This window comes from Haliotis rufescens, unplaced genomic scaffold (genome assembly GCF_023055435.1).
Source record: "Haliotis rufescens isolate VD_foot unplaced genomic scaffold, xgHalRufe1.0.p SCAF_20, whole genome shotgun sequence".
Lineage (NCBI taxonomy): Eukaryota > Metazoa > Mollusca > Gastropoda > Lepetellida > Haliotidae > Haliotis > Haliotis rufescens.
The window spans coordinates 4,003,823-4,069,355 of NW_025963891.1; the positions used below are offsets into that span (position 1 = coordinate 4,003,823).

A 65,533-nucleotide genomic window follows, 5' to 3' on the forward strand; every position below is an offset into this window, starting at 1 on the left:
GACTTGAAAATATTTTTGATTTATTGATGTCAATGTGGGATTATCTCTGATTTGCTTTGTTCAATTTATAATCACGCCCCTTTTCTGCAGTTTGTAATATGTAGTTAACAGTGGCTATATAGTGATTCAATCGTCGTAAAATCCTCCCGTGGACAGCATTCCATCGAAACCTATCTTGGAAACCGGTTTCAGTAAACTTGATTCGGTATCAAGCTACTCCCGTATCATTGGCTGGTATTCGAACATCCGCTTCCGGTAACGCAGGCGCAATCGGTGTGTAGTGACATTCCAAACAAATGCAAATCTTGACGTTGTTGGTCTCACACTATCACCGGGAAAGATGGTATGTTATTTCCATTTTCCATATAATGTATCGACATGACTTATCAAGACAATTCACAGACATGCCACATTGATATAGGGTTAGGAACAGTTTTAGATGATGTGCCTGCCTGTTCGTTTTTATCGGCATTTTCGTTGCTAGAGACTAGGCCTAGATTCTACAAAGTAACAAGTCTCATCACAGTGATTCATTCACCTGCGTCTATCGTATCTATTTTCGAGTCAGTGGGATTCTCAGTGATAGTTTGTCGTCCAGACATGTCCCATGCTCCCCACATGTTACAGACTTCACTGATGACATATCATTACATGCAGACATGGGAATTTCAATGTTAAATTGAAGACAATCAACCATCGTCACTCTGAGGTTTGTCAGAGATATACATGTCCATCTGACGTTTGTGTCATATGTCCATCTGACGTTTGTCAGTCATATGTCCATCTCAAGTGTGTCAGTGATATGCGACATGCATGTATTCTCAAAATTTGAATGCATACTAAACTCATTATTTTGCGTTCAGTAAAACCCAGTGTCAATATTTCTAACCAAAGGTTCCATCGTAGTCGTGCCCTATGTCTAAAAATGTAGACTAATCAGTGGGTAACAATATTTGTCATTGACTGTTCTCTATCATCACCTGATCACTCTACTATCTAAGGCCCTTTACATGCCTATAAGCATTCTGTTTGTCTCCCTCAGTCTTAATGTGGTACTGCTATTTGACAATATTTTGATATCTGATAAAGTAAACACAAACAGCTCAAAATAGATCATTGTCTAAAAAACACATGACTTGGTTTCCATTATCCAATCATCCCTAATTTAAGGTACTGATCCAAACATTCAGTGTTACCCACTAGTGGTGTATCTATACAGCATTACAGAATATTGTATCGCAATAAGAGGCCCATGATACAAAACATTGATTTACAAATTCTGTATCGTGATAAATATGATACATTTAATTACAAGTGACATTTGAGTAAAGACACATGAATAATTACAAATTGTTCAACAACCAGCTTTCACATATCCTCTAGTATTTCCTGTTTGGCTCTAAATGGCATAACATTCACAGTTCCCTCTTGCCTATATTATATATGCTTTTGCCCTACAAATCCCATCTTTGATCTCTGAAAATTAAAAACATACGATTCAGGGTTGTGATTTACCTGAAAAATAAAGAATATCAGCTTTTTATATACAAGTCCAGTATCGGGATATGTATCGTCCCATTGTATTGTTACACTTCTAGTGCCCACTGTTCATGACAATGCAAACAGCACACTAATACAAATGTACTTTTTCTAAGAGCATTTCTTTAACCCTAATTTCTATATCTTAGTACCATTGTCCAAAATGCAGTCAAAAGCTAAAACATTGGTAAACTGAAAGGCTATAAATTTAGTCAATATTTAAAACTTTAAAGTCAGTATGTCAGTGGACTATCTTTGGCAACCACATCCTTCTATGTATTGTTTCTTAGCATTTAAAGTAGCTGATATTACTTTTACATTAGATGTCGACCCTGTGATAGCCTTCTACATAAGTGTGTATTCCAGAGATATATATGTTCAAAAATATATATATCAAAATTGAAAATACCCTTGTTATATTACTTAAAATGCTTGAAACCACTCTTGCAAAAAGGAAGAATGACACAATGTCAGTTTAGAATTCACTTACTGATTTCCTGTACTATTGTCATGTTATGTTTTCTATGTAAGTCTATTACCATGATTACCTGAAGATTAATGGTGCTAAATTGAATTTTGAACTCAGCACATAGTGTGAGACTTCAATGGTTTTAAAGTGATAATTCAGGGTGTGACATTAGTTGTAGACTGATAGCGAAAAATACCGGGATTTCAGTGAGTCTCAAATAGATCATTAAGATATGTCAGACCATTTTTCTATGACTGTTTGTCTATTAAACTGACCATGCTGACTGTAATTTTCATAAATGGTAACAAAATATACACAAATATGGTCATGTTGTAGTGTCATAGGTACCTGATTAATGTTTCAACTTTTATTCACAGTCCACATAGTCTGAACAGTTTCTGTATTTTGCAGATGCTCTCACGCATGAAGCCGGCCATGGGGCCGGGGGCCGCATCAGGAGGAAAGGAGCAGAAGAAAAAGAAGAAATTTCCAAAGTTAGACGAGTTCTTGTCAGCGCGAGATTACACCGGAGCTATCACTCTGCTAGAGGTACCTAGCCTATGCTACCTTGTCTGGCTCTTTTCCGACTTATGTCCACACTTGCGGATTAACTTATATCATCAAGTAATGATGTTTCTTCCACAGTTGAAGTCATTTAATGAACTGTATTTTATGTACTCCTGTGAGCCTGAGTCCACAGCTGCATTTGCATTGGTGTTTCTAAATTTGTGTCACCATGGTTACTTGCAGTTTAGTCGTAACAGTGGAAAGGGAAATGAAGAAGTAGACATGTGGATTGCCTACTGTGCCTTCCACCTGGGAGACTACAAACGATCTATGGAGGTATGTAGATCAAACACCATCTACTACTGCAAAGCTGAGATAACACAACAGGGGGGACAACTCTTGCATGGTTGAGGACAACTTAGTATTGAATACACCTTTTAGTTTACACTTGTCAGAGGAGTACACAAAGTAGACTTTTGAATAATATGTATCAGAATGTGAAGTCATGTGTTTTGGTTAACAATAGATGTACTCCCTTCTTTGACTGTCCCTTTGGTGTACGGCAAGGTTGCCAGTTGTCACCTTTCCTATTTTCATTTTTTGTAAATGATATAGTACAGTTTTTGAGAGTGGATAAGCGATATTGTGTTAATTTAGACTTGCTGGATCTCTTTATACTCTTATTTGCAGATGACATTATCCTATTTGATAGCACTGTTCTCGGGTTGCAAAAACGTTTAGATAAGTTGGTGGATTATTGCAATAAGCATGATAAGTGGCAATTAAGGGTTAATTCTACCAAGAGTACAATCATTGTTTTTCGTAAGGCAGGTAGGCTTAAAAGCTATGAAAAGTTTTTTCTTAATGGCAGCCCCCTTGAGATAGTCCTATTTGAGATAGTAAAATGGGCCTGTGGCCTGATTTACTGAAATAAACCACTACCACTACTAACAGTTAGTGTACAGGGTGCCGTTGTACAATGCGATGATCTTATCGCTAAGGTAACTCCCATACCTCAAGATAGTGCTAAGGTTGTTTTGTACAACAGTACCCAGGAGTATCATACACAATCTTACATGACACCACACAACAGATGAGTAGATGGTATGTCTTCACTGACTAACACCAACAGTTTGTGTCCAGGAATACGAGAGGCTGTCCAAGAGGGATGGCTGTCATCCTGACATCTTTGCCTTCCTAGCCTGCTGCTACTTCTTCCTAGGGATGTATTCCGATGCTGACACAGCTGTAGCACGATGTGAGTACCTGTTGTCTCTTGAGCATGTGGTGGAGAGTTGAAACACCGATATTTGTGACCATGTGCATCTGTTTTAAAGCACTTAGTCCATATTTAGTTGTCTCTAACAGGTCTGACCATACAACATGTATCAGAAGGCTAGTAAATAATTTACCTTTGTGTATGCAGTGAACAAGACTCGGCGATAGAAACTAACAGTTTTACTCCACAAGTACTTATAATGAATACATATAACAAAACCCTTAAAAATGGCAAATTTCCACTAGTCCTTATGATACCTTAACTATTGGGCAGTTTGGCAAGGACTATAGGACTGGTGCCAATTTCTAACGCTGTGATTGATTTACCAATAGGCCAAATTACCATGTATACATGGTATACTAGTTGAACATTGACATAATTTATTGTGAGTTTATGGAGTATTCTTGAACATCAGCATATGCAAAGCCCATTCTAAACAGATAGTTATCAAACAGACAGTGGTAGTACCAGCTTTTTGATGTTATATGTGCTTTTAGCTCCCAAGACTCGCCTTCAGAACCGCCTGCAGTTCCACCTGTCTCACAAGTTCAATGATGAGCGCCGGTTGATGGGCCACCACCAGGCCCTGCAGGATATCATCGAGGACCAGCTGTCCCTCGCCTCCATCCACTACCTTCGCTCACACTACCAAGAGGCCATCGACATCTACAAGCGCATCCTGCTGGATAATCGGTCAGAAATACGAGATGGCTGACAATAGTTTGTCTGTGTTTACTTTACTGATTTACTGATGTGGTATTTATCTAGGATTTTTAACTGTGTCCATAGCATGTCCAAATATTCTGTGTCCTAAACTGGCATATTCAAAAATAAATCCTTATTTGCTTGTATTCAGGTGTGCTGCAGCATTGTTTCCATGCACAAGTGTGAAACAAAGTATTTTATTGTTTACTTCAGTGGGAAAGACTGAGTTTTCTGAAGTTGAGAAAAGTGATATTTTCATTGCAGTGAACATAACACTTGATATTTCAGTGCAGTGAACATAACACTTGATATTTCAGTGCAGTGAACATAACACTTTGATGGAACTATTGTCATACAAGAGTTACCTCCCCTTAAATCGTCTCCCTTTATCGTAGGTGTCTAGTCCGTACACAAACTGTTGACATCCTTTTTACGTTAGTTCCACATTGACAAGGCAAAATAATAACATATTTATGGGGTTGATATCACTTCTTGCAGTTTGTTATTCTCTCGAAATATAATTTGTTATAAACTGTGAATTTCTCATTTAACTCGTCAATCAAGACTGTTTCGCAAGGCGCCGTTTTTGTACTTGGCCAACGTGTTTTCTTTCGCTTCCATCATTGGTCTGCTAGTTTTTAAGAATATTTTTTTTTTTAAGTTGATTTTGTATTTATTATCATATTGATATATATCATAAAGAATTTTCGTGTCCCTAAATATTTTTTGATACTTTTGTTTATATTTTTTAAGATTTTGCAAACACGAAACTACTTTTTAAGTCGCAATTACATGGGGTGTTAGAAGGGAGAATTTATGTTTCAAGGTTTTACATTTGTTATGAAATAATTTAATTTTCAGGTAGACAACTACACAAAAAATATATTATAAATGTCACATATGTGTTTTGGATGTGAAATGACAGCTACTCTTTGTTCACGTGTGTAAAACTCCATGTTACACTGCATTATCTATGAACATCAGATATCAGATAGGTATCACATGAACGCTCTCTCGTCTTGCAGAGACTTCCTGGCACTGAATGTGTACGTGGCGCTGTGTTACTACAAGCTGGACTACTACGATGTGTCACAGGTAGGAACCATCTCCATGTTGATCCAGCCACATGTCTGTCGGCATTATGCAGTCCCAAGAAGTAGATCACACAATATCACTCATATATAGCTCTAATGTCAGCTATTCTGAAGCAGTGGGACATGGCACAATGCAGCTGTTACCTTCAGTCTCCTTGTTCTGATATACAAATTAGGATCACTTCATATACCATTAATATATGTGTGTTGAAAATATCAGATGTAAACAGAAATGATTATATAATCATGAATGATTGCTGAAATTGAAGAACTCAAATCCCAAATTAACATTGAGCATTATTTTGATGCATACGTTTCTCAAAGTTAAGTCATTATTGTCTCTGTTCTCAGTCTCCTTCTGCAATCACAGACTTCTGTTTTCTTCTGTAGGAAGTGTTGGCAGTCTACCTTCAGCAGTTTCCAGACAGCGCCATCGCTCTCAATCTGAAAGCTTGCAACCACTTCCGTCTGTACAATGGCAAGGCTGCAGAGGTCAGTAGGTCATCACTGGCAATCAACAAGTCATTACTAGCAATGGAATGTAGGACCAGTGTATGTATAACGCTGGTGGGACATTTGATACTGCTGTTGTATCTGTATGATATTATTGATAAAGTTCCTACAATCTTATTGACTGTGACCACTATAGCAGTGTCCCTATGGGGTCCCCAGCAACCGACAAGTGAGAATGGATCGGCTGGTTAGACTTGGTTGATTGCGTTAGACGTTGTTCATAATATCAATCACTCTATTGTCTGCTCCTGACTCGATTACTAACAGATGTTATTATACACTTGAAGTATTGCTGAGTGCAGCTTTGAACAACAAACAAACAAACCACAGATGGATATCGTAGCTTTGTACTGCCCTGCTGTAGCTGTCAGGCATCTACTGGTCACTTGACCGCCTCCGTGGTCTGGTGGTAGAACGTCCGCCTGGAGAGAAGAAGGTCCGGGGTTCGATCCCCAGCCGTGTCATACCAAAAGACGTTAAAAGATGGTACTTGTTGTTACCCTGTCTGGTGCTCGGTATTAAGGGGCTAAAACTGGCCTGCTCGGAGTCAGTATACTGTGTCTGAGTGGGGTATTCATGTTAAACTGCAGCATGATATCTCAGTGTGCTAGCACTATAAATCGGCATCAGTCCTGACTAGTACAAGCAGCTACACACACACGTGCATGCACGTCGCTATATAAGTGCAATAATCTTGGATGCGACGTTAAACACCATTTCACCTCACTTACTGGTCACTAATATATAGCTATGAATACCACCTACAGATGTGATCTAGTGTTTATGTACCTCCTGTAGATAGTGTTCCTTCAGTGGCTGTCGTCATGGTAATAGTGATTGCTTCATATTCAGGCTGAACTAAAGGCTCTGCAAGAGATGTCGTCACCGTCCTTCACCTTCGCCCGGGACCTCATCAAGCATAATCTGGTATGTGGGTACAGCAAGTTATTCCATATTCTACATTCATCAACAGGTGTTTGAGCCAGTGCCAGAGGACCCCATTGTACACATTGGTTCAATAGTTATTGCAATATCTTTGTTCAGTCATCCAGTATTTCACCAGAGATCTCATTATACAACATGGGTTCATTCAGTAATTAAGTTACAAATTCAGTGTTTAAGATACCAACCAGCCTGACCATCTGAGTCAGACTGTTTGTGTTTCCAATAGTCAAGTACTGAAATATACACGTCCAATGATCTGGCTGATTGTCTTTATTTATTTCATTTAGTTTTATAAAACAACAAGTAATACTAGTTCAGGTCAGGGAGAAATTCTTTATTGCACTTCATTCATGTAAGCCTGTTCTGAATTAAAATTACATTAATATACATTATTGTCATCTGTAGTTAACATGGTTAACAGGTTAACTTTACTGTGCAGCCCAGTGTAAAAAATCTTGACTGAAAACTTTAACTGGACATTCAATATACAATGTTTATAATGAACACTCTTATAATGAACTGACCGATTAACAAACTTATTTTTTAGTCCCGGACAGTATATATCCTGTATATATGCTTATAACGAACTACAGTTATTACGAACTAAAATTAGTGGTCATTAGAGTTTGTTATAACCCTAGTTTACTGTATTACATTTGCTGGTCAGGCTGTCCAGCTGCAGTTTATCTGAATATTAGACAGTCTTCAGTCAATCTGTCAGTATGTGAGCTGCAGCCTCATAATATTACATAGGTACATAAGTGTAGGATTACACAATCTTCAGTCAGCCAAGACCTCATTGTTACTACATGGTAGTATATGTAATCAGTAATTGCAATGTCAACATTCATTCAGCCAGTGTTTGATGTTGAGCTAAAACCTCATTATACACTAATGGGTTCATCAATGAATCAGATACTACATTATGTATGTTCAGTAAGTCTGTAGTCAGTGTATGTCAGTCCAGGCCTCATTACACACGACCTTCGAAGATCCGGGATGGAATAGGTTTTCAGCAACACTTTCTTGCCGTAAAAGGGAATTTTTCTTGTTGTAAGAGATGACTAACGCTGACTTGGTTCATGCGTGTCATCGTAATCCAATTGCTCATGATGTCAATCACTCGATTGTCTGGTTCAGACTCGATCATTTACAGACCGCCCTGATATAGCTGGAATATTGCTGAGTGCAGCGTTATACAACAAACGGACAAAATCATCACACACAATCATCATGTATACGTTATTGTAGATTCTGTCAAACTGAGTCGTCTCTCATCCTAGGTGGTGTTCCGTGGTGGTGAGGGGGCTCTCCAGGTGTTACCTCCACTGATAGATGTCATCCCTGAAGCTCGTCTCAATCTGGTGATATACTACCTCAAGCAGGGTGGGTGCTGCTTCCTGTTGGCAGGGTTTCCTTGTTACGATGTCTGCTGATTTTGCATCCACTACCCATCTTCCTTTGTCGTGTATTTGAGTCCTTTATTGACATATTTGCAGTCAATCTCATTGTGAAGTGATGCAGCCAAGAGTCAAAGACTCTGGGTTTTATGCAACGCACACATGTGCATCCTATGCACAAATATACAGAATGGATGCAGATCCCAAGGGATGCAAAATATTCTTGGTTCTGAGGCACTGCCGCATCATCATGAAATCCGCTGCATGTTTCATTTTTATATCCATTTTCGAACAAAAAGAAAATCTTTAAATATTCTGCATCTTGAACACACACGACCCCGACAGTGAAATGCTACAATACTTTAAAACATTGCTTACCATTATTTATAGTAGTAATAGTGGTCGTGTGGTATGAATTTGGTGCAGTAGTTAGTAACTTATGGATGGGGTAGTGAGGTCTTTGATCTCAGAAAAAGTTAAATACCGGACCTTACATTGGGTGTGTTGTATCTAGCAGTGAGTGTTGCCGTAACTCTGAATACAGACCTTACATTGGGTGTGTTGTATCTAGCAGTGAGGGTTGCTGTAACTCTGAATACAGACCTTACATTGGGTGTGTTGTATCTAGCAGTGAGTGTTGTTGTAACTCTGAATACAGACCTTACATTGGGTGTGTTGTATGTAGCAGTGAGTGTTGTTGTAACTCTGAATACAGACCTTACATTGGGCGTGTTGTATCTAGCAGTGAGTGTTGTTGTAACTCTGAATACAGACCTTACATTGGGTGTGTTGTATCTAGCAGTGAGTGTTGTTGTAACTCTGAATACAGACCTTACATTGGGTGTGTTGTATCTAGTAGTGAGTGTTGTTGTAACTCTGAATACAGACCTTACATTGGGTGTGTTGTATCTAGCAGTGAGTGTTGTTGTAACTCTGAATACAGACCTTACATTGGGTGTGTTGTATCTAGCAGTGAGTGTTGTTGTAACTCTGAATACAGACCTTACATTGGGTGTGTTGTATCTAGCAGTGAGTGTTGTTGTAACTCTGAATACAGACCTTACATTGGGTGTGTTGTATCTAGCAGTGAGTGTTGTTGTAACTCTGAATACAGACCTTACATTGGGTGTGTTGTATCTAGCAGTGAGGGTTGTTGTAACTCTGAATACAGACCTTACATTGGGTGTGTTGTATCTAGCAGTGAGTGTTGTTGTTACTCTGAATACAGACCTTACATTGGGCGTGTTGTATCTAGCAGTGAGTGTTGTTGTAACTCTGAATACAGACCTTACATTGGGTGTGTTGTATCTAGCAGTGAGTGTTGTTGTAACTCTGAATACAGACCTTACATTGGGTGTGTTGTATCTAGCAGTGAGTGTTGTTGTAACTCTGAATACAGACCTTACATTGGGTGTGTTGTATCTAGTAGTGAGTGTTGTTGTAACTCTGAATACAGACCTTACATTGGGTGTGTTGTATCTAGCAGTGAGTGTTGTTGTAACTCTGAATACTGACCTTACATTGGGTGTGTTGTATCTAGCAGTGAGTGTTGGTGTTACTCTGAATACTGACCTTACATTGGGTGTGTTGTATCTAGCAGTGAGTGTTGTTGTAACTCTGAATACAGACCTTACATTGGGTGTATTGTATCTAGCAGTGAGTGTTGGTGTTACAGATGATGTGGCTGAAGCGTACAACCTGATCCGAGACCTGGAACCCACCACACCCCAGGAGTACATTCTCAAGGGAGTCGTGAATGCTGCTCTCGGACAGGAGCAGGGCTCAGTATGTACTCCGTGTCTATTGTCATCCGTGTCTATTGTCATCCGTGTCTATTGTCATGCTTAAATCAATGAGCCCCAGATTGATGAGTTGATTCTTCTTTGGAATCAACAGATTCAAGTGGTTTCTCTGACTTAAACCATATTATGGTTGATATATAATTCATCTATAAGTTTGCATTAAAGATGCATCAGTTTTACTTGTTTAAGATGCAGGTTCAAAATGGCCAGTGAATTCCTGGCTCAGAATCAACTGCACGAATAATTACGAGACGTCATCATTATGGTTTAAATGTTAGGAAAGGTCCCCAGGAACCTACGCAATATGTATGGGACATTCAGTGACGGCTCGTCAGACTCATCGACTTGGATGATTGTGTGTCAAACGACATTTAACCTTGTTCATGATGATAATATTCATTGGTTTGTTGTTGATATTGGTGGGCTAGCCAAGTACAACTGATGTCATTCATCATGTTTATTGATTTATTTATCAATATGATTATGTAACTTGTGCGACCTGTGGCTGGAATGCTCATGTAAGCCCTGTATTCTGTTTTCAGAGAGAGCACTTGAAAATAGCACAGCAGTATTTTCAGCTGGTGGGAGGATCAGCCAGTGAATGTGGTATGTACATAGGTCATAGGTAGTCATGTATTGTCTCCCCTGAAACTGGTTTTCATATAACTCTTATTACAGCATGGCCATTATTATTTTTAACTAAGCGTGTTGAATACACTTTGCCAGTAGGTCTTGAACATATGTTGTTTACATTGGGTACAGATAGCTAAGGCTTCTGAGGCACCATTATTTGCTGTGCAGAGTTGCGTCCCTTAGACATGCCAGAAACTTGTGATCCTGGATTTGAATCTCGGAGTGTGGCCTGGTGATTTTTCTCGGTTTGACAGCACCTTAGTTGTGCTCATAGGTTTTTCCTAAAGTGGTGAATGTTTAAGACCTGCTATGGGTTTTCCTTCCACACAAAGCTGGCATATTATAACAGAAATATTGTTCAGTGCATCATTAAACTATACTCGCTCACTCACTCTATCACTCCATCCATCCATCCATCCATCCATCTTAAATCTTAACTTCATTTGCATCTATCAATTCAACTGTTGTAACTTTGAATGGTTTAACGTGAACTTTTACAGTATGCAAAGATATTAGACTAAGATCCTTGTCCTGGCATCACGTCATACACTATCCTTGCTGTTAGTCTTGTGTTACTATATGTGTGTGGAGTTGTAATGTTCAACACATCTCTGCCACAGATACCATCCCCGGGCGTCAATGCATGTCGGAGTGCTTCTTCCTTCTCAAGCAGTTTGAAGATGTGTTGATCTATCTCAACTCCATTAAGGTGGGTGGTCGACCTGTATTTCAGTAAACATTTCTATGCTATGGGCACATAGTGTCCTTCAATAGGTGTATCACCAGGTTAAATTTATCTCACATTTCCCATGTATATAAACCCAGAAAGAATGTTAAATGGTTGTGTAGACTAGTATTTTCCATGGCGGCATCAGATATGCTGACACAGCATTCCTTGTTACAGAGCTACTTCTACAATGACGACATGTTTAACTTCAACTACGCTCAAGCCAAGGCAGCCGTGGGCAACTTCAAGGAGGCAGAGGAGGTGGGTGGAGTCTTGTATCAGGTCATCTTGACATTGACAATACCAATACCACGTGTGTCTCAGATGGTGCATGTGTGAGACAGGTGAATGCCTACGTGTCTGTTTGTGTTTCAGATGGTGCATGTGTGTGACAGGTGAATGCTGTTTGTGTTGCAGATGGTGCGTGTGTGGGACAGGTGAATGCTGGGATGTCTGTCTGTGTCTCAGATGGTGCATGTGTGAGACAGGTGAATGCTGTTTGTGTTTCAGATGGTGCATGTGTGAGACAGGTGAATGCCGTCTGTGTCTCAGATGGTGCATGTGTGAGACAGGTGAATGCTGTTTGTGTTTCAGATGGTGCATGTGTGAGACAGGTGAATGCTGTTTGTGTTGCAGATGGTGCATGTGTGGGACAGGTGAATGCTGGGATGTCTGTCTGTGTCTCAGATGGTGCATGTGTGAGACAGGTGAATGCTATTTGTGTTTCAGATGGTGCATGTGTGAGACAGGTGAATGCTGTTTGTGTTTCAGATGGTGCATGTGTGAGACAGGTGAATGCTGTTTGTGTTTCAGATGGTGCATGTGTGAGACAGGTGAATGCTGTTTGTGTTTCAGATGGTGCATGTGAGAGACAGGTGAATGCCTAAGTGTCTGTTTGTGTTGCAGATGGTGCATGTGTGGGACAGGTGAATGCTGTTTGTGTTGCAGATGGTGCATGTGTGAGACAGGTGAATGCCTACGTGTCTGTTTGTATTTCAGATGGTGCATGTGTGAGACAGGTGAATGCTGTTTGTGTTTCAGATTGTGCATGTGTGAGACAGGTGAATGCTGTTTGTGTTTCAGATGGTGCATGTGTGAGACAGGTGAATGCTGTTTGTGTTTCAGATGGTGCATGTGTGAGACAGGTGAATGCTGTTTGTGTTTCAGATGGTGTCTGTGTGAGACAGGTGAATTCTGTCATGTATGTCTGTGTTTCAGATTATATGTATGTGAAACCAGTATTGTTGGTGGGATTTAGGTATTCACAGTGTAGTCATTGAAACATGACATTCTGGACGAGGTGCTGGATACGGCAGGCTGAAAGACATGTCTGACCATGATTCACCCCTTAGGGATAAATGGACAAAGCTTTGTATTTGCTCAGACGTGACCCTGGGAAAGCAGAGAGAGGGGTTGGCCGACCTACAGGGAGATGCTTACTGGAGACTATGATCATAATTATTGTGTAGCTGCGTAATATCATAGAATAAACATCTTGGACCCACAGAGGGACTTGTGTTGTCAAATGGCAAGGTATCCAGTAGAGCACCGACCTCTACTTGAGATAGGAGTCCTGTAGGAGGTGAATGCTGTTCAGTATACTTGTGTGTTTCAGATCTTCATGCTGATACAGAGCGACAAGGTGAAGAATGACTACATCTACCTCAGCTGGCTGGCCCGATGTTGTAAGTCATCACTGTCACTACACACATTACTCATCTGGACAATTTTCTTATGACCAGTGAATTTTGTTACATTGCTCATGTTGGATAGCTGAAGAAAAAGGTTTGTTGAAATGTTGCCCAGGCTTCTTTACCATGTTTACTGTTTCTGCCATCCTATGTTTGATAGCACAGGTGGGGCAGTTACCCATGGCAGGAAAAAGTCATTGTGCAGATTAGCCTCCCTATGGCATGCCAGAATCCTGTTCCCATGGGCTAGCTACCAAGATTTGCCCTGATAAGGATTCTAGGTTTGTCAGCACCTGACCATGCTCAATTTCACCGCAGTGTTAAGCATCCACACCCCGAATCCATTTGACCTTTCCCACGTCAGTGAGTGAGTATGGTTTCGCGATGCTTTTAGCAATATATTCAAGCAATATCATGGTGGGAACACCAGACACATTGTACTCATGTGGGGACCCGGAAGCAATTGCTTTAACCACTACGCTACCCCTTCGCCCCCTTCTCCCACATTAAGCTCACAGACCTTGACTGAAGAACTGTTCATACCCAACTCACTCACTCACTCACTTAATGTATTTGCCAGATATTATGAACCACAAGGCCAGGTTGGCCTGGGAGCTGTACTTGAAGATGGAGACGTCGGGGGAGTCATTCAGCCTGCTGCAGCTCATTGCTAATGACTGCTACAAGGTAAGTTGCACCTGACATACTCATGCTTGATGTCGTGTATCTAATATCAAGATAGAGGACACCAATTTATTTGGTTTGACTACAATATGTTTTTGGTTAACAGTTTGTGTATTGTGTGTATGGCAGCCTTGGGGAGACTTCTTCATCAGTGCCCTTCATCATGTTGATGATTATGTTTGCCTCAACTTTGGTAGATGTGATTTGGAGTTTGTTGAAACACTGACTGAGGATCGTACATTTCTGTCTCCATGCCTCTTTTTCGCTTGTCTTCTCCGGCACCTCTCTGGTGCAGAGTCGTGTCCCCTAGGCACGCCAGGAACTTAGGATCATAGGTTAAGATGCATATTGACCATGTTGACTCTGATTTTGATTCTTGGTTTGTCAGTACCATACCCCTGCTTGTTAGTTATCAAAGTGGTAATAGATAAGACCTGCATCAGTTCGGACTTTCCTCCCACATCAAGGTGACATGCCATAATTAAACTACAATACTGTTCAAAGCGGCATTAAACCTCACTCACTCATTCACTGCCATGTTACTTGAGTGCTATGACTCCTTGTATGTTACACCAGATAGGAAAGTTCTACTACCATTATATGAAACTGTTGAGTGCTATGTGTCCTTGTGTGTTGCACCAGATGGGTCAGTTCTACTATCGTTATATGAAACTGTTGAGTGCTATGTGCCCTTGTGTGTTACACCAGATGGGTCAGTTCTACTACCAGTATATAGAACTGCTGAGTGCTATGTATCCTTGTGTGTTGCACCAGATGGGTCAGTTCTACTACCAGTATATAGAACTGCTGAGTGCTATGTGTCCTTGTGTGTTGCACCAGATGGGTCAGTTCTACTACCAGTATATAGAACTGATGAGTGCAATGTGTCCTTGTGTGTTGCACCAGATGGGTCAGTTCTACTACCAGTATATAGAACTGCTGAGTGCTATGTGTCCTTGTGTGTTGCACCAGATGGGTCAGTTCTACTACCAGTATATAGAACTGATGAGTGCAATGTGTCCTTGTGTGTTGCACCAGATGGGTCAGTTCTACTACCAGTATATAGAACTGCTGACTACTATGTGTCCTTGTGTGTTGCACCAGATGGGACAGTTCTACTATGCAGCTAAAGCGTTTGATGTTCTGGAACGCCTGGACCCCAACCCTGAGTACTGGGAGGGCAAGCGAGGCGCCTGTGTCGGCGTGTTCCAGATGATCATTGCCGGACATGAGCAGAGGTGAGTTCACAGATGATGACCACATGTCAATACCTCAGTACTCTCTGACTAACCTGTATAGAACCACATGGACCTAGGAAACCAGGGATTGAAGTAGGGCCCTTGTGATGCCACAAGATAACCTCGTTTAGTTTTGGGCAAGGTATGTCAGGTATGCAGATATTGTGTAATGGCATCCCTCAAGAAAGTGTCATGTTAGGTAGCCTGGCATCCTCGATTACAGTCACCTTTCTACTGGGAAATGCCCTGGGCCCATTTGTAACATCTTCAAAAGGCAAGGGAGTTAACTGACTGTAAAAGGTCCAGTTTCCACCCTTACCAAACTAGGCTGGAATTTCTGGGCTTGATTGTAGCGCCACCAATGGCTATTACGAGAATGTCCTTTCTGTGTCCCTATTGACCAATCAGATTCCACCTCTCATATCAATTACATTTGCTTCAAACAAAATGGCAGCGCCTAGTCAAGGCGATCTGATTGATAATCAAGATCTATATTGTAGTGAAACGGGTCTTACTTTTCCAAAGTGCATCAAATCACGTGACCACCTTGATTAAAAACATGAAAAGATTTCAAAAGTTTCTGCTGACAGCATGTTGACAGTACACATGTTTTTCAAATCCTGCAATAGAAGATTTTGATTGGACTATGCATAGACTCATTAGTCCAGCCAGAGTATAACTCCATAATTCCAGCCTAGTTCAGCCTTGCTTCGGGAAGATGATTTGTAAAGACAGCTCATGTTACGCTTTGAATGACACAACAGAACTAACATCTGATTACACTCATGAGCAATAGAAATTCTGTGTCAAGTTAATGATGAGAGATGAAGATTGTGTTTCGCTCCTGAAACGAAGTTATGGTAGCAAATGTGTCCAGGGCATATATCTTAATAGAACTGACATTTAATACACTGGGTAATGATGGGTGGATAATGGAGGACATTGTATTTCAAGTGAAGCCAAAAAGAGAAACAAAAAGATTTGACCTGTTGTACTTCTTATTCATGTTTTGTTATTTAACTAACACGTTGATCCATCACTGGCCACAAGCATCTGTGTCTGCTGACCCTTGTGTAATAAGGGCCATAACTCTCAGCCTCTGTAGTACCTAGGTTTAGTAAATGCATGTACATGTAGGTATGTAGTTCAATCTATTTTGGTTTTGGATCATAAATTATATAAGCTCCTTATTGACAACTGACCCCTACTAATAACCACTGCTTCGCCTCCTCCCCTTGATACCTGCTTTTCACTAACAGCTACTCCCCTAGAGCCTCTCTCTCCCCTTGCCCTCCCCCCTTTCCCTCCCCCTCCCCTGCCCAGTAATGTGAAGTTAAACAACATGATGCTGTATACCCCACTATTGGTCTCCCAAGGCGCCAATACAGCTAATACATCATATTTAGAATTATATTCATGAAATTCTTATGATGGTATTTCATCACAAATGCCTATCTCTGTTAATTCCTCGCAGTTTTCAAAATAATGTCATAATGGGGCCTTTGTCCTAATGCCACTGTAAAAATTAGAAATAAATGGAACTCAGCAATGGAACTCATCACCTCAAGGACCTCTGGACTACCCTATAAAACCATCATTACAAACATGACTAATCATGCTCTTCTAACTTTCTTCCTCTGCCTAAATGTAAGGCACAATCTCCCCTCCCACACCTCCCCCAATAGATCTCCTACACTGGAGGTGCAAGGATAGTTACTGATGACTTGGTGTACAATTATCCTTCAACTCTTCAAATTGGTGGAATAGTTATGTAACTTCCTGAGGTCAGTCTGGTGGGATCCTTGCACCTCCAGCGTTGGTCGCGCAGCATGACGGTCGCAGGCTTGCTAGTAACTTGGCTGTCCTGTTTGCCTCTCCAGGGAAAACTTGCGTGAAGTTCTGCACCTCCTGAGAAACACCAGCAATCCACAAGTGGAATACATCACAAGGACCATGAAAAAATGGGCCCGAGACAACAAAGTTCATGTCTAGCAGACTCTGCCTTTGTTGGCTACTGTCTACCCCTTCACTCACTTCCTTCTGTTCATTGGCCTCCAACTAACATCCTCATCACTGTTTCTAACATTGAACAACCTGGCAGGCTTCGAAATTACTTGTACTTTACTGCTAAAGTCACATTTACAACCATGAATGGCACAAAATCTGAAGATAAACTGTGAATTTCTTGTTTTGGATTACAGTGTTCACAAAGTCTGAAGATAAGCTATGTAAACTTCTTTTGGGTCACAGTGTTCAAAGAGTTTGAAGACAAACAATGTGCACTTCTTTTGGGTGGGATTCACAAAATCTGAAGATGAACAATGTACACTTCTTTTGGGTCACAGTGTTCACAAAGTCTGAAGATAAACTATGTATTATTTCTTTTGGCATGTTTTTATTCCAAAGGGCACACTAAACATCCCTGTGTGTACCCTGGCACACTTAGTAAATACATTTCTATCATCCTCACTCACCATTGATTACATGTCCCATCATGCACTGTTTGCTTTGTCCTTGGCACCATCACAATATCACCTGCTTCTTCAGCAGCTAGATGCAGTAGTTCCAGGACACTTGTAGAGTGTAGCATGAGTAGTACCGGTTCCTGCTGTATGGAGCAACACAAGTCTCAATCAATGCATCTTATTTTGTCTATCGAAACTGATTGTCCACCAAACCTCTGATTTGTTTCAAGTCTTTGTCCATGTCCTGTTTGCATGCTGACTGTGTGTTGTGTCATGTTGTGTCATGTGGGATCTGTTTTAGGGAGATGCTGCGTGATGTCATCAACATGCTGCGTAATACCAGCAACCCACAGGTGGAGTACATCATCAGGACCATGAAGAAGTGGGCCAAGGAGAACCTGGTTCCTCTGCCCTGAGAGTGTCACATCCCTGTATAATAAAGGAGAACCTGGTTCCTTTGCCTTCAGCATCTCACATCCCCATATAAGCCAAGGAGAACCTGGTTCCTCTGCCTTAGGCATCTCACATCCCCGTATAAGAACCTGGTTCCTCTGCCCTGAGTCTCACATCCCTGTAAAGGCCAAGGAGAACCTGGTTCCTCTGCCCTGAGTCTCACATCCCTGTATAGGCCAAGGAGAACCTGGTTCCTCTGCCTTAAGCATCTCACATCCCTGTGTAAGCCAAGGAGAACCTGGTTCCTCTGCCTTGAGCATCTCACATCCCCGTATAAGAACCTGGTTCCTCTGCCCTGAGTCTCACATCCCTGTAAAGGCCAAGGAGAACCTGGTTCCTCTGCCCTGAGTCTCACATCCCTGTATAGGCCAAGGAGAACCTGGTTCCTCTGCCTTAAGCATCTCACATCCCTGTGTAAGCCAAGGAGAACCTGGTTCCTCTGCCTTGAGCATCTCACATCCCCGTATAAGAACCTGATTCCTCTGCCCTGAGTCTCACATCCCTGTAAAGGCCAAGGAGACCTTGGTTTCTCTGCCCTGAGTGTCACATCCCTGTATAATCCAGGAGAACCTGGTTCCTCTGCCCTGAGTCCCACATCCCTCTAAAGTCCAAGGAGACCCTGGTTCCTCTGCCCTGAGTGTCACATCCCTGTATAATCCAGGAGAACCTGGTTCCTCCGCCCTGAGTGTCACATCCCTGTAAAGGCCAAGGAGACCCTGGTTCCTCTGCCCTGAGAGTCACATCCCTGTATAGGCCAAGGAGAACCTGGTTTCTCAGCCTTGAGCATCTTGCATCCCTGTATAGTCATCATGACCATTGACATACATGTTCATCGAGATCTCCATCAGAGTTCTGCCCTTACACTGGTCCACTAGGTGACAATACTTCGGGAAGATGTTCCACAAGTACACAGTGCAACTGTCATAAGTCTATGTTTAAGTGCGGGCTAACAGTAGTTTCTAGGTTTGTTTTGAGAAAAGAGGCACAGGATCACTAATTTACAATCAGGTTAGAGCTTACATCGCTTGTGGTAAATATAAAGTCTCAGTCAGCTTTAGAACTAAAGTCAAATGCTTTACTAGCCCAGTTAAAGATAAAATGCCCTTGTAATGTTAAAACATTGGTGAAATGGGAAAATTTGTGCTAGGCCCAGGTTAGTGGGCTAGTGTTAAGTTCTACACCTATCAGTCACTTATGTTGTTGTATTATTTTAATCTCCTCAATAAAGGACAAACTGGCTGAATAGTTTCATTGAAAGCTTAGGGAAATCGTCTTAAATAATTGTTTACTATTGCACTGGTCTGGTTTGCGCCCTTAAGGGTTATATTGGTCTAACCCTGAAAAACAAATCCAACATGCCATGGTCCTTTTGTGTCTCATTTGTTACAACTATTTGAGTTTAAATATTGAAACTAATCTTAGCCCTAAGTAATCCAATACGTTTCCTTATGAAGCTGATTTTCTATTTCCTGGCTCACATAAAAAAATTTCACATCTTTAAACCTCTGTCCCACTTACACAGCATCATGAATACATACTACTCAAAAGAAGTTAAAGAACTCTCATTCATATTACTATAGTTAATCTATCATGGCTGGTGGGTACACACAGCTTTTCTAGGTGTTCTTTAACTTGTTTTGAGGAGTATATTATATTATATAGATGTATGTCTATTATAGTGTTTTTCATTAAACACAGAGCCAAATTATCATTTGACGTGATCAGCTTATTTGCAGTCTAATGTGAAGCAAGAGACTTGGCCCATTGTCATGATGTTGCAAGTTAATCATGATAGGGCTGTTTTGCCGACCATAATGCTGATTCATTTGTGACAGGGAAGTATCCTGATTTCCTACCAGGATCCAGGCTTATCTGATGTTAAGTCTTATCATCTAGTTACATTACACAAGGAAGGATGTAAGGTTCTGTTGTATATTTATTTTAATGCATAATGCCATTTCTAAATGTGTACATAAATTGTTAATACTTTGTACAAATAAAATGGAAGTTTTGAATATGTGCTTAAGTCATGTCTTTTCACAGTGATATTCGTCCAACTGTACCCTTTGTTAATCTGCACATTCCAAGATTTTGTGCATGATGCGTTGTCAGAAGTGTTATTTATATAAATAAATGTTTGGAATAGATCCTTGTGTTTTTCATTCCACTTTGGGAAAGTCTTACTCCTTCATCAAGGGAATACTGGTTTTATGTGATTTGATATAATAAATGATACATATGCTGGCATTAACAGAGAGAAGGCACTGACAACAGTGATGGAGCTGGAAGTGATAACGCTGTACATACATGTGAGTGAGTGAGTGAGTTCAATTTAAAGTCGGCAATATTTCAACCATAATGTGACTTGAGCAAGTTATACAATATTTATAAAAACTGTCGACAAAGGACAGTATAATAACTAGCAATATATCACAGATTGACTTAAAACTAGTTGTAGAACATTAAAAATATCTGATTATTGAGGTACGACACAATATGAAAATGGGGCTATAGATCGCCAGCAACAAAGTTAAAATCACCTTACTGGGGACCAAGGGGACTTACGGTACCTCTGCTACCTGCATGGTTCCCCAGCAGGATTTACACTTCCCCAAGTTACTGGCGATTATTGCGAGTTTAGCCAGACCTTAAAAGTTAACAAATATTCTGCAGTTAAAATGGAGGTAGATATAAATATACTTTGAAAGAGGTGGTCTTACATACCCTCTCAGGGTGACAATAATTTTACACTACTTCAACCCCCGTCGAGGTTACAGCCACGAACAGCCTCAGTTACTAATTATACACTACCGAATTATAAAATACATAACTTTTTACATCAAAATGTGTGAATGAGTTCTATATCTTTTAAAAAGTTAATGATTAAACGTGAATTGACATGGCTAAAAAGGTCCTTAATGGTTTTCACACTGAAATATTTATCCCTTGTAATGTAAAAATCAATACAGTCAAGCAGGACATGCTTGACTGATTCTCTCATCATAAGGGATACAAAACGGAGGATCTTCACCCTTTAACACATATTCATGCGTATATCTACAATGGCCAATACGACATCGTCGTAAAATGACCTCTTCAAATCTGGACTGACAACCCAAGTAGGTGTAACCAATATTTGGTTTAATTTCATGTAACTTATTCATACCTGCTTGGGTGTCCCACTTCTTTTGAATCAGATCTCGGATGTAACATCGAATCACAGGTTTGTAATCACTGTATGGGACAAGAAGTAGTGTCACATATTTGTTGAGTGCTGCCTTTGCAGCAGCATCAGCCATTGTGTTACCTTTTATGCCCATATGACTGGGTAACCAACAGAAGACGATGTCGTTTTGGCCAGTTGAAAGATCATTGTAAAGTTCTAAAATATCTGAAATCAGTGGATGAGTCAAAGATACATTATTTAGTGCCTGAAGGCAAGAAAGAGAATCAGAAAAGATGATAAATTGTTTACGTGCAGACTGTTGTTGAATGTATATCAATGCTGTAAGAATAGCATTGGACTCAGCAGTGAAAATATATAACAGCTGGTTAGTGTCAGATTTAATATAACGTGTGAGGGAAATGTCTACTTCTGTCCTCACCAACTCCCAGGGAGGAGAAGACAAAAGTCGGTAAGGAGAGATGATGTCCAGATCTAGATTTGCAGCATTAATATGGGATTTGAGCCGAATTCCAAGTGGAGGAACCAGCTTTGGTTTCTTCTGAAACAATTCTTCATATAGGAGATTTAAAACGGACTCATAAGCAGGGTTGGAGGTATTGGAACGTAATTTAGTAATATATTGGAGAGACCATTTAGTACGGCGTTGTTTTAAAGAGGGTTCATCAGCCTCGACATATAGGCTGTCAACTGGGGAAGTCCGAAAAGCGCCAAGACAAAGTCTTAATCCTTGATGGTGGATTGAATCAAGTTTTTTTTAAATTACTCTTACAAGCTGCAGCATACACAATGGAGCCATAGTCCAGCTTAGAGCGAATTAGAGATCTGTATAAGTGAAGAAGGGTTATCTGATCCCCTCCCCACTTAAAATTTGAGACGACTTTTAACAAATCTAGGGCCTTCAGGCATTTTGTCTTTAGAAATTTAATATGTGGCAAAAAAGTTAAATGATGGTCGAAAATTAATCCTAAAAATTTGGCTTCTTTTACAATCTTGATTGGAGTGCCATTTAAAAAGAGTTCAGGATCTTTATGGGGTTTATATTTCCGACAAAAATGGATACAAGCCATTTTCAAGACACCATTTGTGAATTATATTAAGACACAACTGTAATTGGCGTTCCATAGTACGCATATTTTTACCACGACATGAGATATTAAAATCATCCACAAACAATGACCCATCAATTGAGACATTTGACAATGTGACAGACAAAATACTGCCCTGTGGAACTCCCTGATCCTGATTATAATGATAAGATCTAGACAGTGTTGATCCAACACGAACTTGAAATTGTCTGTCCGTTAAAAACTGCGATATAAAATGAGGCAAACGGCCTCTTAACCCAAAGTCGTGAAAATCTTTTAAAATACCATGTTTCCATGTTGTATCATCAGCTTTTTCAAGATGAAAAAAGATTGATACAGCATGCTGGTTATTTACAATAGAATTTTTAATGAATGATTCTAAACGAAGCAGATAGTCAATAGTATTGCGATTCTTGCGGAAACCACATTGAATATTGGTAATAAGATTATTGGTTTCTAAAAACCATACTAATCGGTTATTGACCATGCGTTCCATGGTTTTACAAACGCAGCTAGTTAACGAAACGGTCGATAATAAGATGGATCGGTATGATCCCGGCCAGGTTTTGGTATAGGGATAACAATGGCATTGTGCCAGGAAGGAGGAAAGTGTCCAGTTGTCCAAATATTATCAAAAATATTTAGAAGTGTTTCGAGACATGCATTGGGTAAATGTTTAAGGAGCTGATAGTGTATATTATCAGCCCCTGTTGCGATATCATGGGCTTGCGCTAGGGCAGTATTGAGCTCATGTATTGAAAATACTTCATTGTAGTCTTCACCATTATCTGAATTAAAATTAATAGTTTTCTTTTCTTGTTGATTTTTATATTTCTGAAATTTGGGATTATAATTGGATGATGAAGAGTGTTTGGCTAAAGTTTCACCCCACTTATTTGCGATGTCTACTTTGTCAGTTAGTAAACCATGATCATCTTTAAGATGATGAACGCCAGAATTTGAACCCTTCCCTTTGATTCTTTGTGCCATGTTCCATACCTTTGTCATTGGCGTACGGGAATTAATCTTTGATACAAAGTTTTTCCAAGACTGTCGCCGATATTTTTTAAAAGTATGGCGAGCCTTGGCACCATTTATCTTTACATTATTTAAATTGTGAACTGTAGGATGACCGCGAAAGTATTTTTCAGCCTTCCTCCTACTCTTCCTAGCCTGTTTGCAATCATCTGTAAACCATGGTTTACGAATGTGTGGTTTAACAAAGGGCTTAGGAATAGTTACATCAGCAATATTATTCAGTGTGTCCGTGATCAACTGAATAGGATCAGGGACATTAATGAAAATGTCAGATGTCAATTTGTCAGTACAAAGTGTCTGAAATAATGGCCAGTTGGCCCTTTTAAAATTCCACCTTGTCACAGGTGGTTCATCATTCGGGTTAATAGCAGAAAGTATTGTGGGGAAATGGTCGCTTCCACATAGATCGTTGTGGACTGACCATTGAAATTCGTTATATACATTTGGATCTGTGTGACAAATCAAGAGCAGAATAAGTTCCAGTAATGGGATGTAAATATGTGTCTGATCCATCATTAAATATGCATAAATTGTTATTTGAAATGAAGTCTTCCAGGATTTTCCCTTTGTTGTTGGTATCTGTACTTCCCCACAGAGGGTTATGCCCATTAAGGTCCCCCATTATGACACAGGGTCTTAGAAGCTGATCAAACAAATCCTGAAGATCAGACTGCTGAAGAGGAGACGATTGTGAAATGTATAAAGAGCAAAGTGTGAAGGTTATATGTAAAGACATACGGACAGCAACAGCTTGAAGGTTGCATTTTAGAGGGACGGGGCTATGGATGACATCCTACCTCACCAAAATGGAAGCTCCACCTGTGGCTTTGTCACCTTGAGGTGAAAACGAATGATACGAATTGTACTGACGAAAATCAAATATATCTGTATTTTTCAGGTATGTTTCTTGTAAGCTAAAAGCTGATGGTTTAAAATCCTGTGATAATAACTGTAGATCATTGAAATTGTTCCTAAGTCCTCTGCAATTCCATTGTATTAAATTAGTAGCTCCACTAATGGAGGTTCAACTGGGACACGTGAACGAGTGGAAGGGACATCCCCTTAGTACTGGGAGGGAAGGAGTGACCTCCATGTCCAATGGTTCAAATGGATTATGAACCGCTACAGGGCACGCAGCAGGAGAAGGCTCATCCAAGTGCTGGAGTGCTCTGGCCTTTCTCCTCAGTTGCTTTTTTGTTTGTTTTTTGGATAGATGGGCTTCGCCCTGAACTGATTCGGTTTCCTGTATAAATTCTGGTTCAGTTAGTTGACTATGTGAAGGTTGCTGGTTTTCTGTTTGAGATGAAGACGGCTTTGTTGATGGCTTGTACAGAGATAATTTAGGTGCTTCATCAATGATGATCTGGTCATTGTTGATCCACGAGATATCAGTCTGACAGTGAGTGGATGTCATGGTGATTTGTTAACCTGGACTCGGAGAAGAGACTGCAGCTGAATAGGATTTATTTGAAGGGGTCTGAGAGGGTACAAAGAGTTTTTTTGGCGTCAGAGTAGGTAATGTTATTTGTATGTTTTGTTTTAAATATTTTTGATTCACGATCGAAAATCGGGCATGATTTTGACGAAGACAAGTGCTCACCGCTGCAGTCAGCACATTTGATCTCATTTGTGCATTCTGTGCCCTCATAGGGACCACTGCAACGGGAGCACCTCGTCTTGGCCGTGCAAGATTTGGCCCCATGACCGAAGTGTTGACACTTGAAACATCGATGTGGATTTGGTACATAAACCTCCACGCCGATGTTATAGTATCCAGCTTTAATTGATGATGGAACAGTAGACGTTGAAAATGTGAAAAGATATGTTTGGGTTTTAATAATATTTCAATCTTCTGTTTTTCGTGTGAATCGCTGAACAGCGGTGACACCCTAATGTTTAAGTTCAGCTGCAATCGCTTCTTCTGACATTTCGGAAAGACATTGTGCTCGATCTCTCACAATACCTCGACTAGAATTCGGTGTCCTGTGCACTGAGACAGCAGCCTGCGTGTTCACAAACTGCCGGAGACCCAGCAAGTTGATAGATTGCTGTCTCCGTGCACATTCCACAATTATGGAACCAGAACGAAGACAAGTAACGTTCTTCACTTCACCACAAGTACTTTGGATGCCCTTTGATATGGCAAACGGATTAAGTTTTAAAGGAGTTTCATCGACCGATGCGATAACAATGAATCGTGGCCAAGAATCTGCAACAATAGGCGATACCTCATCGTCAGACGAAACATAATCGACATAACGACGTTTGTTTGCTTTGAAAGAACCAGGAGATTTGTTGTGAGACATGGTGTGATTATTTGATTCGATACCTCTGCTCCCCACTCGCCATCGAGTGTCAACAAGGACGATGCTGCAGAGGAAACCAATCTACAACACCAGGGTTACAAAGGTGTTATACTCAAGCAATATAAACATAGGTGGCTATTATCGACAAACAGAATTTAAAGTCAGGCTGGTTCGGCCCTTGACAGTAATCTGAAGTCAAATAGAACCCAGAGGTAGATATATAGCCAGATTGGCCCATGAGCCACCGCCTTCTGGCATCGACTCTAGGCAAAATTATAATACATATATTCAAGGTCATCATTTATCCTGAAACAAGATTGTATCCTGTGATACATGTAACTAATCAGGTAGTTCATGTACAGGGCATGGCGTGACCAGCCGATTGATAGAATCGGGCCCATTCTACCACCCGTCTAGGTAAAGTTAGGGTCAAAGTGGTGTGTTGGGCAAATGGAACACCGGTTCCTGGCTCCAGTGCCCTCAACCAACAGAATCCCTTCCTCCACCTTCCTCCACCGACACAGGTGTATGTGTGTGTGTGTGTGTGTGTGTGTGTGTGTGTGTGTGTGTGTGTGTGTGTGTGTGTGTGTGTGCGTGCTTGTGTCTGTGTGTGTGTGTCTGTCTGTCTGTCTGTCTGCTAACTCACTCAGATACCATGCCACAGCTTCACATGAATACCCCACTCAGACACAGTATACTGACTCCGAGCCGACCAGTCCTTGTTTTAGCCCCTTAATGCCGAACGCCAGACAGGGTAACAACAAGTACCATCTTTTAATGAGAACCTCACTGGGTAACAATATGATCAGGTAGCAGCATAACGACCACTTTGGGTAATGACACATGGTCTGTGGCACATGTGCTGGGTAGGTAGATGCCTTGGTATAAGGGTGAGATTATATTTTAGGGTATTATCATTTGCAAAAGCCTGCGGTCATTAACCGCCGACAAGAGAGCAGTTGAACAGAACTAGGGCTCCTGCAAATGATAATGACCTGGAAAATATTGTTACCGTTACTTGAGCTAAAATGGAAAGAATTTGTAGGTAATCCCAATAAGAAAAGAACAACAAACAGCAGCATACGTTTAGTGGCTGTATCAAATACCTCACAACAGAAAAATGTCTTGGCTGGGTAACTCTAGGCAAAGCGGCCATTTTGTCTCTGAATGTAAGTTTTCAGGGGCTGATTTTGTGATTACATGTAGTTGAGAGTACAGTTATTAATTTAGGCACCTGTAAGGAAACTCAAACCAGGACAGGTAAAGGTGCGGATTGCAGGACTTGAGAAACCTCAAAAACATCAGTGAAACCAAAATCGAACATTCTGTATGTGATGCGACATGTTGCTCAAGTTTAACAGCTCATTGGACTGTAGAAGCAACATAGTGACCGGAATAACATTCATCAGCTGGAGTTGGTTTCTTCTGTGCAATGACATCATGCAGAACCGCATTCAAGGCTCGTTTCTGTGCACTGCTGGATCCTGAAATGTAATGTTTTAAGGATTCTTCGAACTTGTGTTTTGTGATATTGCAGATATGCTTGGTGTCGACCCTGGCGTGGTTCAGGTATGTGATGGTTGAAGCTCGGACAGACAGGCAAGTGTACACTTGCGACAGATCTTCTTTTCTGGATATTCTCTGCATGATAGTACCAAGAGTGTTCTTACCCAGTGTTGTACTAAATGCCTGTCCTCTCAGAGCATTTGCACGGTGACTGAAACAATAAATCAAAATCGGGATCGAGTTTGAACAGGTAGAACAGAAACCATGCCACGGGATCACTTCTAGATTCATTTTCATATACTCTGACATCCGAATAATCCTGGTCATAACCACTGCTGCCTCCTTGCCAATTATTGGATTTTTCAGCTGCCGCAAAGGTAAGATATCTCTTCTTGTCATCACACCTCAACTCCATCGTTGTTTCTGTGAACTCCTCCATCCCTCACAACCTCCACCGTTGAAACATGAATTAAACCAGATTGTTTCAGTCAATCGTGTTTGGCTGATATTTTGGGCCCCTGTTAATGACTGGCTTGTTTCCTTGGTCGGTAGTAGCCTTGGTTTCAGTTAATGTCTGGCTTGTTTCTTTTGGTTGGCAGATGCCTTGGTCCCTGTTAAGGACTGGCTTGTTTCTTTGGGGTGGTATATGCCTTGGTCCCTGTTAATGGCTGGCTTGTTTCTTTGGTTGGTAGATGCCTTGGTCCCTGTTAATGGCTGGCTTGTTTCTTTGGTTGGTAGATGCCTTGGTCCCTGTTAATGCCTGGCTTGTTTGTTTGGTTGGCAGATGCGTGGTCCCTGTTAAGGACTGGCTTATTTCTTTTGGTTGGCAGATGCCTTGGTCCCTGTTAATGGCTGGCTTGTTTGTTTGATTGGTATATGCCTTGGTCCCTGTTAAGGACTGGCTTGTTTCTTTGGTTGGTAGATGCCTTGGTCCCTGTTAATGACTGGCTTGTTTCTTTGGTTGGTAGATGCCTTGGTCCCTGTTAATGACTGGCTTGTTTGTTTGGTTGGCAGATGCGTGGTCCCTGTTAAGGACTGGCTTGTTTCTTTTGGTTGGCAGATGCCTTGGTCCCTGTTAATGGCTGGCTTGTTTGTTTGATTGGTATATGCCTTGGTCCCTGTTAATGGCTGGCTTGTTTCTTTTGGTTGGTAGATGCCTTGGTCCCTGTTAATGGCTGGCTTGTTTCTTTTGGTTGGCAGATGCCTTGGTCCCTGTTAATGGCTGGCTTGTTTCTTTTGGTTGGCAGATGCCTTGGTCCCTGTTAATGGCTGGCTTGTTTCTTTTGGTTGGCAGATGCCATGGTCCCTGTTAATGGCTGGCTTGTTTCTTTTGGTTGGCAGATGCCTTGGTCCCTGTTAATGGCTGGCTTGTTTGTTTGGTTGGTAGATGCCTTGGTCCCTGTTAATGGCTGGCTTGTTTCTTTTGGTTGGTAGATGCCTTGGTCCCTGTTAATGGCTGGCTTGTTTCATTTGGTTGGTATATGCCTTGGTCCCTGTTAATGACTGGCTTGTTTCTTTGGTTGGTAGATGCCTTGGTCCCTGTTAATGACTGGCTTGTTTGTTTGGTTGGCAGATGCGTGGTCCCTGTTAATGACTGGCTTGTTTCTTTTGGTTGGCAGATGCCTTGGTCCCTGTTAATGGCTGGCTTGTTTGTTTGATTGGTATATGCCTTGGTCCCTGTTAATGGCTGGCTTGTTTCTTTTGGTTGGCAGATGCCTTGGTCCCTGTTAATGGCTGGCTTGTTTCTTTTGGTTGGCAGATGCCTTGGTCCCTGTTAATGGCTGGCTTGTTTGTTTGGTTGGTAGATGCCTTGGTCCCTGTTAATGGCTGGCTTGTTTCTTTTGGTTGGTAGATGCCTTGGTCCCTGTTAATGGCTGGCTTGTTTCTTTTGGTTGGTAGATGCCTTGGTCCCTGTTAATGGCTGGCTTGTTTGTTTGATTGGTAGATGCCTTGGTCCCTGTTAATGGCTGGCTTGTTTCTTTTGGTTGGCAGATGCCTTGGTCCCTGTTAATGGCTGGCTTGTTTGTTTGATTGGTATATGCCTTGGTCCCTGTTAATGGCTGGCTTGTTTCTTTTGGTTGGCAGATGCCTTGGTCCCTATTAATGATTGGCTTGTTTGTTTGATTGGTAGATGCCTTGGTCCCTGTTAATGGCTGGCTTGTTTGTTTGGTTGGTAGATGCCTTGGTCCCTGTTAATGGCTGGCTTGTTTCTTTTGGTTGGCAGATGCCTTGGTCCCTATTAATGATTGGCTTGTTTGTTTGATTGGTAGATGCCTTGGTCCCTGTTAATGACTGGCTTGTTTGTTTGATTGGTAGATGCCTTGGTCCCTGTTAATGGCTGGCTTATTTGTTTGGTTGGTAGATGCCTTGGTCCCTGTTAATGGCTGGCTTGTTTGTTTGGTTGGTAGATGCCTTGGTCCCTGTTAATGACTGGCTTGTTTGTTTGGTTGGTAGATGCCTTGGTCCCTGTTAATGGCTGGCTTGTTTCTTTTGGTTGGCAGATGCCTTGGTCCCTATTAATGATTGGCTTGTTTGTTTGATTGGTAGATGCCTTGGTCCCTGTTAATGACTGGCTTGTTTGTTTGATTGGTAGATGCCTTGGTCCCTGTTAATGACTGGCTTGTTTGTTTGGTTGGTAGATGCCTTGGTCCCTGTTAATGGCTGGCTTGTTTCTTTTGGTTGGCAGATGCCTTGGTCCCTATTAATGATTGGCTTGTTTGTTTGATTGGTAGATGCCTTGGTCCCTGTTAATGACTGGCTTCTTTGTTTGGTTGGTAGATGCCTTGGTCCCTGTTAATGACTGGCTTGTTTCTTTTGGTTGGTAGATGCCTTGGTCCCTGTTAATGACTGGCTTGTTTCTTTTGGTTGGCAGATGCCTTGGTCCCTGTTAATGGCTGGCTTGTTTGTTTGGTTGGTAGATGCCTTGGTCCCTGTTATGGACTGGCTTGTTTGTTTGGTCGGTAGATGCCTTGGTCCCTGTTAATGGCTGGCTTGTTTGTTTGGTTGGTAGATGCCTTGGTCCCTGTTAATGACTGGCTTGTTTGTTTGGTTGGCAGATGCCTTGGTCCCTGTTAATGGCTGGCTTGTTTGTTTGGTTGGTAGATGCCTTGGTCCCTGTTAATGGCTGGCTTGTTTGTTTGATTGGTAGATGCCTTGGTCCCTGTTAAGGACTGGCTTCTTTGTTTGGTCGGTAGATGCCTTGGTCCCTGTTAATTGCTGGCTTGTTTGTTTGGTTGGTAGATGCCTTGGTCCCTGTTAATGACTGGCTTGTTTGTTTGGTTGGCAGATGCCTTGGTCCCTGTTAATGACTGGCTTATTTGTTTGGTTGGTAGATGCCTTGGTCCCTGTTAATGACTGGCTTGTTTGTTTGGTCGGTAGATGCCTTGGTCCCTGTTAATGACTGGCTTGTTTGTTTGATTGGTAGATGCCTTGGTCCCTGTTAATGACTGGCTTGTTTGTTTGATTGGTAGATGCCTTGGTCCCTGTTAAGGACTGGCTTGTTTGTTTGGTCTGTAGATGCCTTGGTCCCTGTTAATGGCTGGCTTGTTTGTTTGGTTGGTAGATGCCTTGGTCCCTGTTAATGGCTGGCTTGTTTGTTTGGTTGGTAGATGCCTTGGTCCTTGTTAATGACTGGCTTATTTGTTTGGTTGGTAGATGCCTTGGTCCCTGTTAATGACTGGCTTATTTGTTTGATTGGTAGATGCCTTGGTCCCTGTTAATGACTGGCTTGTTTGTTTGGTTGGTAGATGCCTTGGTCCCTGTTAATGACTGGCTTATTTGTTTGGTTGGTAGATGCCTTGGTCCTTGTCAATGGCTGGCTTGTTTCTTTTGGCTGGCAGATGCCTTGGTCCCTGTTAATGGCTGGCTTGTTTCTTTTGGCTGGCAGATGCCTTGGTCCCTGTTAATGGCTGGCTTGTTTCTTTGATTGGTAGATGCCTTGGTTTCTGTAAATGGTTTCTTTCTCATGGTCAGGATTGTTCATGAGATGAATTATTTTGAGGCAGTCGTCATATGGCTAAACTATTATTGAGTGCAACGTCAACGGAAAAAAACATGACATGATCGGGCGTTGGACAGACATTAACATCACTGCACACTCAGACGTTTTTGTCTTTGTGACTCATTTCCCACTGTGGACTAAATGTCGGCTACATCCTGTTTGCCTCACAGGAAAGCGTGTGTGCAAATGTCATGGTGTATTGTGCGTCCGTCCTACACCGCGACGGTGACAGTGCCATTAAGGACTGCTTACAATGTAATGTTGATTTTAGACATGGCCGCCATTGCATCAATATCAGTCATTCAATATGCTGACAATGCAATATCCCCATATCATCTCAGACAATACGGTTAAGTAGTCAGCTGAAGTTTCATTAAAACATGTTTCTAGGTTTGTCAACACCATACCCGTGTGGGTTTCACCAAAGTGGTAAACGTCTGAGACATGCATCACTTTCCTCCCACATTAAGCTGACACGCCGTCGTATAACTGGAATGATGTTTAAAGCGGCGTTAAACCCAACTCTCTTCATTAAACACTTGTTTTCATTTGTAAGGGACCCGTGTTTTTCTTTAAAAAGAAGTTCAGGCTCACAGTTTTAAATACTGAATATCTGGTTTTACAGCTGAAGCTGAAAAATATCTAATCTCGACCAAGGATCCGAACAGGGCTATCAAGCTGGCAACATGAATAATGTTTCCCACTGTTTGTTTCTTTGTTGTTTAACGCGGCACTCTGCGATATTCCTGCTATATAAGGGCGGTCCAGTGATTGATATCATGAGCATCGATCCACGCAATTGGGATACGATGACATGCATCAACCAAGTCAGCGAACCTGACCCCCCCTTCCCGTTAGTCGCCTCTTACGACAAGCATGGTCGCCTTCCCACTGTGTGGCTGTACCTGTATGTTTGAGTTGGTTATTTCAAGCATGTACATAACCACGTTGATAAAAGATGTAGCCTCTATTTTATATTTTGTAAGCAGAGATAGAGTCCTTGAATTTCCTGTCCATATTTTCCTCATATAAACTTACAGATTAAGTTTTTTGTTACCCGCCAGTGTTTATGATTTGTGAGGCGAATTTGATAGTATTTCATAACAAATTCAGAACATCCTGTACGGATATGTGTTAACGACACAAACGTGAAATTAAGCACCCCTGTAGCCAGGTTTTCCTGAATACCCGCCAAGTAGTATCAAGCTGGATTCGTTGTCAAGACAAACAACGTCAATAGTTTACCCTAGGACTCGGACAGCGGCGATAACGATTCGGACAACAGCGACACCGATTCCGAATGCACTGTCACGGCTTCAGAAACCTGCAACAGTGACTCCGATTGAACACCCAAAACGGCTTTTAAGATGACCACCATATACGGTGCACATGCTTGTTCATTACCTGGCTGTTCCATGAGCGACTGGTCCTCCCTGGTATGGGATGACGAAAAATGTCAACAATATGAAGATCGTTTGTTAAACAATTTTTTTATTCGGGTGTCCAAAATTATGAGACAAACCCTCAGAGTTGGTCTGTCCAATTCATGTCGCTGTGCACATTTTGGTTTTGTTGCAATTATTAGATTTTGAGTTAGTGAGCAACTCATCGGTCTCAGATGGAATCAAACGGACTGTAAATGTTATTAAAAAATTCTATGACTAAAACACTTGATTGGAGGGTATAGAAAGCACTAAACGAAATCATGTTGTGTGGTGTTGTTATGGTGTTCAAAGGTACATCATAATGTCACTTGTAGTTGTACTTTAGGATGTATTTGCCATAATAAACACGATATGACGTATACATACATCACGCTTTTGTTGGGATTTTAGAATCATTCCAAGGGACCGGTCCTCTTGTGATCGTTATCTTCAATAAATACTGAAATTATTGCTTGTTTACCGCTGCATAAAATAGGTTTTCACATTGTTTCAGGTTAATACTTCCACTTGAACGTGTTCTTCACATATTTCAAAAGTTAGAGACAGAAGAAACTTCAAAAGCTAAATTTTGTAATTTCCAAAACCCTCAGATACATTACGATCAACACAGGGGAGAATGATTTATCTCTACCAAATAAGAAAAAGAGAGATAATACTTGTGAGAAGTATATAGATTGTATGCAACGCGGCACTTGCTAAGAACTATAAAAGTCGCTGGGAGAGAGAGAGAGAGGGGGGGGGGGGGGGGGGGAGGGGGAGTTGTGTGTATGAAAATATGTTCCCGCATTTCCATTAACAGTTCCCATGCTTGCCGTTAAAGGCGACTATGCTTGTCTTGGCGACTAACGGGATCTTGTGGTCGGGCTCCCTGACCTGGTTAATGTCATCTTATCCCAATTGCTTGGATCGATGCTCATGATGTCAATCACTTGATTGGCTGCCGTCATATAGCTGGAATATTGCTAAGTGGGGCGTTAAACAACAAACAAACAAACAGTTCCAGTTGGTTGCACTGACATCCGCTGCAAGTCATTATGATTGACGTGGATGTACTCAGCTGGAACTGTCGTCTTACGTATCGTAATTATCTGTTCAGAGTTGCGTCCCTCAGGCGTCCCAGGATCCTATGATAGTGGATTTGAATACCAGTACACCCTGATTATGTTTCTGGGTTTGTCAAGTTTTCACGTCGTGATACGCGTATACCATCGCCGTAGGACGGGACAGAGACCTCAAGTGGAACATCGCTGTAGGACGGGACAGAGACCTCAAGTGTAACATCGCTGAAGGGCGGGACAGAGACCTCAAGTGTAACATCGCTGTAGGACGGGACAGAGACCTCAAGTGTAACATCACTGTAGGACAGGACAGAGACCTCAAGTGTAACATCGCTGAAGGACGGGACAGAGACCTCAAGTGTAACATCGCCGTAGGACGGGACAGAGACCTCAAGTGTAACATCGCCGTAGGGCGGGACAGAGACCTCAAGTGTAACATCACTGTAGGACAGGACAGAGACCTCAAGTGTAACATCGCCGTAGGACGGGACAGAGACCTCAAGTGTAACATCGCTGTAGGGCGGGACAGAGACCTCAAGTGTAACACCATTGTATGACGGGAGAGAGACCTCAAGTGTAACATCGCTGTAGGACGGGTCTGAGCCCTCAAGTGAAACATCGCTGTACAACGGGACAGACACCTCAAGTGTTACATCGCTGTAGGACGGGACAGAGACCTCAAGTGTAACATCGCTGTAGGATGGGAGAGAGACCTCAAATGTAACATTGCTGTAGGACGGGACAGAGACCTCAAGTGTAACACCGCTGTACGACGGGACAGACACCTCAAGTGTTACATCGCTGTAGGACGGGACAGAGGCCTCAAGTGTAACATCGCTGTAGGACGGGAGAGAGACCTCAAATGTAACATCAATGTAGGGCGGGACAAAGACCTCAAGTGTAACATCACTGTACAACGGGACAGAGACCTCAAGTGTAACACCATTGTATGACGGGAGAGAGACCTCAAGTGAAACATCGCTGTAGGACGGGTCTGAGACCTCAAGTGTAACATCGCTGTACGACAGGACATACACCTCAAGTGTTACATCGCTGTAGGACGGGACAGAGACCTCAAGTGTAACATCGCTGTACGACGGGTCTGAGACCTCAAGTGTTACATCACTGTAGGACGGGACAGAGGCCTCAAGTGTAACATCGCTGTAGGACGGGAGAGAGACCTCAAGTATAACATTGCTGTAGGACGGGACAGAGACCTCAAGTGTTACATCGATGTAGGACGGGTCTGAGACCTCAAGTGTAACATCGCTGTAGGACGGGTCTGAGACCTCAAGTGTAACATCGCTGTAGGACGGGTCTGAGACCTCAAGTGTAACATCGCTGTAGGGCGGGAGAGAGACCTCAAGTGTAACATCGCTGAAGGACGGGACAGGGACCTCAAGTGTAACATCGCTGAAGGACGGGACAGAGACCTCAAGTGTAACATCGCTGTAGGACGGGAGAGAGACCTCAAGTGTAACATCGCTTTAGGGCGGGACAGAGACCTCAAGTGTAACATCGCTGTACAACGGGAAAGAGGCCTCAAGTGTAACACAATTGTATGACGGGAGAGACACCTCAAGTGTAACATCGATGTAGGGCGGGACAGAGACCTCAAGTGTAACATCACTGTAGGACGGGACAGAGACCTCAAGTGTAACATCGCTGTAGGATGGGACAGAGACCTCAAGTGTAACATCGCTGTAGGGCGGGACAGAGACCTCAAGTGTTACATCGCTGTAGGGCGGGACAGAGACCTCAAGTGTAACATCGCTGTAGGACGGGACAGAGACCTCAAGTGTAACACCATTGTATGACGGGATAGAGACCTCAAGTGTAACATCGCTGTAGGACGTGTCTGAGACCTCAAGTGAAACATCGCTGTACGACGGGACAGACACCTCAAGTGTTACATCGCTGTAGGAAGGGACAGTGAGTGAGTGAGTATAGTTTTACGCCGCTTTTAGCAATATTCCAGCAATATTACGGCGGGGGACACCAGAAATTGGCTTCACACATTGTACCCATGTCGGGAATCGAACCCGGGTCTTCAGCATGACGAGCGAACGCTTTAACCACTAGGCTACCCGACCGCCCGTAGGAAGGGACAGAGGCCTCAAGTGTAACATCGCTGTAGGACGGGAGAGAGACCTCAAGTGTAACACTGCTGTAGGACGGGAGAGAGACCACAAGTGTAACATCGCTGTAGGGCGGGAGAGAGACCTCAAGTGTAACATCGCTGTAGGACGGGACAGAGACCTCAAGTGTAACATCGCTGTACGACGGGACAGACACCTCAAGTGTTACATCGCTGTAGGACGGGACAGAGGCCTCAAGTGTAACATCGCTGTAGGACGGGAGAGAGACCTCAAGTATAACATTGCTATAAGACGGGTCTGAGACCTCAACTGTAACATCGCTGTAGGGCGGGACAGAGACCTCAAGTGTAACATCGCTGTAGGACGGGTCTGAGACCTCAAGTGTAACATCGCTGAAGGACGGGACAGAGACCTCAAGTGTAACATCGCTGTAGGGCGGGTCTGAGACCTCAAGTGTAACATCGCTTTAGGGCGGGACAGAGACCTCAAGTGTAACATCGCTGTACAACGGGACAGAGACCTCAAGTGTAACACCATTGTATGACGGGAGAGACACCTCAAGTGTAACATGGCTGAAGGACGGGACAGAGACCTCAAGTGTAACACCATTGTATGACGGGAGAGACACCTCAAGTGTAACATCGCTGTAGGGCGGGACAGAGACCTCAAGTGTAACATCGCTGTAGGGCGGGACAGAGACCTCAAGTGTAACACCATTGTATGACGGGAGAGACACCTCAAGTGTAACATCGCTGTAGGACGGGACAGAGACCTCAAGTGTAACACCATTGTATGACGGGAGAGACACCTCAAGTGTAACATCGCTGTAGGGCGGGACAGAGACTTCAAGTGTAACATCGCTGTAGGGCGGGACAGAGACCTCAAGTGTAACATCGCTGTAGGGCGGGACAGAGACCTCAAGTGTAACATCGCTGTAGGGCGGGACAGAGACCTCAAGTGTAACATTGCTGTAGGGCGGGACAGACACCTCAAGTGTAACATCGCTGTAGGACAGGACAGGACAGAGACCTCAAGTGTAACACCATTGTATGACGGGATAGAGACCTCAAGTACAACATCGCTGTAGGACGGGTCTGAGACCTCAAGTACAACATCGCTGTACAACGGGAAAGACACCTCAAGTGTTACATCGCTGTAGGACGGGAGAGAGACCTCAAGTGTAACATCGCTGTAGGACGGGTCTGAGACCTCAAGTGTAACATCGCTTTAGGGCGGGACAGAGACCTCAAGTGTAACATGGCTGTAGGACGGGACAGAGACCTCAAGTGTAACATCGCTGAAGGACGGGACAGAGACCTCAAGTTTAACATCGCTGTAGGACGGGATAGAGACCTCAAGTGTAACACCATTGTATGACGGGTCTGAGACCTCAAGTGTAACATCGCTGTAGGGCGGGACAGAGACCTCAAGTGTAACATCGCTGTAGGGCGGGACAGAGACCTGAAGTGTAACATCGCTGTAGGGCGGGACAGAGACCTCAAATGTAACATCGCTGTAGGGTGGGACAGAGACCACAAGTGTAACATTGCTGTAGGGCGGGACAGAGACCTCAAGTGTAACATCGCTGTAGGACAGGACAGAGACCTCAAGTGTAACACCATTGTATGACGGGATAGAGACCTCAAGTACAACATCGCTGTAGGACGGGTCTGAGACCTCAAGTACAACATCGCTGTACAACGGGAAAGACACCTCAAGTACAACATCGCTGTAGGACGGGTCTGAGACCTCAAGTGTAACACTGATGTAGGACGGGAGAGAGACCTCAAGTGTAACATCGCTGTAGGGCGGGACAGAGACCTCAAGTGTAACATGGCTGTAGGACGGGACAGAGACCTCAAGTTTAACATCGCTGTAGGACGGGATAGAGACCTCAAGTGTAACATCGCTGTAGGACGGGACAGAGGCCTCAAGTGTAACATCGCTGTAGGACGGGAGAGAGACCTCAAGTGTAACATTGCTGTAGGACGGGAGAGAGACCTCAAGTGTAACATCGATGTAGAACGGTTCTGAGACCTCAAGTGTAACATCGCTGAAGGACGGGACAGAGACCTCAAGTATAACATCGCTGTAGGACGGGTCTGAGACCTCAAGTGTAACATCGCTGAAGGACGGGATAGAGACCTCAAGTGTAACATCGCTGTAGGACGGGCCTGAGACCTCAAGTGTAACATCGCTGTAGGATGAGTCTGAGACCTCAAGTGTAACATCGCTGTAGGACGGGACAGAGACCTCAAGTGTAACATCGCTGTAGGACGGGTCTGAGACCTCAAGTGTAACATCGCTGTAGGGCGGGACAGAGACCTCAAGTATAACATCGCTGTAGGACGGGTCTGAGACCTCAAGTGTAACATCGCTGTAGGACGGGACAGAGACCTCAAGTGTAACATCGCTGTAGGACGGGTCTGACACCTCAATTGTAACACCATTGTACGACGGGACAGAGACCTCAAGTGTAACATCGCTGTAGGACGGGACAGAGACCTCAATTGTAAAATACGGGACAGAGACCAAGTTCAGTGTGGGGTGGATCAGAAATCCAACTTACAATGTAAAATCAAGCTCATCCATCCGTCTTTCCCCTGCAAACACGGGACCCTGTCTCATCAATCATGTGACGCCTGTTTCCGCTTGTGCTGCTTGATGCGAGGCGGAGACAGGATATATAGGTGACGGTTTCCGGACATTCTTGTCAATGTGATGCATGCAGCATAATGTATGTTGACAAGCACGGTGACTGCATGTGGACGAAGATATTTCATTGAGGAAATAACAAGCCATCTAACAACATGAGCAGGAAAGAGATTAAAATACATTACCAGGTTACCATTGATCGTGTCAGTTCTGACGCGACACGTTCCCAATACATGCTTCTTCATGCATTAGGTCGTGGACTCTTGGTACCAATAACCACATCGCGACAGGGACATGCAAGTTGAGGATGTGCAAGCCACAATGAAGGAGTAGTGTTACGTTGAGGATGATAGAATAAGATAAACAGTCAGTCAAATTGGCGTGCTGGTCACCGCCATCCCTTCAAGGATAGCGACACACAGGTGATCGCCAAAAGAACCTCTTTAAGAACAGCAGCCTGGATAAGTGAAAGGTTACTGTGAGGTGCTGGTGACGTGATATCCCGTGCTGAAATGAGTGGTCAGAAGTTGTTATTATGTAACCGAGGGAGCGACATGTACCTTCATTGTTTCTGCATTTGTCATCAATATTCACGCACTGTATAACGTTTGTCTTCAACGAACAATATGGACTTTGATGACAGTATTAGTTTGTGATACCCATGGCGAACAGCTTCATGTGTGACAGGTTAGTAAAGCTGGTCTGTGACATGAGTTAGTCAGCTGGACAGCTGCATTTACATTTAGGTTAGTCACGTAGTAAATCTAGGTGTAAAGTCTTAGTCACGTTGTAAATCGTGTAGAGCCTTAGTCACGTTATAAATCTAGGTGTAGAGTCTTAGTCACGTAGTAAATCTAGGTGTAGAACCTTAGTCACGTAGTAAATCTAGGTGTAGAACATTAGTCACGTAGTAAAACTAGGTGTAGAGCCTTAGTCACGTAGTAAATCTAGGTGTAGAACATTAGTCACGTAGTAAATCTAGGTGTAGAGCCTTAGTCACGTAGTAAATCTAGGTGTAGAGCCTTAGTCACATAGTAAATCTAGAGGTAGAGCCTAAGGCACGTAGCAAATCTAGGTGTAGAGCCTTAGTCAGGAAGTAAATCTAGGTGTAGAGCCTTAGTCAGTTAGTAAATCTAGGTGTAGAGCCTTAGTCACATAGCAAATCTAGGTGTAGAGCCTTAGTCATGTAGTAAATATAGGTGTAGAACATTAGTCACGTTGTAAATCTAGGTGTAGAACCTTAGTCACGTTGTTAATCTAGGTGTAGAGTCTTAGTCATGTGGTAAATCTAGGTGTAGAGCCTTAGTCAGTTAGTAAATCTAGGTGTAGAGCCTTAGTCACGTTGTAAATCTAGGTGTAGAGTCTTAGTCATGTTGTTAATCTAGGTGTAGAGCCTTAGTCACGTTGTAAATCTAGATGTAGAGCATTAGTCACGTAACAAATCTAGGTGTAGAGCCTTAGTCACGTTGTAAATCTAGATGTAGAGCCTTAGTCACATAGTAAATCTAGGTGTAGAGCCTTTGTCACATAGTAAATCTAGGTGTCGAGCCTTGGTCACATAGTAAATCTAGGTGTAGAGCCTTAGGCACGTAGCACATCTAGGTGTAGAGCATTAGTCACATAGTAAATCTAGGTGTAGAGCCTTAGGCACGTAGCAAATCTAGGTGTAGAGCCTTAGTCACGTTGTAAATCTAGGTGTAGAGTCTTAGTCATGTAGTAAATCTAGGTGTAGAGCCTTAGTCACGTTGTAAATCTAGGTGTATAGTCTTAGTCATGTTGTAAATCTAGGTGTAGAGTCTTAGTCACGTTGTAAATCTAGGTGTAGAACCTTAGTCACGTTGTTAATCTAGGTGTAGAGTCTTAGTCATGTAGTTAATCTAGGTGTAGAACATTAGTCACACAGTAAATCTAGGTGTAGAGCCTTAGGCACGTAGCAAATGTAGGTGTAGAGCCTTAGTCATGTAGTAAATCTAGGTGTAGAGCCTTAGGCACGTTGTAAATCTCTGTGTAAAGCGTTGCTAGATGCATAGCGTTAGTGGCCAGCACGTTCCGGTGTATAACATTTCAAGAGACGTAGTAGTGAAGCAAATAAACACAGGGACATAAAGCACAAACTGTTACTGAGGATAAAAGTGCAACAGACATCGACGACAACATGAACGATAGTAACTGCAGTGCTACTTCAGCTCACATGATGTCCGTCGTGGATGTGGTGACCGTCACGGTCAGCCTGGTTCTGTGTGTGGTCATCTGTGCCGGCAACACGCTGACCATTGTAGCCGTGTGGAGGACCGCCTCTCTGCGCACCGTGCCTAACATGTACGTGGTGTCTCTAGCAGTGGCAGACCTCCTCGCTGGGGTCATGTCGTTGTACCAGTGTGTCAAATACCTACCAAACATGCAGAAGATATTTGACTGCTATAAATTTATGTGTCTGACGCGACACATGTTACTTGTGACGTCCCTTTGCGCCTCTGTGCTGACCATGGTAGTGCTAGCAGTTGACCGGCTGATGTACGTTAAATTCTGTCTACATTATGACCGGATGATAACGCCACGGCGGGCACTCGTCACTCTGGGTACCGCGTGGGGCTTGGCCATTCTGGGAGGGACCGTCTCTCTGTATCACAACTCGTGGGACAACGCGTCTCATTGTACCATGTTCCAAGTGTTCACAGTTTACCTCCAACTGTACTTCTTCGTCCCCTGCTTCGTTGTCTGCTGCACCATCATCGCCTGCTGCTATTGCTACATCGGCTCCATCTCCTACAGACATCGTCGCGACATCGTACGTCAGGAGCAGATAAGGACACCGAACATCCACACGTCACGACTTCGTCAGGGATGGCCGCTTATACAGATGTTCATATTGGTGTTTGGGACGTTCATGATGTGTTGGACGCCGTGCATGGTGGCGTTAGCTCTCGGGTACACCGTCGGAATCAGCACAGACGTCATGAACTTCCTCATTCCACTCGCAGTCACCAACTGCGGCATGAACTTTGTCATCTACGCTTTAAAAAACTCAGATTTCAGGAGGGCGTTTAAACAAATTCTCTGTCAAAGTCGTCGTTAGACAGGGCGGTAACAGATTACTGCTAAAGACATCTAGTTATGTTGTGTTCAGATCATATATTTGTCTGTTTACGATCATGTCCAAATGTCGTACTTCAATGTTTACTTAAATGTGTACACGTGTTTACATGTGAAGAGTTTAGAGCCATAAGGGCCAATGTCATGTGGAGTCCGTTTTCAGAAAAGCAATGAAAACCATAACCATACGCATGCTAATAAACATTTTTTATTCACATTCTGACAGCAGACATACAAATGTTGCTATAAAAAATATTTAAAAAAACACGAAAAAAACTTACGTTTATAATTTGTGTAAGAATGGAAAGGGCCAATGTTTGTATTTTGGCCCTTTTTGACCTCAGGCATTTGCATGGGATTTAACATGTGAGATTGATAAACTAGTAATGAAAGTATAAACACATACTACTGAAGCTCTTTCAAATGATTTAAACTGATGCCAACTTTGTTGAAATAATTTAAACATAATAATAATATTCACAAACCTTCATAATCTCTTGAACAACCAGTCTCGACCACACACAGAAATGAGAGCTAAAAGGGCCCAAATCTAGCAAAATCAGTTATATCAGTTATTTACAGTTTTATCAGTTTCCAATGTGTCAGATTATTGTGTCAGTGGTAAAGCTCTACAGCATAGATACGATGTTGACAAATGTAGAATATGATGATGAAGTAGGAGAATCTTAGATTTCGAGCGTCGATCAAAGAATCCGGCTATCTGGAGACGCACCAAAGAATAATTGAGCGAGTGAGTGAGCTGGCTTTAAATCGGCTTTGATCAGTTTTCTTGATGTGGAAGGAAAGCTCGAAACTATGCAGGACTTAGACGTTTACTTCTTTGGTAAAGCCTTGGATCATTGAGTGAGTGAGTTGGGTCTAACGCCGCTTTTAACATTATTCCAGTTATATCACGGCGTGTCAGCTTGATGTGGGAGGAAAGCCCGAAGTGATGCAGGTCTCAGACGTTTACCACTCCAGTGAAACCCACGAGCACGGGTATGGTGCTGACAAACCTAGAAACATAATCGGGGCGAACCGGGATTCGAACACACAATCATAGGTTTCTGGCGTGCCCAAGGGACGCAACTCTGCACAGCGAATCACGGTGCCTTAGACGACTGGGCCGCCCGTGCCCCCTTAACATGAATACCCGACTCAGACACAGTATACTGACTCCGACCAGTACTTCAAGTACCATGTTTTAACGTCTTTTGGTATGACGCGGCCGGGGATCGAACCCCGGACCTTTCGCTCTCCAGGCGGACGCGCTACCACTAGACCACGGAGGCGACCCTGCAGAGTAAGAATCGGTGTGTATAAATACCCCGTCCACATGCACCCCTATACACAGGAATGTATATTTGCATACGTGTGTAAATATACTCACGTGAGTATAGTTGTCATGTGAACGCGTTTACTCATGTGTGTATATTCAAATTGCACATTTCCACTGTATGTATCTGTTGTCGTGTGAAGCTTTATGCCAACGTCAGAGGATGATATGATTAATGTATTTGTTGATTTGCCAACACAAAGCAATTGGCAACAGTTCTGTGGTCTGAACATGACGTCTTCAGTATACAGTAATACCAACATTTATTACTTGCCCGTGAAGAGATCACCCGTTTAATAAACATACAGCTGTATTACACATTGTGTAATACCAAAACGCGTGCTTATGTACTCTCGGAACACGTTTCATGAACAAATATTGAAAGCTCTCAACATCCCTTGGCGTATTCAACGACATTGTGTGTGGAGATGATAGATCACTGGGAGGAGCTTATGCACACTCGATGACCCCAGCAACCTTGTTGCTAGGCTGACGTCACATGGCATTGTTTCGCCGATGGAACTTGCAACAAAATTCAACAAATTACGTCATCGGGTATAGTGACGTGATTGTAAACTTTAAGGTGCAAGGCCCCGTTCCACAAGGCGATCGTACTCTAGCGCAACGACAGTCGTTAGTCTAAGTTAAATTATGTGAGTTGTGATAGCCTTAGCACTACGATAATTTTGTGGGACGAACGCCTGAATTCTAAAGGTGGACCATTGTATGATATTAAATTCATACGTTTCAACTTTTGACGTGTTTGAAGTATTATTGTGTTAAACTCAATAGGATTATGCCATGGATCGTGTAGGTGTCAGCCTATTTACACTCAACAGTATAATTCTAAAAACATTATAAATGACAAGTAATAAATAAAATACTAAACTCGCTCTCGTGTAAAACCAATTTTATGAAACTCGTGAATAGTTGTGGTATCTGACTCGCTTTCGCTCGTCAGATACCAGAACTATTCACTCGTTTCATAAAATTGGTATTACACGGGAGCTCGTTTAGTATTCTATATTTATGCGACATCGAGAGCTGGGCGGACGGTGTTTTCTTTGGGTTTCAGGGAGTCAAAAAGTCACGTATAGATTAAATCAAACACATAAACTCACAAAAAACATGAAAAGGTGAGTGAGTGAGGGAGTATGGTTTTACGCCGCTTTTAGCAAAATTCCAGCAATATCACGGCGGGGGACACCAGAAATGGGCTTCACACATTGTACCCATGTCGGGGATCGAACCCGGGTCTTCGGCGTGACAAGCGAACGCTTTAACCACTAGGCTACCCGACCGCCCCATGAAAAGGTGATGTATGGTCAGACGAGTAATGTAACCGTGAAGATCCAGGGTAGAATAGGTCTTCAGAAAACCCATACTTGCCGTAAAAGGCGACTATGCGTGTCGTAAGAGGCGACTAACGGGATCGGGTGGTCAGGCTCGCTGACTTGGTTGATGCATGTCATCGTATCCTAATTGCGTGGATCGATGCTCAGGATGTCAATCATTGAATTGTCTGGTCAAGACTCAAATATTTAGAGACCGCCGTCATACAGCACGAATATTGCTGAGTGCTGCATTAAACAACAAACAAACCAAACATACCTTATTTAAACACTTTAGTTAATGGGGGGGTCCCAACCCGCACCACTAACTTTGTCACCTTATAACCTACCATTAGCTTTTGTTAATTGGCAAGTCATGATGTGATGGATCCAAATTTTGTGGAGAGTTTTCTCTCTGTGTGACGACTATTTGCCAATGACCACCGGCACATTTCGTTCTATCAGTATTAAATATATTTTACTGCCGCTTCAAACAACCATGACTTTCGGAGCCGCCTCAAATTGCTTGTGCTGAATGGAGTTGAGCTATCGCTGCTACTAGTCAAGTCGCGAGTACATTAATGAACGCTGCTTTTGTCCTCGTAACATGAAATAGATTCACAAAATATCGCGATGATTAAATAACGAGGATAGCTGCATATGTATTGATACATATACAGTGAAAACTGATAATCATTTCATTACTTACAGTAATAACAAAAAATACAAAGTGTTCTTTCAAGACTGAAAGTTTGATTTTACGCCGCTTTTAGCAATATTCCAGCAATATCACGGCGGGGTACACCAGAAATGGACTTCACACATTGTACCCATGTCGGGAATCGAACCCGGGTCTTCGGCGTGAAGAGCGAACGCTTTAATCACTAGGCTACCCGACCGTTCCTGCACAGGTAATACTCATATGGGATACATAACGTGCATCACCCCAGTCAACGAGCCTGGTCACCTGATCCCGTAACGCGCCTCTTGCGACAAGAATGGGTTGCTGAAGACCAGTTCTTCACGGGGGAAGGGGTGTGCTTTTGGAAATTACTGATGCACAGGCATTACTGGGTGTTACTGAATACATTATGGATACACAGGCATTACTGGGTGTTACTGAATACATTATGGTTACACAGGCATTACTGGGTGTTACTGAATACATTATCGATACACAAGCATTACTGGGTGTTACTGGGCCAATTATTGATGCATAGGCATTACTGGGTGTTACTGGGCCAATTATTGATGCACATGCATTACTGGGTGTTACTGGGCCAATTATTGATGCACAGGCATTACTGGGTGTTACTTGGCCCATTATTGATGCACAGGCATTACTGGGTGTTACTGGGCCAATTATTGATACACAGGCATTACTGGGTGTTACTGTGCCCATTATTGATGCACGGGCATTACTGGGTGTTACTGGGCCCATTATTGATGCACAGACATTACTGGGTGTTACTGGGCCCATTATTGATGCACAGGCATTACTGGGTGTTACTGTGCCCATTATTGATGCACGGGCATTGCTGGGAGTTACTGTATACATTATCAATACACAGGCATTACTGGATGTTACTGAATACATTATTGATACACAGGCATTACTGGGAGTTACTGTATACATTATTAATACACAGGCATTACTGGGAGTTACTGTATACATTATCAATACATAGGCATTACTGGGTGTTACTGAATACATTATAGATACACAGGCATTACTGGGTGTTACTGAATACATTATCGATACACAGGCATTACTGGGTGTTACTGTATACAAAGATACACAGGAAATTACTGATGCACAGGCATTACTGGGTGTTACTGAATACATTTTGGATACACAGGCATTACTGGTTGTTACTGGGCCCATTATTGATGCACGGCCATTGCTGGGTGTTACTGGGACCAGTATCGATACCCTGGCATTACTTGATGTTACTAAATACATTATCGATACACAGGCATTACTGGGTGTTACTGTATTTATGGATACACAGGCATTACTGGGATTTACTGGGCCCATTATCAATACACAGGCGTTACTGGGTGTTACTGAATACATTATGGATACACAGGCATTACTGGGTGTTACTGAATACATTATGGTTACACAGGCATTACTGGGTGTTACTGAATACATTATGGTTACACAGGCATTATTGGGTGTTACTGAATACATTATGGTAACACAGGCATAGCTGGGTGTTACTGAATACATTATCGATACACAGGCATTACTGGGTGTTACTGGGCCCATTATTGATGCAAAGGCATCACTGGGTGTTACTGGGCCCATTATTGATGCACGGCCATTGCTGGGTGTTACTGGGCCCAGTATCGATACCCTGGCATTACTGGGATCAACTGGGTCCATTATCGATACCCTGGCTTTACTGGATGTTAGTGAATACATTATTAATACACAGGCATTACTGGGTGTTACTGTATACATGCATACACAGGCATAACTTGGTGTTACTGGGACCATTATTGATACACAGGCATTGCTGGGTGTTACTGGGACCATTATTGATACACGGACATTACTGGATGTTACTGAATACATTATCGATACACAGGCATTACTGGGTGTTACTGTATACATGGATACACAGGCATTACTGGGAGTTACTGGACTCATTATCGATACACAGGCATTACTGGGTGTTACTGAACACATCGATACACAGGTATTACTGGGAGTTACTGGACTCATTATCGATACGCAGGCATTACTGGGTGTTACTGAACACATAATCGATACACAGGTATTACTGGGAGTTACTGGACTCATTATCGATACGCAGGCATTACTGGGTGTTACTGAACACATAATCGATACACAGGCATTACTGGGTGTTACTGGGACCAGTATTGATACACAGGCGTTACTGGGTGTTACTGGGCCCATTATCGATACCCTGGCATTACTGGATGTTACTGAATATTTTATCGATACACATGCATTACTGGGTGTTACTGTATACATCGATACACAGGCATTACTGGGAGTTACTGGACTCATTATCGATACACAGGCATTACTGGGTGTTACTGAACACATCGATACACAGGTATTACTGGGAGTTACTGGACTCATTATCGATACGCAGGCATTACTGGGTGTTACTGAACACATAATCGATACACAGGCATTACTGGGTGTTACTGGGACCAGTATTGATACACAGGCATAACTGGGTGTTACTGGGCCAATTATCGATACCCTGGCATTACTGGATGTTACTGAATATATTATCGATACACAGGCATTACTCGGTGTTACCTTATACATCGATACACAGGCATAACTGGGAGTTACTGGGCCTATTATCGATACGCAGGCATTACTGGGTGTTACTGAACACATTATCGTTACACAGGCATTACTGGGTGTTACTGTATACATGGATACACAGGCATTACTTGGAGTTACTGGGCCCATTATCGATACACGGGCATTACTGGGTGTTACTGTATACATTATCGATAAACAGGCATTACTGGGTGTCACTGGGCCCATTATCGATTAACAGGCATTACTGGTGGTTAATGGATACAATATTGATACACAGACATTACTGGGTGGTACTGGGCCCATTATTGATACACAGGCATTACTGGGTGTTACTGGGCCCATTATTGATACACAGACATTACTGGGTGTTACTGGGCCCATTATAAACACAGACACTACTGGATGTTACAGGGCCCATTATTGATACACAGGCATTGCTTGGTGTTACTGGGCCCATTATTGATACGAGTGCATTACTGGGTGTTACTGAATATATTATGGACATACGGGCATTACTGGGAGTTACTGTATACATGCATACACAGGCATAACTTGGTGTTACTGGGCCCATTATCGATTAACAGGCATTACTGGTGGTTAATGGATACAATATTGATACACAGGCATTACTGGGTGGTACTGGGCCCATTATTGATACACAGGCATTACTGGGTGTTACTGGGCCCATTATTGATACACAGACATTACTGGGTGTTACTGGGCCCATTATAAACACAGACACTACTGGATGTTACAGGGCCCATTATTGATACACAGGCATTGCTTGGTGTTACTGGGCCCATTACTGACACGAGTGCATTACTGGGTGTTACTGAATATATTATGGACATACGGGCATTACTGGGAGTTACTGTATACGTGCATACACAGGCATAACTTGGTGTTACTGGGACCATTATTGATACACAGACATTACTGGGTGTTACTGGGCCCATTATAGATACACAGACATTACTGGATGTTACTGGGCCCATTATTGATACACGGGAATACTAGGTGTTACTGAATACATTATGGATACATGGCCATTACTGGGTGTTACTGGGTCCATTATTGATAGAGGGGCATTACTGGGTGTTGCTGAATACATTATGGATACACGGGCATTACTGGGAGTTACTGTATACATGCATACACAGGCATAACTTTGTGTTACTGGGTCCATTATTGATACACAGACATTACTGGGTGTTACTGGGCCCATTATTGATACACAGACATTACTGGATGTTACTGGGCCCATTATTGATACACAGGCATTACTGGATGTTACTGGGCCCATTATTGATACACGGGCATTACTGGGTGTTACTGAATACATTATTGATACATGGGCATTACTGGGTGTTACTGGGTCCATTATTGATACACGGGCATTACTGGGTGTTACTGAATACATTATTGATACACGGGCATTACTGGGTGTTACTGGGTCCATTATTGATACACGGGCTTTACTGGGTGTTACTGAATACATTATGGATACACGGGCATTACTTGGTGTTACTGAATACATTATGGATACACAGGCATTACTGGGTGTTACTGGGCCCATTATTGATACACGGGCATTACTGGGTGTTACTGAATACATTATGGATACACAGACAGTTACTGGACACATAAAATCGACACGCAGGCATCACATGGCTTTTTCAACACTATATCCAACCTGCACGTATAATAATGTGCCTGTGTATATATCCACTCATGCATGTGCCATTCTCTCAGGCTCTACTAACGCGTTGAACTGTATCTGGATATTAATAATCCAGAGAATTCATATTTCCGCCTGATGATCCGCGCTTACTGGGGCGTCTCGGATTCACGTTAATATACACCGAAGTATGTCTGACCTATTTAACTGATCTCTAACAAATACAACGTGAGGGTGTGGGTACCTGCTGTGGAATGCACATACCCATGGACGTGTCCTCTGCACTCGCCGACCTCACAACACAATGAAACTAAGTCCAACAGTCGTATTAACTCGTCATTTACCGAACACGCTTGTCGATAAGGAAATTTCATGCTTTCGCTCAGTCATTCACAGATTTGGCGATGTTTGGCGATGTTTCTCGCTCACTGACGAGCGTATCGCCCTGGATCATATATGCGCATGAACTGAAAACTTCCAGCATTGCTTTGGTTCTGGTGTGAAAAACATGATGAGGATAACTTATGGCTTGCTGGCGTCTGGGTACAGTTTGAATGATATTTTATCAATTTACTGCTGTGCTACTGTTTAGCCGTGGAGGTCTGTGACCTCGGTTTCTCCAGCCGGAGTGGCCGGTATAGACAGCTGACCCAATCACATGAGATTACTCCCTCGACACGCGCATTCGCTTCCTCATGCGCTCCGGGGGTTGTAAAGGGACGGAGGGAGATGAGACAGGAGGGTGTGACCGAGGACTGACTCACTCCACGTGGGTAGAACACCATCGTTGTGCAGGATACGAGTGACAGTCACCGTCCTATATGTGCCCCGGTCTGTGTTTGCCCCACCGGGAAGGAAGTTTAGCAAGCCTAACTTGTAAGTGTTATTGATAGAGTTATAGCCACTTAGAGAGAGTTGTGTCATTATTTGTGTCAACATGTTTGTGAATTTGTCATATTGAAACTAAACACGGGCCGATATCCAGATTAAACAAAGAAGATGTCACCGACAATAAAACAGCTACATTAAACAGTGATTAAACGATACATTCGTCCGGGAATGGCATCGAGAGCACGGCTAATACATGGGATGATTCCATTTTGAAATCGCTTCATCATTGCGGGCAGGCGGATTCTCAGGGCGGAGTTCAGTCGGCGGTTGATGTGTGGGGAACTCTGACAGCTTCCGTGAATTCCACAACTGCTGGAGTATGTACTACCGTTTTGAAAGCCGGCGTGAGTAACGACTTTGCAGTAGTGTACATGACGTCGTTTCACCATGGAGTTAACGACTACCGCTTTTCTTGCAACCCCCGAGTACACGCCCAACAGTACGTATATTGAATCCAACACGAGCCATGTCGTCGAGTCAGACCGTGGACTAAATGTAGTAGACGCTGTCGTTATTGTCGTGCAGCTGTTGCTGTCCGTCGTCATCATCGGCGGTAACGTACTCACCATCTTAGCTGTGAAGCGGACACCACGGCTCCACACAGTGCCCAACATGTATGTCGTGTCTCTCGCCTTCGCTGACTTAATCGTGGGCATAGTCCTGCCCTTGTATGCTGTGAAAATGTTTCCAGGGATGGAGGACCTGTATAATGATAACAAATACCTCTGCCTCAGCCACCCGGTGGTGCTAATTGTGTCTGCAGGGTGTTCAATGGTGTCCATGGTCCAGATCTCCGTGGATCGTCTCATCTACATCGTCTACCCCTTAAGGTATGAATACATTGCAACAGCTCGCCGAGCTAGGATAGTCATCGGGACCACCTGGGCAGTGTGTCTCTTCTATGGTACTCTCCCCTTATACTATAACAGATGGGACGGTGTGAAGCCATGCGATGTGTTTACTATCTTACACACAGAGTACCAGATACATGGCCAAGTCACTATATTCTGCGTCTGTTGTGTGGTAGCGGGGGCTAGTTATGGGTACATCTTCAAGATATCACACCAACAGCGGAAGGCAATGCTGGATGTCACTCGCCAGAGCATTGAGACAGACACCCGGGTCGTGGTGTCCACCTTTAAGAGAGAATGGCCAATGATCAAAATGTTTTTTCTAGTGTTTGGTGTGTTCTTTGTCTGTTGGTTTCCCTCAATGGTTGGGATCGTGCTCGGAAATACAGTCGGGATCTCAATGACCGCCATGAATCTTATAGTAGCGTTCTGTTTGTTTAATTCTGGAATGAACTTTTTTATATATGGTATGAAAAACAAAGACTTCTACCGTGCGTATCGTCGGATGTTGTGTTCTGAACGGTTCCGTTACTCTGAACGCTCGGACACAGCCGCCAGGTCCGCTTCAGGCAATGAACTGATACATACGTGATACCGCGTGGATAGTACGGTGACACCATTCAAAATGCAGTGTACACGATACGGAGATGCAGAAATGGAGTCACGATGGAGTCACGATGCAACATGGATGGTACGGTGATGCATAATTGATACAACATGGAAGATACGTCGATGCATGATCGATACATGGATGATACGGTGATGCATAATTGATACAACATGGATGATACGGTGATGGATAATGGATGGTACGCTGATGCATAATTAATACAACATGGATGATACGGTGATGGATATTGTATACATGGATGATACGCTGATGCATAATTGATACAACATGGATGATACGATGATGCATAATTGATACAACATGGATGATACGATGATGCATAATTGATCCAACATGGATGATACGATGATGCATTTTTGATACAATAAGGATGGAACGGTGATCGACTCACGATACAGCATGGATGGTACGGTGTATATGTCGCAGCGATACAGACATGATGCGAGGATATAGTGAGGATAATGACTGATACGTTTTCCCGATACACCATGGATGATACGGTGTGTATGTCACAGTCACAGTGATACAGGCATGATACGATATAATGATACAGAGTGGATATTACGATGATACACAGGATTCAGTTAGATGATAACGACACACTATCGTCGTCGTCACACATTATAGCTAAAATGGATAGAATAATCATTAATGTTTTCAGCATGTTATCAGATTTGCTTTGCTTGTTGTTTAACGCAGCACTCATCAATATTCCAGCTATATTACAGCGGTCTGTAAAACAATCGAGTCTGGACCAGACAATCCAGTGATTGACATCATGAGTATCGATCCACGCACTTGGGATCGATGACCTGCATCAACCAAGTCAGCGAGACTCACCACCCGATACCGTTAGTCGCCGTTTACGACAAGCATAGTCGCCTTTTACGGCAAGTATGGGTTGCTGAAGACCTATTCTACCCCTGGAATCTTCACGGGTCGCATGTTATCAGAAATAAGCGGGCCACTGTAACTTGATAATGCCCTTATATTGCTTGACGACGGACCATTATCACGCACGTTGTTAGGTGACGTCATACGGATATGGAAAGGTGACGTCATGTTCAATAGTTACGTCATATGGTTTGTTCTATGACGTTTCTATATTCGTAAAAGTGGGTCAGTGAAATTCGTGTTGATTGCACTAAATGTTTCAAAACCGATATTGTTGTTTATTTTTATTTGATAACAAATTCTATCCGTTTTAGCTAGTGACTGAGTGAGCCGGGCAGTTAATGAAAGACCTCGGGCTTCTGCAAATGATAATACCCTGAAAAATTGCGTAACCCTTATAGTATACTATAGTTATTCAGTCAAGGTACGGTGTGATATACCTGTCATGGATTAACATACGAGTTATTCAGTCGAGGTAAGGAGCGGGATATTACTGTCACGGTACACGCGTTATTCAGCCAAGGGGGCAGCGGGGTAGCCTAGTTGATAAGCGTTCGTCACGCCAAAGACCCGAGTTCGATTCACCACATTGGTACAATGTGTGAAGCCCATTCGTGTCCCCGCCGTGATAATGCTGGGATATTGCTAAAAGCGTCGAAAACCATACTCACTCACTCACTATTCAGTCAAGGTATAGACGATATTTCATGTGTCGACTTAAATATCACTTTTCTCTCATCGAGTGACGGTGGAAAAGGAGGTCAAGAGGTGAGAGAAACATGATATATGAAATATCCTATTTATTATATACTTTCTGTGTAGTTGTATACCGGAAAATTAAATTATTTCATTACAAATGTAAAAGCTTGAAACGTAAATTATCCCTTCCTAACACACAGGGGAGGTTCATCACCCCTTGTATTTGCGAAAGTAGTTTCGCGTTTGCAAACTCTTAGAAAATATAAACAAAAGTATCAAAAAATATTTAGGGTCACGAAAATTCTTTATCATACATTTCGATATGATTATATACAGAATCAACTTTAATAAAAATAGTCTTGAAAACTAGGAGACCGCCGTTGGAAGCGAAAGGATACACGCTGTTAAACACATCTGTGACGTCATTCTATTGTTTGAACGCTCCATTATTTTTCAGGAATTGAGAGATGCTTGTCAACTGTACATTATCTTGAAGCAGCATTTGAATTTTGAAATATTTTCAACTACAGAATATTTTGTCAAAGTGTAAAAGTAGGGATGAGTTTTAAGTAGGGGAATATCCTCGTAACTCTCCATTCCTTAAAAATAATGGGCCTCGACCCCTGCGGGGCCTCTGCTCCATTATTTTTAAGGAATGGAAGGTGACTCGGACATTCCCCTCTACGTCAAGTAACAAAAATGGCGCTTTGCGAAACGAACAGTCTCGATTGACGAGTTAAATGAGAAATTCACAGTTTATAACGAAACATTTTCGAGAGGATACCAAACTGCAAGATGATATTTACTCCATAGATGACCATCTGTCATTTTTTTTGTCTTGTCAATGTGGAACTAACGTAAAAAGGGCGTCAACAGTTTGTGTACGGGCTTGACACTTACGTTAAAGGGAGATAATTTAAGGGGAGGTAACTGTTTTAAGAAAATAGTTCCGTCAAAGTGTTATGTTCACTGCAGTGAAATATCAAGTGTTATGTTCACTGCAGTGAAAAATATCACTTTTCTCAACAACAGAGAACTCAGTGTTTCACACTGAAGTATATAATAAATGGTGTTATGTTTCTGTCACGGTACACGTATTATTAGGTACGGTGTGATGTTACGTAAGGATTGCAGCGAAGGAACAGTGTCAGGTGATAAGACTGTCCAGAGTATGCGGTTACATACCATGATGCCTGTTTGCGTCCCTCACAGTTAGCCTCCTATGCGCATATTATCATCCACAGCGCCAGCAGGGCTGCATGTGTAGCGAACGCGTGTATAATGAATGTCCAGATATCACGCGAGATAGAGTTGTAGACTCACGTGGGATAAGGCTGACTACACACAGACGGGATCAGGGACTTAAGCGAGAGCTGTTCGATTGACAGTCGCAGGTGCTCATCTCGTATGATGATTTATTCATACGAACACATCAGGGACACAAGCCCGCCTCAATAGGAGACATGTCTTATTGTGTTTAATAGTCGGTGAACATCAGAACACATTCACCGTGTTGAAATTGTCCGCGAACAGCAAAACATTCTTGCTGTGTTAAGACTGAGGGAGAAAATAAGAACATTCTAACTATGTTCAAAGAAAGGGCGTATATCAGAACATTCTCAGTGTGTTCAAAGACAGGGCGAATATCAGAACATTCTCACTGTGTTCAAAGAAAGGGCGTATATCAGAACATTCTCAATGTGTTCAAAGAAAGGGCGAATATCAGAACATTCTCACTGTGTTCAAAGACAGGGCGTATATCAGAACATTCTCACTGTGTTCAAAGAAAGGGCGTATATCAGAACATTCTCAATGTGTTCAAAGAAAGGGCGAATATCAGAACATTCTCAATGTGTTCAAAGACAGGGCGTATATCAGAACGTTCTCACTGTGTTCAAAGACAGGGCGTATATCAGAACATTCTCACTGTGTTCAAAGACAGGGCGTATATCAGAACATTCTCACTGTGTTCAAAGACAGCGAATATCAGAACATTCTCACTGTGTTCAATAGAATAGGTCTTCAGCAACCCATACTTGCCGTTACAGACGACTATGCTTGTCGTAAAAGGCGACTAACGGGATCGGGTGGTCAGTCTCGCTGACTTGGTTGATGCAAGTCATCGATCCCAATTGCGTGGATCGATGTTCATGATGTCAATCACTGGATTGTCTGGTTCAGACTCGATTATTTACAGACCGCTGTCATATACCTGGAATATTGCTGAGTCCGGCGTAAAACAACAAAACAACCATTGTGTTCAAAGACAAGGCGAATATTAGAACATTCTCACTGTTTTCAAAGACGGGGCGAACATTAGAATATTCTCACTGTGACAAAAGAGAAGAGGAATATCAAAACATTCTCACTGTGTTTACAGACAGGGCGGACATTAGAACATTCTGACTGTATTCAAAGACGACGAATATCAGAACATTCTCACTGTGTTCACAGACAGGGCGGATATTAGAACATTCTGACTGTATTAAAAGACGACGAATAACCGAAACTTCCTCACTGTCTTTGAAGAAAAGGCGATCACCAGAACTGTCTAACTGTGTTCACAGACAGGGCGGATATTAGAACATTCTGACTGTATTCAAAGACGACGAATATCAGAACATTCTAACTGTCTTTGAAGAAAAGGCGATCATCAGAACTGTCTAACTGTGTTCACAGACAGGGCGGACATTAGAACATTCTGACTGTATTCACAGACAGGGCGGACATTACAACATTCTCACTGTGTTCACAGACAGGGCGGACATTACAACATTCTGACTGTATTCACAGACAGGGCGGACATTACAACATTCTCACTGTGTTCACAGACAGGGCGGACATTACAACATTCTGACTGTATTCACAGACAGGGCGGACATTACAACATTCTGACTGTATTCACAGACAGGGCGGACATTACAACATTCTCACTGTGTTCACAGACAGGGCGGACATTACAACATTCTCACTGTGTTCACAGACAGAGCGGACATTACAACATTCTGACTGTGTTCACAGACAGGGCGGACATTACAACATTCTGACTGTATTCACAGACAGGGCGGACATTACAACATTCTGACTGTATTCACAGACAGGGCGGCCATTACAACATTCTGACTGTATTCACAGACAGGGCGGACATTACAACATTCTGACTGTATTCACAGACAGGGCTGACATTACAACATTCTCACTGTGTTCACAGACAGAGCGGACATAAGAACAGTCCAACTGTTGAAAGAGAAGGCGATGAGAGAATTTTCTCACTGTTGTATCGTGATATCAAGCGCTCGGCGTCCGCCCTGTTTGATGCGACGTACTTTGAGGCACGTGGTAGCGTGGTGAGAGAAAGACTGAATTGAATGGAAATGTATACATGAGTTGATAGATATGTAGAGGTTACGATGAACGTCTTAATGACCGAGCATATTGTATATACAGTGAAAGGTGACGAGTTAACTTGTTACATGACATTGATGAAGTAACTTTATCTTTATGTGGCTGTACATAAACACTGTCGTTCCATATTATTTTCTTATTTTTCATTTTATTTGCAGCAAATTTACAAAATGTGATATAGTTGAATAAAGTTACGAGTACTAGTCAGCACTGATATGTAGTACATTGTGTTGTTCATTCCGTGTGAGTGAGTGAGTTTGGTTGGGTTGGGCCGCTTAGAGCAGTAATACATATATATCACGGCGCGTCAGCTTGATGTGGGAGGAAAACCCGAGCGTATCGTAAGAGTGAGTGAGTGAGTTGGATTTAACGTCGCTTTAAGCTGTAGTAAAGTTATATCTCGGCGCGTCAACTTGATGTGGGAGGAAAGCCGGAGCTTGTCGTAAGAGTGAGTGAGTGAGTTGGGTTTAACGCCGCTTAGAGCTGTAGTACAGTTATATCACGTCAGCCTTGTCAGCTTCGTCCGCTTCGTGCCGAGATAACACATGGCAGTATATTAGTATATGGCAAATACTAGGCATGATTGGGCTTGGGAACTCGAACAGGTTTCTAATGACAAATCAGTTATTGGTGATGTGACATTGCAGCGTGGTCGAGGTAGCATAAGCATTGACAGACAGTGAACACTGTTAGGCTAAAAATTAAACGCTGTGTTAAGGACCACCCCGGCAGGCAATAAAGGGATCGAACTACACAATCGGTTGAAGCCTGCAGGATTAGAATGCCTCACTGTGAGTTGAACCAAGATGATGGAAAGCCAATGTTTCAGAATGGAGAACGCACAGCATCATAACGCCAGGCGGAGTCACACCGAGTGGATCCAGTTTCTTCTATGCCTTACATAAGAGTGAGTGAGTTGGGTCGAACGCCGCTTTTAACAGTATTCCAGTCATATCACGGCGTGTCAGCTTAATGTGGGAGGAAAGCCAGAAGTGATGGAGGTCTTAGACGTTTACCACTTCGGTGAAACCCACGGGCACGGGTAGGGTGCTGAGAAACCTAGAAAATTAATCGGGGCGAACCGGGACTCGAACCCACAATCATAGGTTTCTGGCGTGCCCAAGGGACGCAACTCTGCACAGCGAATTGCGACGCCCTAGAGGACTGGGACACCCGTGCCCCCTTACAGGAGAGACGTGTTTGGAGATGTGCTCATAGGCGCTAAGTATCGTGGTACGATAACATCATGTGTTTTGTGCTGGCATGACCTACAGCATAAGGACCAGTCGCGGTCCTCTTTGTGCGTAGATTTGATTGTCAGTTTCAATCCTAAGTACAAGAATACCCAAGACAACACACAGCTCACGTGTCAATGTGTGTGGAAATGGGGCACTGTCTTGGCCAGCTAAAAGCCCTGGGTACTGTTGTACAAAACAACCTTAGCGCTACGACTGTCGTAAGTCTATGTTAAGGTATAGGAGTTACGATCACCTTAGCGCTAAGATCACTTTGTACAACGGCACCATTGAGCATCTGTGGGATGAAGTTTGTGTGCCAACATCCTGTAGCCTCAACATCTGCATCGATGCTCATGATATAAATCACTGGATTGCTTGGTCTAGACTCGATTATTTACAGACCGCTGTCATATAACTGGAATAGTGCTGAGTGCGGCGTTAAACAACAAACCAACCAACCAACATCTGCAACTCTGCAGGAGGGGTTGCTCCTCCTCCAACAGGCTGCCATCAGGACCACCATCTAAAGCATGGCAATAGTTTTCCGGATGCACGGAGTCAACATTCGTTATTAACATTCACTTCCCTTGTCAACCCTTGACGTCACATAACTGTTCAACACATAAGTCATTGCTATTGATTTTCTATTCAGTTAACATAGTTTTCCATATTAAGAATATGCAAACACATGCGACTGGCGTATTTTACAAGTGCGTGGTAATTTTGTTTTTGTTTCAATAGCCATGGTGCTTGCTCAGCAAAATGACTGAATCCACATGCATGTTATTGATCACCCATTATTTCATAACGAGAGGACCTGCAGAATTGTGCTGCGCGGATTTATCCTTTTAACCGTATTCGACGTAACAAGCGCCCAGAGCGCCCTCAAAATTAGAAATAGGGGGCTCTTATTAGAATATTACTTTGGTGGAAAAAACAGAGTTGAAAGATAAATTTCGTGGTTTATGCTGATGGCCTGACTGTTTATATACGACAGATATATTTTTCCAGAATTTAATTGCCGATAATTAAGGGTGCATATAACACACGAGTGCGTATTATACACGAATAAATAAGTCTTGCGTGCATTGATTAATCGGAAGGGGTGCTAATTGGGATTGTTCACTTGCCAATATATGAGCAAATATCGCCGTGGGCGCGGGGCGCTTATTACGTCGAATACGGTAGTCGCCATGACAACTTTTATTAACCTTTTGTTTTGGGGATGGAGTGATGTTTCGACATGACATTGCCACACAATACTTGATAGTGCACGTGAAATACACAACTGCCAGACAATCACATCATAGCTCTCAGAAGGAAATACACCCGACACAAATCCATGTTATTATTTAATGACATATACACGCGCAATGTGAGCTTTTGTAGAATAGAACAAATGGCATTGAATGTGGATTTGGTTGTTGCAACGTACTCCGGGAGTGTGGATCGGTGCTCATGCTATCAACCACTGGTTCGCATGGCCAATGCTCCATTAGTTACAGGCCACCGTGTTGTGGTGTTGACTGTGGCGTAGAACATTTTTTATTTTGCTCAGACTGAATAAAAACCTTAAACAATAGCATTAGCAGACGAACCCGGTATACTTGTGAACGGCCCTATTTCTGATAATATTTGCGCTCATTATTTACGAATAGGGTCCATAAAGGATTCTGATTTCTTCACTATTCCCAGGTGGACTGTTTGTTTGTTGTTTAATGCCGCGCTTAGCAATATTCCAGTTATATGACGGCAGTCTGTAAATAACCGAGTCTGGATCAGGCAATCCGGTGACTGACATCATGAGCATCGATCCACGCAATTGGGTTATGATGACATGCATCAACCAAGTCAATGAGCCTTAACACCCGATCCCGTTAGTCGCCTCTTACGATAAGCATAGTCGCCTTTTTTGGCAAGCATGGGTTGCTGAAGATCTATTCCAACCCGGATCTTCACGGGTCTATCCCCAGGTTGGAGCAGTATTCAGCATCAGACAATTTCGAAATCAGTATTCACTTTATATTGGTTTAAGAAGGTTGTCACATGGCACACTTGAGGAGAGTTACAGGCCTGGTCCTGGGAGTGAGAGAGTAGGAGTGAATATGTCAGCGTCTATCACGGCGGTGGCAGAAGAAATGGACTTCGCACGCAGTACCCATATGGGGAATGGAGCCCGGGCCTTCGTCACTGTGACGAGCTAACTCTACTTTCAAACAGTTAAACCTCCTACTGATTTGATGAGTCAGTATATACTGAGGGACAACAGAAACTAAACTGACGTCCAAAAGAAACTTTACCAGAGTTTGAAATCACTTTTGCTCAAAAACAACAAAACATACACGCATGAAGTAAAGTGTATTGAGAAGATCAATATATCAACATAATCAACACTGAAAATGACAATCATTACGCGACCGAGAATGACGTCAGAGCCCCCCAAAGTTGGGTGTGGTACAAAACTCGAGCTTTCAGAATTATGGACAATAGGCAGAGTACATAAACAATCGCTCACGTTCAATAACAAGTCATTAGTAGCGTGTGTGACCACCAAATGCTTCAATACACGCAAAAACTCTTCGACGCACAGAAAATGTCAGTCGTCTCATGAGGTCACGTGGGATTTGACGCCATTCTTCTTGGAGGGCCAAGATCAGTTCTTGCCGGTTGGCTGCAGAGTGTGGTCGTTGTCGAACACGACAACGAGGTGTTCTATGGGGGACATGTCGGGTGAGCGTGCAGGCCACGGCAGGACGTTGACGTTGGCTGCGAGGAAGTTAGTGACAATTCTGGCTGTATGATGATAAATGACACCACGTGGCTGCTGTTGGAGAATTGGTAGGACAACTGGACGAAGAATGTTATCCATGTAACGCTTAGCTGTCACGTTTCCGTCAACGATGACCAGCGGTGTCCTCTCCTGCACACAGATCCCTCCCCACACCATGACACTCCCTCCACCATATGGTACGACCTCCTGCACGCAACACGACGCCGTTCGTTCACCCCTTCGGCGGTAAACACGTTGTCTTCCATCAGGCCTAAACATACAGAATCGACTGTGACCTCTGCCAGTCACGTTGTTGCCAACGTCGTACAGTCCGGGCCCATCTCAATCGCAGACGATGATGTTGCGCTGTCAATAGCTGTCCTCTGTATGGTCTAAAAACCCAGATTCCAAGAGCCCTGAGTCTCCTGGCCACTGTCTGTCGACTAACCCTGTGACCTAAGGCATTTGTCGCCGATGATGTCACTGACAGGAAGCGATTTCGGAGGTGCAAGGTACGCAAGTACCGGTCATCATGGGGCGTGGTCACCCTGGGTCTGACTGTTCTTGGCCTGTCAGCGGTCCGCCCTGTCTGTCTGTAACGTTGCATCAAGTTGGTAACGGCAACACGGGAGCAACCGAAGGTTCGTGCAATATGGGCGTAGGTGGCTCCCATCTGTATCTGTACCCAAGGCTCGTTCACGTTGTTCGACTGTGAATCGTGGTATTTCTTTTGTGTTTTTTTATCACTGTGGATGTCTAACTTACCGTTGCAATCGTTTTATACCCTTACCCGCACGTGCATTTGCAGTTGTCCGTCGTGCACGTGTTTTCCCTTTTTCGCGTGTTATCTCGCAAACATGTAACAGACGATTAACATTTTCTGCATACACTATTGTTGTATTTAGGTTATGTGTTTTAGATAGACTTCATCGAAAAAAAATGATACTTTGTCTGAAATTTATATTTTCAGTTGGTAAAGTTTCTTTTGGACGTCAGTTTATATCGAGTTTGTTTTGTTATGTTATTGAAAATTGAAAGAACAGTTAAGATGTGAGTGAGTGAGTGAGTGAGTGAGTGAGTGAGTGAGTGGGTGAGTGGGTGAGTGGGTGGGTGGGTGGATGTGTGTGTGTTTGGGTGGGTGAGTGAGTGAGTGAGTGAGTGAGTGAGTGAGTGAGTGAGTGAGTGAGTGAGTGAGTGAGTGAGTGAGTGAGTATAGTTTTACGCCACTTTTAACAATATTCCAGCAATATCAGCGGGGAACACCAGAAATGGACTTAAGATGTCTTAAGATGTCTAAAAACGTTCTAAATCAAGTAATATTTTTTAAAATAAAATGATGTAGAAGTATTTTTTGAGTACTGACTAAGCGCCTGTACAGTTCATCTTTTCGCTTTAATATCGTTAACTTAAGATATTTCCAGTTGAAACTCAAACATGATAAAGTCAACTGAGAGGTATAGTTTCTTTTACACCTCAGTTTATACAGCAGGTCGCCACTCGATGCTTGCTAACGCTGTTCTTATACAATATTGCGAATAATCGTTAAACTCGCAGTATGGGCTTCTTGTATGATATGATTGTTGGGTTGATTTGTGAGCCTGACAGCCGGATGGCCGACGGTTTTGAAGACTTTCATTAACTGCGACATATTTCTCCAGGCATGAGGTCAAGGTTCAAGTCGACAGGGCTCCTCACAGCGAAACCTACTTGACATGGAATTGTCTAAGATATGCATATTCATCAAATTGTCTTCTTCAGGGGAGTAAAAGGGCCCATAAGAGGACCAGCAGTTTGACACTCCTTTGAGGAGTGACGTTCCTGCAGTTGACAGGGTTAATTGATACATAAACATGTCGCCGTCTGCATCCTGATGAGATTGATAACACCAGCCAGCTCGAGATGTGGAAAGTTAGAATGTGATACTTTCAGGCTTTCCTCCAACATTATGCTAGCTGATACGCCGCGATATAACTGGAATACAGTTTACAGCGGCGTTAAACCCAACTCACTCACTCACTCACTACATGGTTGTGTATTTGATCTAGTTTACACAAACAGTGTTGGTTGTGTGTTTGATCTAGTTTACAAAACAGTGTTGGTTGTGTATTTGATCTAGTTTACAAAACAGTGTTGGTTGTGTATTTGATCTAGTTTACAAAACAGTGTTGGTGGTGTATTTGATCTAGTCACTCAATCAGTGTTGGTTGTGTGTTTGATCTAGTTTACAAAACAGTGATGGTTGTGTATTTGATCTAGTTTACAAAACAGTGTTGGTTGTGTATTTGATCTAGTTTACAAAACAGTGTTGGTGGTGTATTTGATCTAGTCACTCAATCAGTGTTGGTTGTGTGTTTGATCTAGTTTACAAAACAGTGTTGGTTGTGTATTTGATCTAGTTTACAAAACAGTGTTGGTTGTGTATTTGATCTAGTCACTCAATCAGTGTTGGTTGTGTGTTTGATCTACTTTACAAAACAGTGTTGGTTGTGTATTTGATCTAGTTTACAAAACAGTGTTGGTTGTGTATTTGATCTAGTCACTCAATCAGTGTTGGTTGTGTGTTTGATCTAGTTTACAAAACAGTGTTGGTTGTGTATTTGATCTAGTTTACAAAACAGTGTTGGTTGTGTATTTGATCTAGTCACTCAATCAGTGTTGGTTGTGTGTTTGATCTACTTTACAAAACAGTGTTGGTTGTGTATTTGATCTAGTTTACAAAACAGTGTTGGTTGTGTATTTGATCTAGTTTACAAAACAGTGATGGTTGTGTATTTGATCTAGTTTACAAAACAGTGTTGGTTGTGTATTTGATCTAGTTTACAAAACAGTGTTGGTGGTGTATTTGATCTAGTCACTCAATCAGTGTTGGTTGTGTGTTTGATCTAGTTTACAAAACAGTGTTGGTTGTGTATTTGATCTAGTTTACAAAACAGTGTTGGTTGTGTATTTGATCTAGTCACTCAATCAGTGTTGGTTGTGTGTTTGATCTACTTTACAAAACAGTGTTGGTTGTGTATTTGATCTAGTTTACAAAACAGTGTTGGTTGTGTATTTGATCTAGTCACTCAATCAGTGTTGGTTGTGTGTTTGATCTAGTTTACAAAACAGTGATGGTTGTGTATTTGATCTAGTTGACACAATCAGTGTTGGTTGTGTGTTTGATCTACTTTACAAAACAGTGTTGGTTGTGTATTTGATCTAGTTTACAAAACAGTGTTGGTTGTGTATTTGATCTAGTCACTCAATCAGTGTTGGTTGTGTGTTTGATCTAGTTTACAAAACAGTGATGGTTGTGTATTTGATCTAGTTTACAAAACAGTGTTGGTTGTGTATTTGATCTAGTTTACAAAACAGTGTTGGTTGTGTATTTGATCTAGTAACTCAATCAGTGTTGGTTGTGTGTTTGATCTAGTTTACAAAACAGTGTTGGTTGTGTATTTGATCTAGTTTACAAAACAGTGTTGGTTGTGTATTTGATCTAGTCACTCAATCAGTGTTGGTTGTGTGTTTGATCTACTTTACAAAACAGTGTTGATTGTGTATTTGATCTAGTTTACAAAACAGTGTTGGTTGTGTATTTGATCTAGTCACTCAATCAGTGTTGGTTGTGTGTTTGATCTAGTTTACAAAACAGTGATGGTTGTGTATTTGATCTAGTTGACACAATCAGTGTTGGTTGTGTGTTTGATCTAGTTTACAAAACAGTGTTGGTTGTGTATTTGATCTAGTTGACACAATCAGTGTTGGTTGTGTGTTTGATCTAGTTTACAAAACAGTGTTGGTTGTGTATTTGATCTAGTTTACAAAACAGTGTTGGTTATGTAACACCACGTGACCTAGTTTAAAAAACAGTGTTGGTTGTGTGTTTGATCTACTTTACAAAACAGTGTTGGTTGTGTGTTTAATCTAGTTTACAAAACAGTATTGGTTGTGTATTTGATCTAGTTTACAAAACACTGTTGATTGTGTATTTAATCTTGCTTACAAAACAGTGTTGGTTGTGTTTTTGATCTAGTTTACAAAACAGTGTTGATTGTGTGTTTGATCTACTTTACAAACAGTGTTGGTTGTGTTTTTGATCTAGTTTACAAAACAGTGTTGGTTGTGTGTTTAATCTACTTTACAAAACAGTGTTGGTTGTGTATTTGATCTAGTTTACAAAACAGTGTTGGTTGTGTGTTTAATCTACTTTACAAAACAGTGTTGGTTGTGTGTTTAATCTACTTTACAAAACAGTATTGGTTGTGTATTTGATCTAGTTTACAAAACACTGTTGATTGTGTATTTAATCTTGCTTACAAAACAGTGTTGGTTGTGTTTTTGATCTAGTTTACAAAACAGTGTTGATTGTGTGTTTGATCTACTTTACAAAACAGTGTTGGTTGTGTTTTTGATCTAGTTTACAAAACAGTGTTGGTTGTGTGTTTAATCTACTTTACAAAACAGTGTTGGTTGTGTATTTGATCTAGTTTACAAAACAGTGTTGGTTGTGTGTTTAATCTAGTTAACAAAACAGTGTTAATTGTGTATTTAATCTTGCTTACAAAACAGTGTTGGTTGTGTTATTGAACTGCCCTGCAAACCATAGTTGGTTAAGTTTGTATTTGATCTAGTCTACAAACCAGGGCTGGTTGTGTACGCCAAACAGATGTTACAGCACTGATTGCATAGATACAAGACAATCCTACACCACTACACTCGCCTGCCACGTCACATCTAAAAGTGGGAAAATCCGGTGGTCATCCATCCATATTTTCGATCGACATCCTGGTGTATTCATAAACACGTGTGGCTCGGCGCTTAATGAAGCAACATCGATACTAAACAGCCGAATTAGGCCTTATAAGGAAACTGATTTTTCACAGAAACTATAATAATAC

General features: G+C 42.5%; 5 protein-coding genes across 6 annotated transcripts; 4 read left to right on the plus strand and 1 right to left on the minus strand.

Annotated features, from left to right (window-relative positions):
- The first annotated feature begins 261 nt into the window (after window positions 1-261).
- Window positions 262-20,291, plus strand: LOC124142698 (intraflagellar transport protein 56-like). 2 transcript variants are annotated; one of them, XM_046511286.2, is made up of 17 exons: window positions 262-343; window positions 2,420-2,557; window positions 2,759-2,851; window positions 3,659-3,773; window positions 4,292-4,487; window positions 5,525-5,594; window positions 5,984-6,085; window positions 6,959-7,033; window positions 8,335-8,437; window positions 10,127-10,236; window positions 10,796-10,859; window positions 11,507-11,595; window positions 11,791-11,874; window positions 13,229-13,298; window positions 13,885-13,991; window positions 15,093-15,226; window positions 17,993-20,291. In XM_046511286.2, the coding sequence occupies exons 1-17, from the start codon at window positions 341-343 to the stop codon at window positions 18,105-18,107; spliced, it is 1,668 nt and encodes a 555-aa protein (XP_046367242.1). In that variant the 5' UTR covers window positions 262-340; the 3' UTR covers window positions 18,108-20,291. The 2 variants fall into 2 exon arrangements, with proteins under 2 accessions (XP_046367242.1, XP_046367243.1); XM_046511287.2 differs by lacking the exon at window positions 17,993-20,291 and adding an exon at window positions 17,107-17,986 and having other exon boundaries at window positions 269-343.
- Window positions 20,292-32,971: 12,680 nt separating this feature from the next.
- On the plus strand, window positions 32,972-36,955 carry LOC125382699 (spore wall protein 2-like). Its single transcript, XM_048400982.1, has 7 exons — window positions 32,972-33,002; window positions 33,929-34,307; window positions 34,407-34,705; window positions 35,117-35,281; window positions 35,369-35,569; window positions 35,979-36,107; window positions 36,699-36,955. The coding sequence occupies exons 1-7, from the start codon at window positions 32,972-32,974 to the stop codon at window positions 36,953-36,955; spliced, it is 1,461 nt and encodes a 486-aa protein (XP_048256939.1).
- A 140-nt stretch (window positions 36,956-37,095) lies between these two features.
- Window positions 37,096-38,496, minus strand: LOC125382700 (enterin neuropeptides-like). The gene is made up of 2 exons (XM_048400983.1): window positions 38,438-38,496; window positions 37,096-38,353 (listed from the first exon to the last, which is right to left on the minus strand). Exons 1-2 carry the CDS (start codon window positions 38,494-38,496, stop codon window positions 37,096-37,098), a joined length of 1,317 nt encoding a protein of 438 aa, XP_048256940.1.
- Window positions 38,497-38,518: 22 nt separating this feature from the next.
- Window positions 38,519-41,932, plus strand: LOC124142700 (lysophosphatidic acid receptor 1-like). Its single transcript, XM_046511289.2, has one exon. The coding sequence runs from the start codon at window positions 40,679-40,681 to the stop codon at window positions 41,597-41,599; it is 921 nt and encodes a 306-aa protein (XP_046367245.2). The 5' UTR covers window positions 38,519-40,678; the 3' UTR covers window positions 41,600-41,932.
- A 7,555-nt stretch (window positions 41,933-49,487) lies between these two features.
- LOC124142699 (adenosine receptor A3-like) lies at window positions 49,488-52,443 on the plus strand. Its single transcript, XM_046511288.2, has one exon. The coding sequence runs from the start codon at window positions 50,553-50,555 to the stop codon at window positions 51,606-51,608; it is 1,056 nt and encodes a 351-aa protein (XP_046367244.2). The 5' UTR covers window positions 49,488-50,552; the 3' UTR covers window positions 51,609-52,443.
- The last annotated feature ends 13,090 nt before the right edge of the window (window positions 52,444-65,533 follow it).

Excerpts from the sequence above, each read along its gene's own strand:
- LOC124142698 (XM_046511286.2), top strand. Across the intron at positions 2,852-3,658 it reads ACTACAAACGATCTATGGAG|GAATACGAGAGGCTGTCCAA; the intron begins GTATGTAGATCA and ends GTTTGTGTCCAG. Across the intron at positions 3,774-4,291 it reads TGACACAGCTGTAGCACGAT|CTCCCAAGACTCGCCTTCAG; the intron begins GTGAGTACCTGT and ends ATGTGCTTTTAG.
- LOC125382699 (XM_048400982.1), top strand. The coding sequence starts at position 32,972 with ATGTTGTGTGGTGTTGTTATGGTGTTCAAAG. Across the intron at positions 33,003-33,928 it reads TGTTGTTATGGTGTTCAAAG|GACGGGACAGAGACCTCAAG; the intron begins GTACATCATAAT and ends CCATCGCCGTAG. Across the intron at positions 34,308-34,406 it reads GGGCGGGACAGAGACCTCAA|ACACCTCAAGTGTTACATCG; the intron begins GTGTAACACCAT and ends ACAACGGGACAG.
- LOC125382700 (XM_048400983.1), bottom strand. The coding sequence starts at position 38,496 with ATGAGACAGGGTCCCGTGTTTGCAGGGGAAAGACGGATGGATGAGCTT. Across the intron at positions 38,354-38,437 it reads GATGAGCTTGATTTTACATT|CGATGTTACACTTGAGGTCT; the intron begins GTAAGTTGGATT and ends CCCGTCCTACAG.
- LOC124142700 (XM_046511289.2), top strand. The coding sequence starts at position 40,679 with ATGAACGATAGTAACTGCAGTGCTACTTCAGCTCACATGATGTCCGTC.
- LOC124142699 (XM_046511288.2), top strand. The coding sequence starts at position 50,553 with ATGGAGTTAACGACTACCGCTTTTCTTGCAACCCCCGAGTACACGCCC.